The sequence below is a fragment of the Gossypium hirsutum genome, chromosome A01 (genome assembly GCF_007990345.1).
Source record: "Gossypium hirsutum isolate 1008001.06 chromosome A01, Gossypium_hirsutum_v2.1, whole genome shotgun sequence".
NCBI lineage: Eukaryota > Viridiplantae > Streptophyta > Magnoliopsida > Malvales > Malvaceae > Gossypium > Gossypium hirsutum.
In genome coordinates, this window is record NC_053424.1 from 22,391,326 (window position 1) to 22,463,414 (window position 72,089).

General features: G+C 32.9%; 3 protein-coding genes across 18 annotated transcripts; 1 reads left to right on the forward strand and 2 right to left on the reverse strand.

Annotated features, from left to right (window-relative positions):
• The first annotated feature begins 9,649 nt into the window (after nt 1-9,649).
• On the forward strand, nt 9,650-14,800 carry LOC107916740 (uncharacterized). 7 transcript variants are annotated; one of them, XR_005901044.1, is made up of 6 exons: nt 9,650-9,792; nt 9,902-9,995; nt 11,101-11,830; nt 11,936-12,254; nt 13,502-13,629; nt 14,453-14,800. XR_005901044.1 is itself a non-coding variant. In XM_016846105.2 (5 exons), exons 3-5 carry the CDS (start codon nt 12,003-12,005, stop codon nt 14,469-14,471), a joined length of 399 nt encoding a protein of 132 aa, XP_016701594.1. In that variant the 5' UTR covers nt 9,655-9,792; nt 9,905-9,995; nt 11,936-12,002; the 3' UTR covers nt 14,472-14,800. The 7 variants fall into 7 exon arrangements, 5 of the variants coding, with proteins under 5 accessions (XP_016701594.1, XP_040932134.1, XP_016701593.1 ...); XR_005901043.1 differs by having other exon boundaries at nt 9,651-9,792; nt 9,905-9,995; XM_016846105.2 differs by lacking the exon at nt 11,101-11,830 and having other exon boundaries at nt 9,655-9,792; nt 9,905-9,995.
• Nucleotides 14,801-32,108: 17,308 nt separating this feature from the next.
• LOC107917957 (filament-like plant protein 4) lies at nt 32,109-37,853 on the reverse strand. 10 transcript variants are annotated; one of them, XR_005901099.1, is made up of 7 exons: nt 37,557-37,784; nt 36,121-36,267; nt 35,732-35,951; nt 33,236-35,630; nt 33,070-33,124; nt 32,847-32,969; nt 32,615-32,740 (listed from the first exon to the last, which is right to left on the reverse strand). XR_005901099.1 is itself a non-coding variant. In XM_041076449.1 (7 exons), exons 2-6 carry the CDS (start codon nt 36,244-36,246, stop codon nt 32,892-32,894), a joined length of 2,805 nt encoding a protein of 934 aa, XP_040932383.1. In that variant the 5' UTR covers nt 36,247-36,267; nt 37,557-37,784; the 3' UTR covers nt 32,615-32,740; nt 32,847-32,891. The 10 variants fall into 10 exon arrangements, 6 of the variants coding, with proteins under 6 accessions (XP_016702892.1, XP_040932276.1, XP_016702894.1 ...); XR_001689868.2 differs by having other exon boundaries at nt 32,615-32,743; XR_005901088.1 differs by having other exon boundaries at nt 32,847-32,983.
• A 21,580-nt stretch (nt 37,854-59,433) lies between these two features.
• Nucleotides 59,434-60,586, reverse strand: LOC107916802 (uncharacterized). The gene is made up of 2 exons (XM_016846174.2): nt 59,997-60,586; nt 59,434-59,704 (listed from the first exon to the last, which is right to left on the reverse strand). Exons 1-2 carry the CDS (start codon nt 60,347-60,349, stop codon nt 59,566-59,568), a joined length of 492 nt encoding a protein of 163 aa, XP_016701663.1. The 5' UTR covers nt 60,350-60,586; the 3' UTR covers nt 59,434-59,565.
• Between the last annotated feature and the right edge of the window lie 11,503 nt (nt 60,587-72,089).

Sequence of the window (72,089 nt, forward strand, 5' to 3'; positions counted from 1 at the left end):
AAATATTTACGGAGTGTTATTAGGGTCTTATTAAAATTTGGTTAAGAAATTTTAATGTTTAGATAGTTAATTAAAGAAAAAGGGCTAAATTATAAAAGCCGCAAAATTTAATAGTTGTAGACTTATTTGTATTAAATGGGTGAAAAAGCATGAAGTAAGGGCCTTAAGTAGTAATTTTACCAAATTTAACTATAGTGGATGATCATGGCTTGACATTTGATGAAATTTGCTTTAATTTTAAAGGTCAATTTTATAATTAGGTAAATTAAAAATAAAATAAAAGATGATAAGTGAACTATCATCATCTTCAACCTTCTTGTTTTTGTTTGCAAAACTGAATGAAGCCATAGCTATGGTAAGCTTTCAGTCAAGTTTAATTTCCATTGCATGGTATGTAATTTTACCCCCTTTTTTTGTAATTTTTATGTTTTTGAATTCGTATTAGCATAATCTAGCTAGCTCAAGGATTAATTTGACAAAAACATTTAAGGTTTAAGGACTTTCATGAATGATTTTGAATGTGTTTTGAAATTTATTTGGTAGAATATTAAGCTTGGTTGTTAAATAAACATATTTCTTTTAAAGAATTTTTAGTGATTCTGAAAGTTAGGGATTAAATCATTTAAAGAGTAAAATTTATGAGATTTAATGTGAAATCCTGACAAAAATAGGCAGGTTAGAAAGCCTAAGAAATTTGGCTAGCATGTTTGGTAACTAAAATTGGTAAATGTGCAAGTTATGAGTTTAGAGACTAAATTGCATAAAAGGAAAAATATTAGGGCAATTTTATAAATTCATATTAAAATGGGTTATAGGCTTGAATTAATTATTTAAAATTTACTGGAATTTTTTAATTAAATGAAATTATATTATTACATTCAAGAGATGTTATTATTGGATTTAAATCGAGGAAAAAGCTAAAGTTTTGGACTAGTTGTCGACTTCGTTTTAACAACCGTTTAAGTCGAGGTAAGTTCGTAGTCTTTGAAATTGAACTCTATTTATTTATGTAGTTTAATTAATTTAACTGTTACATGGCTATTTAATTATATTCTTATACGTAATTTGGTATTTCCGGATTGTATGAAAAATTATTAAATTTTGTATGTGTATATGATCATGGAATGGATCAAAGATTGTGTTATAGTTATTTGTTGTAAAATATTGAATTATAAAATAAGGAAATTTTGGATTTTGTAATTACGTATGTGATCATCGGTTTATCCAACTAGCGTTGGGTGCAAATCTGTCGATTTATTCGACTAGTGCAAGGCACATCTAATGTTGGTTTATTCGATTAGCGCTGGGTGCGAAACTTTTTTACGGTTTATCCGTCAGGCACCAAGTGCCAATAACAAGTTGGTGAATATTAATAATGTTTAACCGATCCCTTGAAGTTGGTTGGTAAATGAGAGATAGCTTGAATTGTATATGAAATGTTCATGAGGAACTTATGATACACTAAGTGGTAATAACCATTACAAGTTAGATATTTGATTTAGTGGATTATTAAACACAAATGTAGTTCTTTGGGTTATGAAATTATTTAGTATTTACTCATTATTTTGTGTGCAGATTAGGTACCTATATTTTGACTATAGGCTCAGCATCCAACGACAATCCCGAACTCAACATTGGTGATATATTTCCTTTTGTGTCCCGGCTTGTACCTAGGATGATAATGTTCGAGTCAAGGTCTTATGGTCCATAGTTAAATTGAGTGAAGGTTACTTATATTGAATGTCATGTAAACTTTGAAATTATGTTTTGCCTTGGAACAAATGCTTGTATATAGTTTGTGAATGAAATAAATATGTTTTATGAGCTTGACTCTTTTAGATATGAATATTAATAATTGTTGATGTGAATAGGTAAATATTATGTTAAGTGGAAACTTGGTGAGAATGGTTATATTTGGCTATTTTGGTGAATGTTTGAGTAGGAAAATGTGGTTAAGGTCATATGTTCTTTTAACTTATTTATTTGAATGATTAATCTTTGTTTGAGATGCCTATGAATGGCATATTGGTTAGGTATAGGATGGATGAAATTTTGGCAAGTGATTGATGATTTGAATGTGATTTTGAACCTAAGAAATTATCTAGATATGGTATGTCTTTTTGCACAAGGAATGGAGTATGTAATGGCTTGATTTAGGGTTAAATACGCTGAACACGGGCAGTCACACAGCTGTGTGACACACATGGCCCACTCATATGGCCGTGTGTCCTATTGTCTTTAGGTGTAGGTTTCACATCGCTCGTGACACGGTCGTATGTCTTAAAACAGTTTGTTACATGGTCTAAGACACGGCCAGCAACAAAGCCATGTAACCCAACATCGAATGCACACACAGGCAAACACACGACCTACGACAGGACCGTGTGGCCTTAATTCGAATATACACATAGGCAAACACACAGGCTAGGACAGGGTCGTGTGTCTAGACATTGACAATCTGCACGGTCTGGGTATGACACATGGCTTGACCACATGGCCGTGTGTCCCCTGTTTTCAAAATTTTCAACTTTTTCTTAATTTTTTTCTTTTGTTTCAAATTGAACCCAGAATGTTTCCAAACTATTTTTAGGGCCTCATAAGCTCGGTTTAAGGCTTGTAAGTGTATATTTATTATAAATGGAATGTAATTTTCTTTTTTTTTTGTAATTATAATTGTATATTTGTTTGTAAGTGATGTAAATGTTTAAAATTTTATTGCAGTACTTTTTGACCCAAATCCGACAAAGGAGATGGGTTAGGGGTGTTACATGACTAGTTGGATCAAATAGAAAGTAACTACATTATATCTTATAGCCTTTCAATTATAAAAGTAATGGTTATTATATTTATTTTGGAAAATTTATTTTAATATTGTATTGTATTTTATAGGATTGGAAAGGAAGGGGTGTTAGTGAAGAAGTTAAGACTCTTACACAAGGACGTAACAAACTAATAAAAACATATAGTGTTTATCTTATTGGTGGATTTAGATTGCCCGCATGACCTTGGGAAAGATTTAGGAGAACACCAAACTGTGGAGTTGTCGTTACTATGTTAACTACAGGCTATACTAGTGTTGGGGATAATAATCCAATTGAAGGAAATCTTAATTACTATGAAATTTTGACCGACATTATTGAGTTGGATTATCATAGGAAATGGAAGGTTGTGCTATTTTGATGTGATTGGGTTGACGTAACATTTGCTAGAGGGATTAATAATGATCAATTTGGATTCACTTTAGTGAATTTCTCTCGTTTAATCTACATTAGGAAGAACATAATTGACGAGCCGTATGTTTTTTTATCTCAAGTGAGACAAGTTTTTTTATTCTAAAGGTTCTATCAAAGGTTGGTATGTAGTACTTCGTAACATATCGAGAGACTTATTTGATATGGGTGGTGAGAGTAGAGATGATGATGACCCAAGAAGGGAATGTTTACCTTTCGTTGATCAAAATTTGGATGAAAATATCCCTGGTTCAAGCATAGAATATCAATGGATTCGTGATGATGTAGATGAAGATATCTATGAATAGATGTATGCTTGTTTTAAAATTTAGTAAGATAAAAAATCATCAATTTTCTTTTAATAGTGTGTATGAAGTATTAATATTCAATTACACTAGATTTTATAATTAATTTCTCTCGTAATAACGTGTTAGCTTCATTTATTTTGTAAATATAATGTCAAGGAGAATATTAAAAAATGTTAATATTATTCAAAAAAGCTTCTCAATCAACAGAGAAAGACGATAGGGAATTATCAAAACTACTTAATCTTTCTCAAGGACTTGAAGGGATTGAGGCTACATTAAATGATGTTCACATGAATATGACTACAAGTAACCAAACATTAATTATAGTGCCTTTACCCCCAAATTATCATTATTATTGTTTTTTATATTTGTCAAAGTCGTTTATTGTTTTACATAGTTAATAATGATGGTCAACGACGAACTAGAAGGCGTACGATGCTTAACAATATATGGGGACTACCTAGAGGCAAGCGCATGGTTGTTTCAGCTAACAGTTATGGACAAGCAGTTGGTTGAGAAGCACAACTCCTGGTTGGGTTCTTAGGTAAGTTAGTGGAAAATTGATATCACATCAACTTTAATGTATCTTCATGGTTATTTATATAAAGTTGAAATATTATGTTGTATAATGATTAATTTCAGTAACTTATTTAGGTATGCGTGTAACCTCCCCAAACTAGCCTAGACAGTAGGCCCAAATCTAGGAGATTATATCGGCAACCGAGACAGTGCGGTCGAAGATTTTAAATAGTCAAACTAAAAAAAAAATTGTTTATCTTTAAAAGACTTAGTCTATTTTTAGAAAATGACTCATGGATTAATAAAATACAATTAATTTAATATTTTTCTTGAAAAAGGTGATTACCATTAAAAACTAAGTTAACTTCTAGTTTATTTATTACACAAAATTTAATTATGGCTTAGCAACAGAAAAGTTATTTTTAACTTAGTTTTAATGAAAACTATATTTCATGCATAAATAATTAAATTTCATATCTTAAATTAAGTTAAATGCCATACATGTGAAATAAACCCTAACTATGAGCCCTATGCCACAAAATAAGTAAAACAGTATGATTCTGAAATAACAAAAATTATAAAATAAGCCTAGTAATACTTTCATAAAAACAAAATGTTTTCGAGCCCCCCATATATCGTGACCGCGTCCTAACCTGGTGGGTTATTTGTAAAAATGAAAATTAAAAAGGGAATGAGCTATGAAGCTCAGTATGAGTTCAGTCACAAGAAAACCAGAACAAAATAATAAACAAACAAAGCAGGTAGATTAAACAAACTACTAGTATTTTAGATAAAAACATTTGCAGTTACTACTACTTGTTGTGAGTGCACAACATGGTTGTAGATTAAACAAACTGCCATTGGGTTTATGGACGAGCCACATATTTGCAGTTACTACCACTTGTTGTGAGTGCACAACATATTCGCGTATTAAACAAACTGTCACTAGGTTTGTGGACGAGCCACATATTTGAAGTTACTACCACTTATTGTGAGTGCACAACATATTTGCACATTAAACAAATTGCCATTGGGTTTTATGGATGAGCCACCACTTGTTTGCAGATTTAATAAACTGTCACTCTTCCTTCATACAATGTCCCGCCCCATGCAATTCACTATACCATACTTTGTATTATAACAAATCAACACTAGTAGTAGACATGTAAAATGTACTTAATTCATCACTAACATTTAACATGCTTATGATGTTCTTCATAAGGTGGTAACAATATTGTCACTTTCAGTTTAACAGTTTCACTTTATCATAAGACACATAATGTTCACGTATCATGCATTATAATAAGAGCACTTAAGGCATTAAACACAAATTTCAAGACTCACACAATATCAGGAACTTGATTGAGCAAGGAAAAACTCAAAAAATAATTTAGAAAATGTACAAGGATTAAACTGGACATATCATATTTTTACATAATATTAATAATTTAGTCAATCAAATCATGGATTCTAACATTATTCGTATTGTCAGAGACTAAATTGAATAAAATAAAAACACTAAAAATAGTTTGGGGATCAATCAGAGACTAAATTGAGCAAATCACAGAAGTCTGGGAAAAATTATAAAATATGAAAAATAGGGCACATAGCAATGTGGCCAAGTCGTGTGAGATACCTCAGGCCATGTGGAAGGACTAAACGACCGTGTGGTTGGTTCATGTAACAGACTGAGGCCGCATGGTTTACGAACTACATTAGGGTTTCCAGGGTACATAGCCGTGTGTAGGATGTGTGGTCCACCTGTATGGCAGACTGTGTGAAAGAATTGTGCCCATGTGAGAAGTGAACTATCCTAGGGTTTGTAGGGGGACATAGTCGTGTTGCCCATCTGTGTGGTCCACACACCCGTGTGGCAGCATATTTGGCTCTCTCCTAGGCATGATTTTACTTCGATTTTCTTGTAAAAGAACACACACCTTTCACTGGGAGATCGAGCGACGTCCCTCTCGTTCAAATCTAATTCGGAGTACCTAAAACGGGTCATTCAATTGATAATTACACAAGGATTAATCGTTGATTTCAAGATAAAATAAGATCATCAAAAGTTTCAATGAAAAATCGAGAAAGATCATTTAATATATCTCAAGATTATCATTAGATAGGAATTCTTTAAAGATTCGAGATCGAAACATCGGGATTGAGGCGTACTTACTGATTGTTGGCAAAGTTTAAGGATATTTTGAATGAAAATTATGAATTTGATAGAAAATGTTTCAAACGGAAATCAATTTCGATTCAGGAAATCAAAAATAATTCTCAGTAGTAGAATGAAATTTTGATGAAAAGAAATGGGAAGAAAGAAAAAAGAGATTTAAATAGAAATATGGAGAGCTAATTCCATTAGGATTTGAAAAGGGGCAAATTAAAATTCTAATTAGGAAAATAAGATAAATAATATGGTAGAATTCTAATTCTATTGGAATTTTGAGCAAGGGTAATTTATGAATTGTAATTAGGATAGAATTGGGTCAATTCCTACTGTTTGTGCCACTTTCAATTTCTCCAAATTTTTTCCAAAATTTGATATTAAAATTAAAGAAGAGGAGAAGGCTTGAACCTTGGTCACTTAAGAGGGTTAATGCCTTAACCATTGGGTTACTACCTACATTTTGTTATTTGTACTTCATTTATTATATATTCCATTATGGTTTTGAGCCTTAGTTGTTGAAAATAAAATAAAGAGAAATGAGAGAGGAGAGGAGTGGAGTGGATAAAAGCTATGACCTATAAATAGTGCACTAACAACTTAATCATTATGCCTATTCAATTATTTAGTTATTTATTTCATCTAAGCCCCTATATTTTGGGGCATTACAACGATTACTCGAAGTGGTTGTGACCAGTCTAGTACGACTTATGGAATTGTTTTATAGATGAGCAAAAAAAATTATAGAGATAGTGAAAGTTATATTGTTTTATCTTTAACATTTAATTATTGGTTAAAATGTGTCACAAGTCACAGTACTTTCTAAAAGTTAGGAATTTAGTCCTTTTACTTCTATTTCATGGAATTTAGTCCATCTACTTTTTCAGATTTCAAAATTCAGGTTCAATTGTTAACAGTGTTAACTTTTTTTTTTTGTTAAACCCAAGTTAATTACAAAGTCATTTCTTTAATTAAATGGCTACCAAGTGGTTTTTTTTTCATTTCAAAAATATCACAGTAACAAATTTAACAATGTTAACAATAGGACCTAAATTTTAAAACCTTAAAAGTATAATGACTAAATTCCATGAAATAGAAATACAATGACTAAATTCCTAATTTTAAAAAAAGTATAGGAACTTGTGGCATATCTTATGCTTAATTATTTTCTTCATTTATATTAATTCTTATAAATTAAATGAAACACTATAGGAAAATAGGGCTTTAGCGGCGTTTTTAGAGGCGTTTTACCAAAAAAACACCGCAAAAATTATACATTAGTGGCGTTTTTGGTAAAACGCCGCTAAACACAGAGCAATAGTGGTGTTTTTTGGTAAAATGCCGCTAAAAAAGAGCAATAGCGGCGTTTTTGGTCAAACGCTGCTAAAAAACGGAGCAATAGCGGCATTTTTGGTCAAACGCCGCTAAAAAACAAAGCAATAGCGGCATTTTTTCTCAAAACGCCGCAAAAAAGTCATATAACCCCTAAAATCCTAAACTCTAAAAAAATACTAAACACTAATCTATAACCCCTAAAACCTCTAAACCCTAAAAAAATACTAAACACTAATCTATAACCCCTAAAACCCTAAACCCCAAAAAACATCATATGGATGTTGATGTGTATATACATAGATATTAATGTAAAAGCTTATGTTCATAATAAATTATGGAAGCAGTACTTAATATTGATTAAATTTATTTTTGGGTTTAGGGTTTAATATTTAAGGTTTAAGGTCTATGGTTTAGGGTTTTATGGTTTAAGGTTTAATGGCCATGGGTAGTATGTTAATCTCAAGTGAATCATATTCAATTAAATCCTAAACCCTATAATTAATATATATTTTGGGGCATAAGCAGGGGGTTGAAAGGGTCTATGCCCCTCTAAAATGAAAAATTTTCTATTTCGGTTTTTTGAAACTTTTAAAATTTTTAAAGGTAAAATTGCACTTCATCCCTTTGAATAATGGAAAATTTTTGATTTAATCATTTCAAAATTATAAAAATATATGCTAAACTCTAGTCGTTTAAAGTTTAGATGAACGAGGGTAAGGGTTAGAGGTTAAGGGGTAGAAGTTTAGGGTTTATGTTTTATGGCTTAGGGTTTAGGGGTTAAGGGTTAGGGGTTAGGGTTTTAGGGTTTAGATTAATTAGTATTTTTTAATTTATATATTAAATATTTTATTATATAATTGTAAAAGAGATAATATTAAATTTAATATATTAAAATTATGAATATAGTTTAAATTATTTAAGAGAAAATAGATAAACTTTTATATATATAATAGATAAACTTGAGATTTGTTAAATGATATAAAATTTTATACAAGCAACCAACTAATGCTTTTATATTTAAAAATATTTAATCTAAACATATTTAAAATATTAGATTTTAAAAAAATTGATAAACAAAAAATGGCATTAAAATGTATTAAAATTTGTACAAACGGCACCGTACAGGAGAAAAAAAATTTAGTGGCGCTTAGCCAGAAAACGCCGCAAATTCTGTTTTTAGTAGACTAAAAAGATGCAGTTTCAGTTTATAGTATTAAACATTTAGTGGCGCTTCTAAAAAATGCCGCCAAATTGCATTACCATTTGGCTTAAACGACGACATTTAACAACAAGGGATAAAATTCGATTTGAACGACGTCGTTTCATTACAAACAAAATAAAGTTCTAATTTAAACGTTTTCGTTTGTTGCCTTCGCCCCGTGCATCGCAACCCATCCCCTCCATCGCCTTCGCCCCGTGCATCGCAACCCATCTCCTCCATCGCCTTCACCCAGTGCATCACAACCCATCTCCTCTATCGCCTTCGCCCTGTGCATCTGCTGCATAGTCGTCGAGTGTCCCCTCTGTTGCCCGAATATATTTGGTGAATTCAACGAGGTTGTCAATTCCTCCGAACAAGGCTGACTTCACTTTTAGGTTAGTAACTACATTCACCATGTTCATCTTATTTTACTTGAATATCATATTCTAGCTACCACATTTTCTGCTACAAAGGCTCGGTTATTTTGATAAACAATTAAATTTGCTGTGTCATTTTATATTTTTTTAATTCATCGATTTCATTTCATTAGTATACCTATAAAAAAATAGGTATATCTCTTTTGAATTTTATACGATAATTTAAAAATTATAAAAATCTTCAAAAAAAATTAAAAATTAAAAAACTTAAAAATTTAATATTTAATATTTTAGTCCATAATTCAGTTAAAAAGTTTAATATTCAAAATTTAAAAAATTCTAAAAAATGGTAATCTCAGCACAAAAATTGTGAAAGAAAAAATAGAAAAAAAATATGTTAAAATGAAAAAAATTAAAATTAAGTAATAGTGGCGTTTCCCAAAAACGCCTCAAAAAATTCGCAAAAAATTTGAGTTATAGTGGCGTTTGTTTTGAAAACGCCGCAAAATGCCTTAATTTTGCTTCCCACTCACTCCCAAAAAATCCTGCTCACTCCCAAACTCCCTCTTCTTCTCATCTATGTCACTCGCCTTAAATCCCCCAAATAAAATTTAGCTACTCTTTTTCTCTCGATCCTTCGTTTCTTCTCATCTTCGTAAGTACTCTCACTTTGAATACTACCATTTTCTTATTGATTTTGCAGATCGATTCTCTAATCCTTTTTTCGGGTGTACCGTTGTTTATACGTTTGGTTGTTGTTGAAGAAGTGCTACTACCATGGCTACAAAGAAGAGCGTTGGGGACTTGATTTAAGGGTTTTGGTCTCAACTGAAAGAGGATCAACTATCAGTCCAATTGGTATTTCTGTGTGTGTGTGTCTGTGTGTGTGTGTTTACTTATGATTTAAGGGTTTTTTCTTCATTGGATTTAGTTGAAAAATGGAATATATGTTCATTGTAGTACTTGGACTTGAGGTTTTAGAACTTTGATTTGCATGAAACTTTGACTTGCGGGTCTCTTTTTGTCTGTCTCTTACTTTGGAAATTGCTCCAAAATTTTACATATTAACTTGTTGATTGTAATGTGATAAGAAGTATAAAGGAAGGGTTTGTTATCTTGGCTATCAAATTTCTCCAGTTCTTCAATTCAAATATTGTCAGCCTTGCTTATTGGCATATTCTTCAATGTGTTTGATATTCTAGGTAGTGGCTAATAATCCTTAATTCCCATACAAGTTATAATCATTTTGAAACACATTAGTCATTGTGAATTAGCCATTGGCTATGTGTGATCCAAAATCTTAGACTTGGAGAGAACCAATTTCTGTAGTAGGAAATATGCATTTTTCTTTTTGGTAGGTACAAAAGATTGTGAAGTGAAACTGAAAATTACTGTCACATCGAAATAATGGTTTCATATTGTGGGAAAAAAACAAATGTTATGTAAATTGAAAATCAATAATTCGTTTTAACTCATTTGGTTTCTTTGAATCTTTTTATTAAGTCAACTAAGAAATGAGATTGTAGCTTCTTTGTTTTCAAGCATCTAGCCATAAAATTATGAACAATCTTTTTCTCATGAATTTGCAGTAAGAAATTAGAGAACTTGTTTCTCAGTTTGGAGCTTGAAAGTATTAGTCAAGAAATTAACAACTCTTATTCTCAACTTCAAATTACTCGAGAGTAAAAAATCCCATTAAATAAATCTGCAGGAGAGTTATACTTTCATGATTAGGAATCATGAATAGGTAAAAGATGTTGTCTATATCATATGATGTTAGTTCTAAAAAAAATCAAAAGTGCTGCTGAAGCTTAATCTTGTTTAAGTTATTAGCTAATTAAGGATTGTAATATACTAGTTTATGGTGGAAAAACAGGTTAGCAATTTATTACCAGTTTATGCTAGTTTTAGTGTAAAGCAATTTGATTTTAATTTGTTTCATTTCTTTTTTATGTGGTGTAAGGGGTATGTTGGAATTCACAGTTCGAGATTCAGAGTTTTTCTGCTTAAACCGGAGCTGCTTCGATCTATTATGGATTCTGGTTTTAAACATCCTTTCGAAGGAAAAGTTTTAAACTCATGTCTAATTTTAAAATTCGTGAATTCCATGAATTAAGTCATTTTGTTTTTCTTGCTTTTAGTGACTTATAATGGTGGGCAGTATATATACAAGTTTGGTGATTTATTCTTTTGATTTACTGTTTTAGATGAAGCATTTGTTGTTATAGGATATGCTTTGTAGTAATCTTTGAAATACTTTGCCTTGATATTATATTTTCTCTATTTAATTTATCTAGGCATGAAAGTCTTCAAAATTATCATAGCTTTTCTTTTCTGTTGATTCAAACTGTTCATTTAAACTCTTTTATTATATATTAGTAGTAAATATAATAAAATTTAAAGTGCAAAAAGTAGTATTTGAGTTAATGAATCCTAAAAATCGAAATAATGGATTGAATATAGAAATTAGATTATCATTTTATTAAATTTTTATTTGACAGAAAAGAAACAAAATCAGGTCATAACAAGCTATATAAATTAATTGTGGCTTTTTTTGGTACTCTTTTATATACTTTGATTAAGTTCTTTTTTGTATAAAGTTTGGTCTTCTAAAAATCTTTCCTGTCTCAAACTCAACAGGTAGTCAATAAGCACTAAAACTGATTTTTCACAGTTTTCTTCTTCTATTTCAGGTATGTTAAGCTTCTCTTTTACCCTTTTTTTTATTTTCTGTAATCTTTTGCTACTTTGGGTCTCCTGTAATATAAATTTCTTTCTTTTCTTTCTTTTTTTTGCAGCATTTTCAACAGCTACGTACCATGGTTTTGAGTTCATATTTCGACTGGCAAACTGATGTGTCAATGAATGAAAGAAAAACAGTTAAAGCTGAGAGTGAGACTCAGCTTCCTGCTGCAGATGGTCTTGAATGCTACTGGAATGCAGTTGAGCTGCCTTATACTTTTCGTGCTTCTTACCTTGACCCTCAAAACTACACTTCATTACTTCCATTATATTCCATTTCACCTAAAGCCATCCCATATGAAACTTTCACGATCCATTGGTGATATGGATGTTGGGGAGTTCATTGTTCCTGTTCCATACGTAAAGCAAGTAAAGGTTTGTCTTACTCTTTCATAATCTACTTGCATAATGTAATTTATATCTTTTAGTTTGCCTGTCCTAATATCTTAATTTAACTTGTGCACTTAATAGCATTGGATATCGATATTTTATTTGAAATGGCCAACTAAAATTATATATTTTTCTATTTTTGTTTCTGGTATTTCTTCAAAATTGTATATATAAAAGATATATGCAAACAATATATCAATTAAAAAATAAAAATCTCATGAAATGCATTAGTTTTAGCTATTCATAAATTTCAAATCTGTTATCAATTTATTCTTCATTATAAAATCTCAATAAGCAAAAGTATCTAGTTTTAAGTTTTGTAAAAAGAAAATTTTTTCATAAGCGGTTAAGATAAGCTGATTTATCTAGCACTAAACAGAGACATCAAAAAGAACATCTGAATTTTGAGAAAAAAAAAATAGAACTTTTAAGATATTCATATGAAGGCAAGAATATATGCATATATATTTGAAAAAAAGCTTCTTAACAAAAAAATTGACTTTGTAAAGGCTGTTGGTAAGTGGTAACTCAAATGATTAAGCAGGAACATTGAAAACAATCATAAAGATATTTAAAAGATTGAAATATATAAGAGAAGTTATTGTGAGAAACTAGGAAGTCAAATTTTTCTTTTCTTATCGTTGTATGGTTATGAGTTTAATATATGTTGCAAGCTTACTAATCTTTTATTTGTAAATAAAGATCAGTGGATTCATGAATAGATTAACAACAATTGACATTTTTTCCTATATGCTGACACTCAAAACTATTTTGACATTTTTTCAAACCAGTACTCTCCAAGCTTCACCATTGATTCATGCTTGTTCATGAGTAATTGAGTATATAAACTTTCTTTAATTTACGATTTTTTGGTTCAAGTCTAATTTTCGTTGTATATAAACATTATTTATATCTACTTTATTTTATATACTTGTCTTGTTCCATGGTCATCCTTTTTATTCATTATAGTTCCTTACAATTTTAAATATTTTGATTTGCTTGTTTGATTTTTTTTTAATATAGATTTATTTGAATTCAAAATTTCGGAAACCAAAATATTTTGGTTTGATGTGATTATTCCTTAAAACCAATCCAAACCAGTCCATGCTCATCCTTAGACTTAGCTTAAATCGTTGCTTAATTTTATTAGGTTAAAACACAATAATTTAGCATTTGTGAATTGTTTCTTTATTTTTTTTATTAATCATTCATGATTACATTTATCTCTTTAGGAATTACTTGAGTTAGGGGAGAGTGTTGGAACACAAAGTCGGGGTCTCACCCAAGAACTTATTTCATTGCTACCTGTTTCAAAATACAAGTGTAGCTTATTCTCAAGGAAGAAATCAAGGAAAGAGAGGTACTGCTTATGCTTCATCTTTGCCTCGTTAAAATGTGATTTGCTTTTATCAGTTGCTGCTTTTGGTCTTCCACAAATTTTAAATTGAAATACTCAACAACCCTTGTTCACCTTGGCATAAGTTTTATATGTTAATTTTTTCCCTTATGCCACTGTTTTAAGAGATTGGATATGTACTTGGCTGTAATAGAGTTCCTCGAACTTCCAAACCAATAACATTTCTGAATTTGTGATCATTAACTCCATAGTAGAGCCATTAATTTCATATCCGTATCCTCATGTGTCCTATACTTGCACGTTGAAGTGCTTTTGCATTTGGAATTTTCTTTCTTAATCAGTGAATGAGATAGTGTTTTATCTAAAATTAGAAGACATTTTCTTAATTGTTATTAATTGTTTTCTTTTACCAACTAGCCTATTTTCTGCAGTTGTCTACTGCTGGTGGTAGGATGATTATCTCTAGTGATGGTGTTTGGGATGCAGTTGTCTAATTTTGCCCAGCAGAATTACACTAATTTTATGCTTCATTCTAACTATCATTTTTTTTCTTTATGGATTTTCACTAGCATTGATGATGCAAATTAACCATTATTCATTCCAATATATTTGAAGAAAGGAACATTTGTTCAAATAAAATATAGTATATATTATCTGCTCCTATCTAATTTATCATCAATTTGCCTTCTCAACGACTGTTATTTTACCAGAATCCCCACTGATTGAATCATACCTTTGAAACATGCAAGCTATAATTTACTGTGTAAGCTGATGGAGTTACCATAATATAGCTCTTTTATGTTTTGACTGGTGGCAAATGGAACAGGAAAAACCAACTACACTAGATTGCGGTCCAAGAACAATTTGCAGAAGGCACATAATGGCTGGCTCTTACCTCTACAAATGCATGTGGGAGGCATTGCAGCAGCGAATAAGAATGATATTGATCAACATGCAGTTGACACCATATGTGCTCTGAATCTGAGTTCAGGTATGAGTTTCAGATATTTTATGTGCAAAAAAGTATTAGAGTGCCTTATGTTTGTATGTTAGTTAAGCAGATTATAGATAGAACCTGCAGTAGGATCAACTAATTAGTTGATCAAAAACTACACCCAGTTTTGTAATAGTCTACTTGCATATTTGCATATATTTAATAATAATTTCGTGTCAACTAATTATTCTATTTTTTATTTAATTTTTTTGTTTTCAACCTTTTATTTTTATTTGAGTTGAAAGAAGAAAAACATGAATTGTAATTTTGACTTAGAAAATAGAATATTCATTAGCAGCTTAATCAATTTAAATAATCAATGTTGATATTTCACATGGGAATGGATATTCAAATCTTATATTTTACATGGTTATGATTTAAGTCTTTATTTCATTTAAGTAACTTCATTATAATATCTTATTTTATTGATATCTTTATATTTAATCTAATTTTTATTATTTATTTTAGTTTTGATTGTAAATTTTTATTTTTATTTTAATATTTAAGATAACTTGAGTTCTAACTTTTGGATTTTAATTTTGTTATTAATTTATTATTTTAAATTTTAAATTTAAATTCATTAATTTTTGTATTTAGTTTTAAAGTTAAAATTTTAATAGAAAATTTAATTTGATAATGAATTTTAATAGATTTTTAATAGAAAATTTTTATATTTATATCATGGATATTATTCTTCTCAATATATTGATAATGAATTTTAATTTTTTTATATTTTTGATGACTTTTATAATATTTTATTTTTTTTAAATTTCATGAACTTTAGCGGCGTTTGTGGGAAAAGCGCCGCTAAAGGTCATGACCTTTAGCGATGACCTTTAGCGGCGTTTGTGGGAAAAGCGCCACTAAAGGTCAAGACCTTTAGCGAGTTTGTGGGCAAAGCGCCGCTAAAGGTCATGACCTTTAGCGGCATTTTTTGCGGTGCTCGTAAAAACGCCGCTAAAAGTCAATTTTGCTGCAGTGAAATGATATTATATTGCAATCTCGATTTTCTCTTCAAATTGATGAAAACTTTGTTTGGATGTCTTTAAGTAAGAAGTTGAGATACTATAAACATTATTCGAAAGCAACTTACTTTAAGAAAGATTTTAACAAAGAAACCATAAAATGGAACGTACCACGAGGCGTGATAGAATGACCGTGAGAGCTTTTAGTTGAATTTTGGTTTTCAGAGTAAAGCTGAGGTAAATAAATAAACAATATTAAAATTAAACTTCATGATTCTATTATAATTAATATTATATAACATATTAACTTGTTATTATCTATGCAACAGAAGCGACAAAAAGTTGAAATTTTTTGTAGGAGCAAACAAAAGTATATCCATACCAATGGTTCAAAAAGCTTTGCTTGATCTGGGGATTAAAATGTTTGATATTTGTATTTAAATAATGAATATTAACTTTAGTTGAAATGATGTGTTTGAATTGGATTGCTAGGATATGGTGTCAAAAAAAAATTGATGTTGGAAATTGTATCTAAATATGGACAACTAACATTTGAGTTTGCATTTCTCTTTTGTATTGTGTATGTGTAACTTATAAAGGTTGATTCAATATAAAAATAATTAAAATTTAGTATTTGTCAACATAAGTTGATTTTCAATACTTAACGACAATTATTTTGTAGGAAATTTTGGATGGTTGGCCACCTACTAGACTTAAACTTTTTTAAATGACCTATACAAGAAAAGATAGACCATTTATAAATGAAGTAACACAACAAATTGTGGTAAGTATATTATCTATTATTTGTTATTATGGATTTCTTTAGTTAAAATGTTTATTTTGTGTTTGCATTTTAACTTTTGTTAAGAGAATGCAAATGCAAAAATAATAGAGTATCAAATCGTTGCACCTGAGGAGACTACATTAAGCGTACAAGCTATTAAATATCAAGTTTTGACTGAAGTAATTGTACTAGAAAGGAATGGACGGGTTCAACATATTGGATTAGGTTTGTCACTGAAAGATCGCTTTGGAGATAGCTCTCAGCATTACACTTCTTCGCAACAACCATTTAAACAAGAAGTGGAGAAATTAATAGAGGAAATGCAAATAAAGATGGACAAAATTAAGGCTGACCGAGAAGAAGAAAGAAGAATATTTGTGTAACACCCTAAACCCAACCTAGATGTCCAAACCAAGTCTAGAGAGTTACATCATCAATTCTAAAATCTTGTAGTTAAAACACATTAAACTAAACCATTCATCACATAAAATTCAGCACGATATTTAATTAAGTGTAAAATCTTCCCAAACATCATGTTATCATAGATTATTGAAATTCCTAATAGTAGTATTTCAAAAAAAGATAAAAAGCTTGACTGAGCTCTCAATGCACAGACCCATTCAAGTTTGAGAACCACCTGAAATCCAATCAATAACAAAGTGAGTTGTGAACTTAGTGCATAAAAGAAGTTTATTCAATTAGAACACATTTATAAGATAGTTCGGAATTCAAAGATTCGTTTTGGTAACAGAAGTAATTTCAGTTTAGGTTCAGAAAAGATTAGTTACATATACAAAAGCAATTTTCAGTTTTACAAATAGAATAGATCATATTCAGATACAACATTCCTACCCCCATCTACTACACAACATCTTCGACCATCCCAACACATCGTTAAAGGCGTTCAATGCCCAACCAACCCTACACACCTTAGAGTGTTTGTCCGACATGTTTCTAGAGACACGGATTAGTTGTTAGATAGAAATGTGACAAAGCGCCAGAATCACATTATAAGCATTGTGGCTTAGCCACTCGTTCAAAGCACATTACTTTCTTCTTCACAATATCCCAACCCATGCAAATGCAGAGTACAAATATCCACAATATCTATTCAGTCATTCCAAATTTTTTTACAAGAAGATAATACAGCTCAATATCAGAATAAGTATCACAGTACACATACAGTTATGTTGTTCATACGTTAGTCACAGATTATCATAGAATTCTCATATAACCAAATTCAAATCATTCATGCACTGGGGACATCAATATTAGTGTTGAGCAACATTCACAGCCTCCGAAAATAGGTTTCGGGCCTTATTTATATGCCACACGACTTGGATACAAGCCCATGTCCTCGCCCTTGTGGCTCACACAGCCTAGGCACACGTCTATGTCCTCTGCCCGTGTGGTTCTAAAGCATAAACAGTGAGTTACACGGCCAGAACGCACACCTGTGTCCATGCCTATGTGACTCACACGGCCTTGGCACACGTTCATATCCCTATTCATATGGTCCTAAGTCACAAACGGTGAGTTACACGGGCAAGACACACGCCTGTGTCTGTTGCCTATGTGAACCCTACACTAACATAGCCACACACGGCCTGGACACATGTAACGCCCTAATTTATTTATTCATATTTCTATAAATTCTGACACATATGGGTACCTGTTTCAGTGGTAAAGTGTTCTAGGTGTGTGTGTGAGGTCTTGAGTTCAAGTCCCACTTTTGCCAAATTTTTGTTATTTTAGATCCAAGCCTTACCCTTATCAAGTGTGCTTATATAAATTGTCTGTTAATTTATATTAGAATGAGCCTGCTGGTTCGAGTGGTAATGGGTTATTGTGTTGGAGGTCTTATGTTCGAATCCCTGCGTGAGCGAGGGTGTTAATTTTTGCTCAATTGACTGATAAAGTTTCGGTAAAGCTAAAATTCTGATATGGTTGTGAGTTAGTGGGTTAGTGGGTTAGTGGGAGAAAAATTAGGGAGATTATGAAATTTCTAATTTTTTTTATTTTTTGTTTCTCTTTTTCCTAAAACTTCCTCTTTCTAACGTTTTTCCCTCATCTCTTATTTTCTCACTTTCAATTTTTGTTTCCTTCTTCTGATTGCTCTCATTTTCTTGTTCAAATTGTTACTATTGTAATTTTTGGGGTTCTTTAATCGGCTTGGTAAGTGAAGTTTTGTTTATTGTTAACTATTGGTTTTTGAGTTGAAGGAAATGTTAATGATAGCCAATAATTGGTGAGTAATAGACAAATTTTGTTGCTTAGGTGAAGGCAGTGAAGCATCGATTTTCACTTCAACGACTTAATTTCAGGTTGTGGTTGTTTCTGGTAAGCGATAAGTTGATTTGTTTTTACGTAATTAGGTAATCATGTTAGATTTGTAAATTGGTTGCTAATAGGGTATTAGGGTTCTATTTTTAGGTGCTGGTGGTCTCGAGGTTAGTTTTACATCAAAACTGTAACAGGAGTGTTCCTAAAATGAAGAAAATCGAGCTTCAACGAAAGCCGAAAACCATTCTGTTGATGCCACACGAGGATGTGCCCAGCCATGTGGTCTGCCGTCTGTGAGACACGACCGTGTGTTTGACGAGGGTATAGTCGTGCTCAAGACATGGCCGTGTGGTGGTGGGTGTGGCCATGTAAGCCATATGGGCAAGACCAATCTGGGCGTGTCGAGCTGTAATTCTAAAATCTTCCTTAAGGTCAAATGGTTCGTTATGATCGATTGTGGGCCTACTGTAGGGTCGATAAGGGCAAACCAAACCCTGAGTTATGTTATCTGATATTCTGATAAGCTCCATTCTTTAGGATTCCGATATGTATGTATGTTCTGTTTAAAGTATATATATGCAATCTGTGTATGAGCATGTTATGCATGATATTACTATATACGTTATTTCTATATTTGTGATTGGGGTGGGTTTTGTATATGTGGAGGAAGTGTTGTACAGCGACATTTTGCCTATATTGTGGTAGCTTAACTGTATATTATCTGTAATGTGTGGTATCAACACTATATGGTGTATAAGGATAAGTGGGTGTTTTTAACCCCACATGGTGTGTTGGGATGGTCGAAGATGGTGTGTAGAGGATGGGGGTAGCATTCTGTATGTCTGTATTGCTTATCTGATTCTATTTTCTATATCTAAAATGGACATGAGTCCGATTCTGTATCTGACTATATATGAGATTTTTGTATGTATTGCATGTCTATTTCTATTGGATTACACACTGAGTTTACGAAAACTCACATTTGTTTGTCTGTTCTGTTCAAGTAACCCACAAACTTAGACAGATCGGTGTGACGGAGCCTCACGATGACCACGAGTTCGTAAATTGTTTAAGATTATGGCTTTTATTTTGATTTAAGGATTATTTTTAGAAGTTTTGTAATAATTGGACTCTCCGGACTATTTGGTTTAATTTTGGGATTTGGATTTTCATTTTTACACTTTATTTGCGATGGTTGTCTAAAACACGATTTTACTAAAACAAAGTTTTCCAAAAATATGAACGAGATTTTCTAATACAACAGTTTCTATAACTTCCACTGCAAATTACGTTTTGGCAAATAAATTAATTAAATAACGTTCTCGATAATAGATATAAACGAATATGATTTATAAAACTTGAATGATTTATCGAAACTACTCAGTTTTCAAAACCCTTCTTAGTGGCACCTCTAGATTCGATCATAACGTCTAGGTCGAATTTGGGTGTTACATTTAGTAGTATCAAAACCAAGTTGCAAAACTTGAGATGTGAATTTTGGGTTCCAAAATTATGTTTCAAAAAGATTTAATTTTTAAATAATTTGGATAATTTGAGAAATTTTATGGTACACCGAGTCTGGCGCCGATCATGTAAGTACTTCTGAACTAAGATAGAACTTTTTGAAAACACTATAGTTAGTAATTTCTAAAACTGTATTAAGTTAGTTAGGAACTGAAACCTCGGAAACATTTCTGAACTTTTGACAATTTAAAGCATAAGATATCTGCTAATAAATACTGGAAGTGATACATAAAATTTTATAATGTAGATAAAAATTTGAATTTACGATGAGCGTTCATGAAACTCGTGGTCGTGATATTTGTGGGCGCGGTAGAGGTCGTAGGGGGCTCGAGCTGACTCTTTCTCTCTGAGTAATATACTAAATTTAGATACGAGTGAGACACCAGTTTTGCTTGTTACTGAGACTGGGTCTCAAAGCCGCTCGGCTAGGGATGACTCACTGTCCTAAGCCATGTTGTGGGTGTTGGAGAGGGTCGTTGGACCCCATTCTAGATCTAGGGACGTGGGTCAATAACTGAATGACTTCGGTCCAATGGAGCTGAGCTGTTTGGGGGTGTCATTAGAGTCACCCCTACTATGGTCGAGTATTGGTTAAAGGCCACCAAGAGGATTATGAATGATATAGACTGCACTCCTGAGCAGAAACTAAAGGGTGCAATCTCTTTGCTTTGCAACGAGGCGTATCAGTAGTGGTTGTTGGTTGATAAGAGTACTTAGCCATATCGTCTGAATGGGACTACTTTAAGACTGCTTTCCAAGAGAAGCATGTGGGGCCAAGCTATGTGGATGCTCGTAGGCGTGATTTCATGAATCTCATGCAAGGTGATAGATTTGTGGCCGAGTCTAAGGCCGAGTTTTTGAGGTTGAGTAGCTACGCTCGAGGCATAGTGGCATCTAAGTATGATAAATGCGTCTGTTTGGAGGACGGTTTGAAGGATAATCTAAGGATACTGATTACTTCGCAGAGGGAGTGAGAGTTCGCAATTTTGGTATATAAGGTGAATATCACCGAAGAGGTTAAGCGCGTGGAGTGTCAAAATAGAGACCGAGAGAGAGGCAAGAATAAGAGGGATTCGGAGCCCTCTAGTTCTATTCAGAGGCCTAAGAAATGGGTCAAACCTGATGGGCCTATTAGAATGGGGATTCTTGTTGCTCCTACTGGGATTCAGCTATATGAGGATTGTGGTAGGCGCCCTCTAGGCGAGTGTTGGAGGAGGTTAGGGGCTTGTCTGAGATATGGGTCTTTGGAGCATCGGATTAGAGAGTGTCCACAGCGGGTTGATCAGATACAAGCTTTAAGACCGGGTCCTGTACAGTCTCAAAGGGCAGTTCAGCAGCCACCTAGGGGCCGTGGACTTGCTAAGGTTAGTAACGGTATGGGTCGAGGATAGAGAGCACCGGGCAAAGGTGCTAGTCAGACTAAGATGAGGCAGCCTGTACTGGTTTATGCTGCATGACGTCGAGAGGACAGAGATGCCTCTGATGTGATCACGGGTACATTCTTTATTTTTTATGTTCCTTATATTGTTCTGATAGACTTTAGGTTCTATACATTACTATATAGCTAATACTGCTTCCGAAAACTTAGGGATTTCTGTAGAGTGAACTTCTAGTGAGATTACCGTACTGAGTCTATTGGGGCAGTTTGTTCAAATAAGTAGACTTTATAGGAATGTATCGTTGGAAGTATAAGGGATTGTGTTTCTGGCAAATTTGATAGAGCTACCGTTTCGGGAGTTCGGCTTAATTCTAGGTATGGACTGGTTAGTTAAGCACTGGGATAGTTCAGATTGCGTGACTAAGAAGGTCATTCTGAGGACCGAAGATGATAAAGAGGTGGTTGGAATCAGAGAGTGTTGAGATTATCTGTTTAATGTGATCTCCGCTCTTGTGAATGAGAAATTGGTTCGAAAAGGGTGTAAGGCATTTATGGCTTTCGTCAATGTTTCAGTTTCTGAGGACTCTTCTGTTGGGAATATCAAAATAGTGAGAAAATTTTCGGATGTCTTTCTTGAGGAGTTACCGAGTTTACCTACGAATCGAGAAGTTGAGTTCAGCATTAAGCTTCTACTGGGTACAGCTCCGGTGTCCATCACTCCATACCGTATGGCATTGAAGGAGCTTACAGAGCTTAATGCTCAAATTCAAGAGCTTCTGGATTATGGTTTCATCCATCCTAATGTGTCTCCATGGGGAGCACCGATTCTATTTATAAAGAAAAAGGATGTGCAGTCGAATAAACTGACTATGAAAAATAAATATCCACTTTTAAGAATCGACGATTTGTTTGATCAATTTCGAGGGCTTCAGTGTTCTCGAAAATAGATCTCCAATCTAAGTATCATCAGCTTAGAGTTAAGGAAGTTGATGTTTATAAGACTGCATTTAAAACTCGTTATGGGCATTACGAGTTCTTAATTATACCCTTTAGAATGATGAATGCTCTGGCTGCATTCATGGATTTGATGAACCGAGTGTTTTAGTCGTATCTAGATCAGTTCATCGTGGTTTTCATCGATAATATTTTGGTGTACTCTAAGACCGAGGACGAGCATGATGAGCATCTAAGAGTAGTGCTTCAAATCTCCGAGAGAAACAACTCTACGCTAAGTTGAGCAAGTGTAAGTTCTGGTTGTGAAAGGTAACTTTTCTTAGGCACGTGGTTTTTGCTAAGGGGATCTGAGTTGAACCCTAGAAAGATTGAGGTTATGCTTGATTAGAAACAGCCTAAGAACATATCGAAGATTCACAGCTTTTTGGGTCTTGTGGGGTATTATCGGTGTTTTGTTAAGGGGTTCTCTCTAATTGCAGCATCTTTGACTAAGCTTCTGTACAAGGGTGTTTCTTTTGTTTGGACTGATGTGCAACAATCCAGCTTCGAGAAGCTCAAGTTTGTTCTAACTTAGGCTCCTGTTCTAATACAACTTGAATCTAGTAAAGAGTTTATGGTCTATAGTGATGCATCGCACGTTAGTTTGGTATGTGTACTAATGCAAGATGGTAAGGTTCGGGAATTATCCGATGCATGATCTCGAGCTAGCTATTGTGGTTTTAGCGTTAAAGATCTTGACGCATTATCTGTATGATGAGAGGGGTATTATTTACATTAATCACAAGAGCCTCAAGTATCTCCTTACTTAGAATGAGTTGAATCTTAAACAGCGTCGGTGGATTGATATGCTCAAAGATAATGACAGTACGATTGAGCACCATCCTGGTAAGGCCAATGTAGTGGTCGATGCTCTCAGTTGAAGAGCGATGACTGGTTTGAGAGCAATGTTTACTCGTCTTATTCTGTTCGAGGATATAGGTCTGTTAGCCAAGTTGCAAGTTAAGCTAACTTGGATTGATCAGATTCGAGATAAGCAGTTGGGGGATGAGTCTCTGGTTCAGCGATTTTGTCAAGTTGAGAGAGGTAGGGTTGAATACAGATGGAGCTCTGTCTTTTCGGGGTCAGGTTTTTGTACTGAATGATTTTGATCTGAAACAGTCAATTCTGAGGGAAGAGCATAGTAGCCCTTATACTATGCATTCCGATGGTAATAAAATGTATTGAGATCTCTGTGAATTGTATTGGTAGCCGGGTTTGAAACATGAGGTTTTAGATTTTGTTGCCCGTTATCTGACGTGCCAGCAAGTTAAGGTTGAGCATCAATTGCCTTTCAGTTTGCTACAACCCGTTAGGATTCCCTTACGGAAATGGGAAAGTTAGTGGGTTGCCCTTGACACCCACAAAGAAGGATTATGTTTAGGTCATCATGGATCGACTGACCAAGTCCGCTGATTTTATTCTGGTTTGGACGGGCTACTCTCTGCAGAAGTTAGCAAAGCTCTATATCTCCGAGATTGTAAGACTGTATGGGGTTCCTATTTCAATAAGTTTTAATAGGGATCCTCGCTTCACTTCTCGATTTTGGAAGAAATTGCATGAGGCTCTAGGTTCGAGATTGGACTTCAGTACTGCGTTCCATCCTTAGACTGATGGTCAATCTGAGAGGGTGATTCAGATATTGGAGGATATGCTTCGGAGTTGTGTGATTGATTTCTGAAGTAGTTGGGAGGATTTTATGCCGTTAGCTGAGCTCACCTACAACAACAGTTTCTCGTCTACCATCCAGATGGCACCTTACGAGGCTTTGTATGGTCGTAAGTGACGTACTTAGCTATATTGGACTGAGTTGGGTAAGTGTCAAGTTTTGGGTCCTAAGTTGGTTTCCAAGACTGAAGATAAGGTAAGAGTGATTCGGGATCGTCTAAAGGCAGCTTCTGATAGACAAAAGTCCTATGCAGATCTAAAAAGGAAAGATATCGAGTACTCTATGGGTGACTTTGTATTCCTTAAGGTTTCTCCAGAGAAGACAATTATGAGGTTCGGTCGTAAGGGCAAGTTGAGCACAAGGTTTATTAGGTCGTATCGAATTTTAAAGCGTGTGGATCAGTCACTTATCAATTGGAGCTACCTCCAGAGTTAGACCATATCCACGATGTGTTTCACGTCTCGATGTTGAGGCGGTACCGGTCTGATCCATTAGGTCGTCTCTGTTGAGGAGATTGAGGTTAGACCAGATTTGACTTTTAAAGAGGAGTCGGTTTAGATTTTGGATTTTGATATTAAGGTACTAAGGAGGAAGTCTATACCGTTAGTAAAGGTTCTGTGGTGGAATCATGGCACTGAGGAAGCCACGTGGGAACCTGAAGACTCAATGCGTCAGCAATATCCTCATATGTTTTTATCAGGTAAATTTTCAAGCCAAAATTTCTTTTAAGGGGTAGAGTTGTAACGCCCTGATTTATTTATTCCTGTTTCTATAAATTCTGACATATATAGGTACTTGCTTCAATGGTTAAGTGTTCTGGGTATGTATGTGAGGTCTTTGGTTCAAGTCCCACTTTTGCCAAACTTTGTTATTTTATCCAAGCTTTACCCTTGTCGAGTGGGCTTATATAAATTGTCTATTAATTTATATCAAAATGAGTTTACTGGTTCGATTGGTAAGGGGTTGTTGTGTTGGAGGTCCTGTGTTCAAATTCCTGCATACGCGAGGTGTTAATTTTTGCTCGGTTGACTGATAGAGTTTCGGTAAAGCTAAAATTCTGAGGTGGTTGTGAGTTAATGGGTTAGTGGGAGAAAAATTAGAGAGATTATCAAATTTCTAATTTTTTTAATTTTTGTTTCTATTTTTCCTAAAACTTCCTCTTTTAAAATTTTTCCCCCCTCTCTTGTTTTCTCACTTTCAATTTTCATTTCCTTCTTTTGATTGCTGTCGTTTTTCTCGTTCAAATTGTTGCTACTGTAATTTTTGGGGTTCTTTAATCGGCTTGGTAAGTGAAGTTTTGTTTATTGTTAATGATTGGTTTTTGAGTTGTGGGCAATGTTAATGATAGTCGATAATTGGTGAGTAATCAAAGAATTATGTTGCTTAGGTAAACACGGTGAAGCATCAATTTTCACTTCAACGACTTGATTTGAGGTTGTGGTCGTTTTTTGGTAAGCAGTAAGTCGATTTGTCTTGCGTAATTGGGTAATCATGTTGGACTTGTAAATTGGTTTCTAATAGGGTATTGGGGTTCTATTTTTAGGTGCTGGTGGTCTCGGGGCTGGTTTTGCATCAAAACCGTAACAGGTATGTTCCCAAAACACAAAAAATTGAGCTCCGGCGAAAGCCAAAAAACCTTTCTATTGACACCACACAGGTGTATGGTTGGCCGTGTATGAGACACGACTGTGTGTTTGACAAGGGAATGGCCGTGTATAAGACACGGCCGTGTGGTGGTGTGGGTGTGGCCATGTGGGCCACACGGGCAAGACCAATCTGGGTGTGTGGACCATACAAGCGTGTGGGATCGTAATTCTGAAATCTTTCCTAGGGTCGCACGGTTCGTTTCGATCGACTGTGGGCCTACCGTAGGGTCGGTAAGGGCAAACCAAACCTTGAGTTACGTTATCTGATATTCTGATAGGCTACCTTCTGTAGGATTCTGATATGTATGTCTGTTCTGTTTAAAGAATATATATACAATCTGTATATGTTATTTCTGTATCTGTGATTGGGGTGGGTTTTGTATTTGTGGAGGAAGTGATTTGTACAGCGACACTTTGCCTATATTCTAGCAGCTTAACTACATATTACCTGTAATGTGTCGCATCGACACATATGGTGTGTAGGGATGGGTGGGTGTTTTAACCCCATATGGTGTGTTGGGATGGTCGAATGTGGTGTGTAGAGGATGGGGGTAGCATTCTGTATATCTGTACTGCTTATCTAATTCTGTTATCTGTATCTGAAATAGACATGAGTCCGAATCTATATCTGACTGTATATGAGATTTTTGTATGTATTGCATGTCTATTTCTGTTGGATTACACACTGAGTTTACGAAAACTCAGATTTGTTTGTCTGTTCTGTTTAGGTAATCTACCGACTTAGATGGATCGGTGTGACGGAGCCTCACGGTGACCACGAGTTCGTAAACTATTTAAGATTGTGGCTTTTATTTTGATTTAAGGATTTTTTCTAAGTTTTGTAATAATTGGACTCTCCGGACTATTTGGTTTAATTTTGGGGTTTGGATTTTCGTTTTTACACTTTATTTGCAACAGTTGTCTAAAACACGGTTTTACTAAAACAAAGTTTTCCAAAAATACGAACGAGATTTTCTAATACAACAGTTTCTATAACTTCCACTGCAAATTACGTTTTGGCAAATAAATTAATTAAATAACGTTCTCGACAATAGATATAAACGAATATGAGTTATAAAACTTGAATGATTTATCGAAACAACTCAGTTTTCAAAATCCTTCTTAGTGACACCTCTGGATTCAGCCATAACATCTAGGCCGAATTTGGGGTGTTACAACACATGCCCATGTGCCTTACCCGTATGGCCCCAAATCGATGAGCAGTGAGTTACATTGCCTACCACATGGCCTAGAAAATTTTTCTACCATATGGCTAGTTACATTAACTAACCACCATCCACATACCAGCATTCAGCAAAATTTTTCTAACGCATATGATGGGACTCGAACTCGAAACCAAACAGAATATAGAAAGATGTTTAACTAGTGAATCAATAAGCTCATTCTTAATATAGATTTACACAAAATTACACTTAACTACATAGCACATGGATAATGGTTGTTTTAAAAATAACAAAACTTTTAATGATACAAATCGAACCCCAAACCTTAAACACAATAGCAGAACACAGGGCCAGAGATATAGAATTTTAATTACTGCAAATTCTCACAATTAAATTCTAAAATTTTGGGGCATTACAATTTGAGTAAATTCAAGCACAGAATCAACAAATTCATATGCAAATTTGAAGTCTCATGACTTTTATTTAGCCGTAATCTTGACCACCAATGAGTTAGGTATTCTTTTTTACGTTCATACGGTTCGAACTTTATTATCTCGGTAGAATTTGAATTAAAACATGTAATGAATATGTATTTGAACATTAAGTATTTTACTAAGAATATGTATTTGGACAGTTTTTTTTTGTTTAATGGATTAGGGACATGTAATGAAAATATAAAATATAAAAAAAAAAGAAAGAAAATTCAAGCACAGAATCAACAAATTCATACGCAAATTTGAAGTCTCATGACTTTTATTAGTCGCAACCTTGACCACCAATGACTTAGGTATTCTTTTTTACGTTCATATGGTTCAAACGTTATTATCTCGGTAGAATTTGAATTAAAACATGTAATGAATATGTATTTGAACATTAAGTATTTTACTTATAAGAATACGTATTTGGACAGTTTTTTTTTGTTTAATGGATTAGGAAAATGTAATGAAAATATAAAATATAAAAAAATAAGAAAATGAATTAACGATGTTTGTGAAAGGAAGTTTCACTAAATGTTTCAAACCAGTGATGTTCAAATAAAAAATTGCACTAAAATGTAAACAATTAGTCATGCTTGTGTATTGCAACACCACTAACATGTAGCAATATAGAGGCGTTTTATAAGTAAATGCAGATGAGTCTTCATCATATGATTATTTTGTGTATATCTTACTTACATTTGCTTAGTTTCTTAGGTATTTCTATATATTTTAGATTCATTTTAGTTGATTTGTCTTTTTTTTTATGTTTGCATTACAAATACCGTGTTTTTCACGAATTTAGTTTCAATAAAATTTTCCATGTGGAATTTGTAGGTAAAACATGTTTGGGAAGAAGATGTCAATATATGAAACTACAAGATTAAATGCACTAAGCCTAAAGCTGATCCAGGATGGTGAGTGACAGTCCAATGCTTAAAGATTCAAAATTTATAATTTGGGCACATTCAGAACTTCCAACCGGAACACTTCTTATTGTTTCGATCATTTCTCGAGATCTAGAACTCTATTTTGAGTGTACTTTATACCGGTAGAAAAGGAATTTGAAGATCTATTCAAATATTGGAACATCAATACCAAAATTCATTAGGAAGAAATCCAAAAGTAAAGAGAAATTTACAAGTTTCACATTGATGGATAATTTTGATGCATTTTTGTGTTTGGACCATATCTCCTAACATGCTTGGAGTTTGGAGTAGAAATTTCTATAATAAATGGACAAGATGCAGATTATCAATCAACTTTCTTGGACTTTTCTCATTGAGAGACATTAACTTGAACAAAAAAAGTCATCAATTAATATGTAAAATGACTTAAAAGATGACAAAGAACTGGGCCTAGCAATTCATTACTAACAAGTCCTTTGCATTGTCATTTTCCTCTTCACAAACCTCTATAAATAGCCTTTATTTCAAAATAGGAGGCATCTTAAAATGGAGATCAAGATCATTTTCTTATTAGTATTTGTTTTTTTCTTTATCCTTGTAAGATCTCAACTTTCTTATATTTAATGTTTTTTTCTTATAAGTTTGAGTTATTTAATTTTGTTATGTTATTCTATGTTTTCAATGCTGAGTTGAAAGGGTGAAACTCTTGGCAAATATTAAGGTAAATTTCATACTCACCATTTGAGCTAAAATTAATTATCAATCACTTTTTATAATCATACTTGTAAAGTAATATATTTTATTTGTGATAGACAATAGATGACACAATGAATGCTTGGATAAATTAACATCGATTTATTGTAGACATATAAAAATTGGCATAATAAATATTTGAAATATTTTTTATAAGTTTTGAAGTTATCAAGTGATTATAATACCATATGTTATATTCTTGGACTGAAGTTAAACAGATAAGCTTTCATATTGCACCATTTTTTACTTATAAATTCATTTGCAAAACTCTTGGACTTAATGGACGATCATATTAGACACTCCTTTGACGGACATACATTTGCTCATTGATTCATATGTTTAATTATTGGACATACATTGCTACATTTTCTGGCCGGGGCCTTCATTTTGCGTGGATTCTATTGAGTAATAACATTGAGTATTAAAATTTAATCTTAATATGACACCAAGAGTTGATCTTCTAACCTCAGCATATTTTCTTCCAATATTTATTTTTATTATTAGTTAATTTCTTTCTTTGATTTTTATTTTTATTTCTAGTGTTTCTTGCTCCTACTTTCAGTTTCGACACTCATGTCAAAGTTAAATGTTAAATATTTGTTCTAGCATAATACTTGTAAGCTCGAATCAACTTCCCTTTGAATTGACCTCAGACTCTCGAGATTTTATTACGTGAATATAACTTGCATTTATGTTGTAGACCTAAAAAGTCTCTGTCAAACGCCACAAAAATACGTTATGTTACAACATCCAGAGCTTAAATGCCACTATCCAAAAAACGATTACTGAATTAATATGTTATTGTTTTAGTGGCAATCACGGAGAAAACGCCACCAATTATGGTATTTTGTGGTACTAGAAAGTACCATGGAAAGTGTTGCTTCGTCACTACGATAACAACATTTTTTTTAAAACACCAAAACTTTTCCTGATGATCGTTTTAGTGTCGTTCTTCGTGGTGACTTTTATGCCGCCTCCAACCTTTTTAGCGGTGCTAGGAAATGTCATTATATCATTAAAAAAACTCCTGAATTGACTGAAATTGTTGTAGTAATTGCTAAATTTTATAAGTGGTGAATTTAGATTAGAAAATTGTTTGGTAAATTAATAAATATATAAGCATTAATATAATTATGTTGTTTGATAAACATAAATGTTAATTTTTAAAAGAACATTTATTTTTTATTTTTAATCTTATTAATATAATACTTAATATTATTTTGGATAGTTTTGGATGAAAGATAAATATGTTAATTTGAATATATCTTTTTTTTAAACTTTATTTATTTCAATTTTTAATAAAGTAAAATCAACATAATATTTTCTACAATAAGTGATAAGTAATTACCTCTCCACTTATCTTATTCGACACTTAAAAAATTAAAATAATTATCAAACACATTTAAAATATTAAATATTAAAAATTTTTATTTAAGAAAATTTCCATTTATTGAAAATAGAAATTTTCAATGGTTTATCAAACACACTCTAATTCTAAGTTAAAAAAGTAAATCAAATTAATATTGAACTCCTATTTATGATTTTTTTGGGTTAAATTTTGTTATTAGTCCATGTTCTCTATGTAATTTGTGAATTTAGTTATTATACTTTAATTTGGTCAATTTTAATATTATACTTTTCAAATTAGTCAATTTTAGTCCTGTGCCAAATAATATCAGTTAAATTTGTGTGGTAAAATTCTTCAATTTATCATATACTATACGTAAAGTTGTAAATTTAGTCAATATTCTTCAATTGGATCTTTTCGAATTTCGGAATTTCAATTTTGACTCAAACAACAATTGTTAAATTCATAACTTGTTTTTTTAGTAATATGTGGAAATAGCAAGCTAACATAATTTAGCACATGTAACAATGATTTAATCGCATTGGAGCTTGAAAATAATTAAACTTAATAAATTTAATAAGCATTGTTTAATCAAGAGTTAAATTTTAAAATTTAAAAAATATAAAGATTAAAAATATCAAATTGAAGGACATAATTAACTCGATGGCTTATGTATAGTGTAGGAATTAATAATAGAATTTAAGATGAAACTCAAATCTGTTTGGTCAGTAGAAGTATAAACTTCTTTTAATATATATTTTTATTTATAATAAAATCATAGCATATGGGAGCTGGTTGCCTGTTTACAACGCATTATCTTGCATGAGGAAGGAAACAATATTAATTTATAAAAATAACAATTATTTGGTACATTAATAACTGGTTGAGATTTTACCGTGTATTTAAAAAGTAAATAAAACATGTGATAAAATCTAACTTAATTATGAAATAAAAAAAATTTGTTATTAATGTATCAAATAATTATCACTCAAAAATTACTGGTATTCCTCAACAGGTTAATTTATCCACAATATTCTGCCTTAGGAGTGAGTATCATTCCTTGCTGGTTTTTTCTTTGATTATCAATATTCTATAGGTTTTTCATACTTATTTCAATAATAATATTGCTAAAATTAAAAGTAAATATTTAATTAATTTTTGGATAATTCAAAAGTCAATGCAAGGCAAACCAAGCAGCCTATGAGCTTCTTTTTTCTTTTCTTTTTTACCGTAAATGGTAGAGCAGATAAAAGTAGGCATTGACCAGTTTAATGGACTTGGCGTTCTTCTCTATAGAAAGTTAGAGATTTTATGGAAAAGATTTTCTTTTATTTCTTTATAAAACATATATATATATTCAAAATATCTAAAAAGATAGAAATAAAAAGGTTGGAAGTCTAGAAATTCGAGTCCAAAAGGAGAGAGGGGACCAAAATCTGCAATGCAAGTTGCAAATTACATATTTATGTATATAAATTTTGATACATTAAATAATTTTATATCAGATTCATGACACTATTTTAATGGTGTTTTTTAGTATTCATATTCACTATTCCCAGACCTCCTTTGGTTGATTCAAATTAACAGAACCGCCACATACAATCATATATTCAACAGCTTAAAACTATGTCACATTCACGTAGGCAAATTACACAAGGGAAAAGAAGAGAACAGATAAAAGGATGCAATATACAGTCATTAGTTACAAAATTCTAAGTTTGGGTTCTAGGAATTCTTATTAAGAGACCTTCTCAACTCCATGAGAGATGCAGCCTTAAACACCATTCTTTCCTTTGGAGGAAAAGAATCTGCTAAAGCCTCTTGAATGTTTTTCTGGGGTTGTGGCAGGAGTGGTAGATGAAGAGCTTGACATCGTTGACCTGTGTTTTGAACTGACTGGTGATCTCAAAACGTCTCCTTCAGTATGAGGAGGACTGCATGGTGTGTTAAATGACTCCGTGGGGGATTCCACACCAGTTCGGCTTCTGTTGCCTGAAGCAGCCGTGTCTATATCTGCCTGATCCAGGTCTTGCAAGTTCATGCTGCTGGTAGTGGGTTCATCCTCGTGGAAACCTTCACCCTTTTGGCTCCTCTCATTGTAGGGTGATCCTATCTTGTCGGTCTGAGGGCGGAAAGCTTTCAATTGCTTGCCAAGAAGGAATATGGTCTCTTGACATTCCGCTAGTTTCTCGGCTGCAGCTGCTAACTCTCTCTCCTGTGATCAACAGGAACAACCTTAGGTGTTTTATATTTGATAAAGCCCATCAACAAATTACAGGTAAAAAGAATCATGACAAGTAATTGTGGAAGAAAAGAACCTTAAGAGGAAGAATTACTTGTACAAGAACTTCCACGGTTGAAAACTAGAATACCTTGCTCATAAAGATTGTTCGGTATCAAATTAACTTACCAAACTGATCATGTCATGATCATATCTGACACTAAAATGCAATATCTGGTATTTGTTAATAGTATTATTAGATTTCAAAGTAGGTCTTGGAAGACCAGTTTTGAGAAAGACAAGATGAATTATAGCCTCACCTGATTGTTCTTGAGGTCATTATCCGCTGCCGAACAAACAGAACATTTCTCGTTCCTACAAGTGACAGAAAACAATTATGTTAAATGTAAATACACCGGCATATAGAATCAAACAACAATTAGTTGGTAGTAACTTTAAATCGTAGTTAAAGAGTGCAATGCTTACCTTTGCAATTGCTCTTCTAGTTCTTTACATCGGGCAAAAGCATCATGGTGACTTCTCTTTTCATCTTGAAGCTCATTTTCTAGAGTGTTGATTTTTGCGCTGAGAAGGGTCACCTCAGTCTCTAACTCCCCTGCATGTGTTTCAAGTGACCTATAGGACTCTACCATGCACTTGAGCTGAGTCTCAGCCAAGCTGTTTGATTTTTGAGCAGCAGCCAATTGAGATTTTGCTTCTGCTAGAAGCTGCCTAGTTTCATGTAATTGGGACCTAGTCATCTCCAGATTTTCAGTACATCGAGAAAGATCCATCGCCATGTTTTCTTTCTCCAACTTCAATTCCTCGAATTCTTCTGATGAGATGTTGCTCGTTTGTTTTGATTCATATTCTGAGACCAGGTTCCCATCGTCAGGATCCTCAGGATTGGAAGTTGGATTTGAAATATGGGCACAGCCATTTTGATATCTTCCCCCTGATGAATCATTTTGATTTACCTTATTCTCTGGTAAAGCAACCTTATCTATGCAATCAGATCCATTCATTTCCGCTTCACTACTCTTGAAGCCAAGCACATTGAATCTTAGTTCACTGGCTTTGGCTAAAACAGTAGAAAGACCAAAAATAAAATCATCCAAGTTCACATTGCTGCATAAGACTTTATTGTAGGTGACAGAGAAATCATCAATTTTGTGGCTTAATCCATAGGCATCAGAAGATATGTTGTCAACTGCCCTTGCTTCTTTCCCCAGGGACATTACAAAGTCGTGAATCTGAGAAATCGCTGCAGCTAATTCTTGACTTATAGTTTGCAAAGTTTCTGTAGTCACCTTATCACCTGGAGGCACAGAAATGTCCTTCCCTTCAGTTAAGCTTCCATTTTCCAGATGACCCTGCCCATTGCATTTGCCTTCGGAGCCATCCACTTCCTCAGAGACACCATTGACAGAGTGATCGCTCAGAGTGTCCTGTGCATCCTGGATAGCACATTTGATGTCATCCAGAATTTTGTGCACATCAGCATCCTTGGACATTGATTCAAGCACCATAGAAAGCTTTGAATGAAGCTTCATAACAAGCAATTTGTCTGCATCAGATTCAGGATGGACTATAGACCCGTGATTTGCTAGTGGTGATAGATCATGCTGCTTTCCAGAATGGAGTTCCTTGCAAGAAGTCTCTGCTGAAGCATCAGCATTAACAGCTTCGGGTGATTTATTGTTTGTACAACCTGCATTAGTGATTGCACCATTTGCAGTTGAATCATTTGAAGAACACGCCAACTTCTCCATCTCAAGAAAGTCGTCCATAAGATGCAGGTGCTTCACATTTTCAGTTTTATTCAACTTTTCAATGCTCTTTTCCTTTTTGAATTGAGAGAGCTCGGAGATCATACCAGTTGCCCATGAGTCGGCACAACTTTTTTCATCATCAATTCCATCTTCAGACACAGAAGTCACACTTGGTGAATTGCTAGCTTTTGAGGGGCTTCTTTGCTGGTTGCTGATGGCAAGTTGTGCTTCTAAAGTTTGAAGCTTGCTAGATGTCTTAGCACACAGATTCCTAGAAGCCAGTAGTTCACTGTTACGCTTTGCCAAAGCTTCTTTCAGCATCTTTGTTTCTTCTTCCATTGCTAATAATCGTTCAGTGAGAAACTCATTCTCTTTATGGAATTTCTGTGCATTGTCAAGGGAAAAGTCAGTGACAGCAGGTGTGTGTGGAGTAGAAGGCCGGACGGGAGACCTTTTTAATCGAGTATCTCCATAATCCCGGCCTAAACTCTCAACCTCTAGCTTCATTTGGGCAAGTGCAGCAGGACCAGGCAACTTTTTCCTCACAAGACCACGCAGTCTTTGGCACTCTGCTTCTAGCTTTGCTATCTTTTTTACACCCTCCATATGCTGCTTGTTAGCTGCTTCTGCAGTTCTCATGCTCATGTTCCTTTCTTCATTGCGAATTTCGAGCTCTTTGGAAACTACATGAATCTCATATTTCAGTGAATTGATTTCCCTTTCACATGATTCGATGTTACCCTTCAAACACTCAATCTGGGTCTCAGCTTGAGATTTTTCTTCAGTAATCTTGACCAGCATGTTAGAACGTTCTTGCAAAGACCTAGAAATTGCATCATTTTCAGCCGCAGACTTACAGAGCTCTTGGTCTAAATAAGCTATCTTTGCTTCGAGCTCAAGCTTAATCTTTTCACATTGCTTGTTTTTGCTAACAGCCAAATCTTGCAACTTCTGCTCATGTTCTTCCTTCAGATTTCGGATTTGCCGCATGCACTCTTTAAGAGCACCATCCAAATGCGATGCCCTATCTTCAGCAGTGAGCTTCAAAAGGGTAACAGATTCCAGATGATTTTTCAAGGCCAAGGCCTCTGCTTCAGCCTTTTCCCAACCTACAGCAAATTCAACAGCAGAGAGTGAGAAAAAATTGGACCAAGTTTAGCTACAGGAACTTTACTCTTATATTAGACTGAACATTTGAGCATAGACTAACCCGAGACTGCTTCTTCTGCAACTTTAGTGTGCTGTTTCACCAGGTCTTCCTTGCCACTAATCTCTGAATTGGCAGCAGAGAGCTTTTCATTCAAGTGCTTAATCTCATTCTCCAATGTCTGGACTTGTTCCTCGTATATTTTCACTTGATTCTCCAAACCAGTGAGATGTGAATATGATTCCATGGAAATTTGAACATACTTGGGTTTTTTGTAAGTATTCTGTTCAACACAAAATCATTATCTGATAAAACAGCTCAATAATTTAGATGATAAGCAGATATAAATCTCTGCTCCAGCTGAGATAATGTGCAAGGGCATAGAAATGTAGAATGTTGAGAAAATAAACACCAATTTTCCGATGTGGTTTAGTTACATAAACAAGATTTACCTGATCATTTTGAGATGCAGCTGAAGCTAAAGCAGCAGCGGCGGCATCTGCTTCGGCGGCAGCAGCAGCAGCATCTTTATCAGCTTTATCAGATGATTTTTTCTTCCAAGGCCAACGGCGGTCCATTACTTGAAACCCCTTTATAGCCTATGTCAAGAAGACCAAATAATTTGTCAAGAAAAATATATATACTGCAAAAGAAAAGGAAACTGAACATCACAGCCTCCCTCCAATCCAAAAATCATAGTATATGACTAAGGATACACGCTGCAACCAACCTATTTAGGCCGTATTACTCTCAGATAAGTTTCTGACACTCTTTTTCTAATCGAAATGAAAACAATTTCAAACCAAGTTCAATTTTCTTAAACCGTATTCAAAGACTATAAACAGAAACATGTTCTATGATACCAAAAGCTAACTGCCTTACATATTTGGTATCGAAACCACTCAAGAGTTCAAATAAATCCTCCCAAAGATAATGCAAATCTTAGTAATTCACTGAGAAATAGAAAAAATTAAGAATGAGGATCATCAGGTTAGGTAGATTTCTTTAACATTGCATGATGGAATAATGTTTTGGTGGATATTCACCAAACTATTAATAGCCACCAAGAATGCTAAGAAGAAAGTTTAATATTTTTATTAGAATTTACTTTGACCAAATCAAATTATTAGACAGCTGTCAGAAATCAAGGTGCTCTTCTCTTTTATACTACATTTTCTCAGCTACCAAACAGAGCATCATGTGAGGGGGTAAAAAAAGGTTTCCAAGGTTGAGAAATTACAAAGCAGATTGTACTACTAGAATGAAGAAGCAGCAGGAGTTTGGTATTTGTGGTAATTTGGGACTGAAAATAACGTGAAAGAAAAAGACAAGCCATCAATTTAGAACTGAAAAGGGAAGAAGAAGAAAAAAAAAGGCACCGTGTGACATCCATTCATTATCGTACAACATAAATATAAACGCCATGGTTTTAGATAGAAACAAGTAAGATCGTCAGTGTTTCAAAGTGTTGTGAATCGAATCAGAGCAAAACCAAGTTCATCAATGGCTTCAGTTGAAATGCAAAAAGAAGATCTAATCAAAAAGCAAAAGATCTTAGAATCAAAAGCTCGCTTCATATCAGGCAAAACAAGAAATTGAAACTTCACCGACAAAAAAAAAGCATCTCAAATGAAACATTTTAGTCTGCATAAAACCTGACATCTATTTGTCTTGCAATTAAAAGAAACCAGAAAGAAACAAAAACTAAGGGCAGAGGGAAAAACATAAGTTTTCCATTTTTACTCACTACGCACTACAACTGTGCTTTCACCATCAACCTTTATGCTTAAACCAAACAAACAAGCAAATGAAAAGTTAAAAAAAAAAAAAGAAAGAACGAAAGAAAGAAGCATTTTAGAACTCGCATTATTTCATAAACTTGACTTACCTTGAGAATCAGAAATGAAAGTTTGTACAGTATAAACAAAAGAGTGTTGTTTGAGATTTAAAGTTAAGATCCAAATTTGTGGGTTTTTTGGTTATTGGTTTCAGTGTTTTGAGGAAGTGAAAGAAGTGGTGGCAATGGCGGAGGAGGAGAGAGTGGGACCGTGGTGGTGGCGTTGGGGCAATAAAGCAAAAGTTACAAAACCAGTTCGGCTTTGAGATTATTAATAGTTTTCTGCAAATAAAAATTAAAGGCCACTGTTTTTTGTTTTTGTTCATTAATTACAGGCCAGTGTTAGTTACATATACACGTACGTATACACACATATATATATATGGTAAATTCCCTCAACTCATATTAGATTTTAGGACTTTCCATCTATAAACCTTTTATTTTTAATCATATTTATATCTTAAATTCTCATTTAAGGTTTATATTTAATATATTCATAGCCTACATAATGGCATTATCTTATTTATTCTTAAACATATGATAAAAATATGAACCACTATTTTATGTATATTGTTTTAGATAATTTGAGCACTAAATATTTTTATTCTCTAATTTTATAAAAAAAGTCATTTTAGGTTTCAATTAAATTTTTTAAATTTATATTATTTATCAAATCATTTCAAAATAATTGAAAATTTTAACATTTGTTAACTTTACTCACTATACACATGGCAACCCACATGCATGTTATCTTAACAATTAACATGTACGTCAGTAATTAATTATTTTTTTAATTTTTTAAATTTTAAATAATTAATTAATTGTAGGCATGACATCTATGTTACAACCCACATATCTACCACATCAATAAAATTAACAAATATTAATTTTTCATCTATTTTTTAATAGTTTAACAAACAACGTAAATTTAAAGATTAAAAAAAGATAAAAATTAAAATAGAAAATTAAAATAACCTTATTTATAAAATTAGAAGACCAAATGAATTATTATGTTAAAAAAATTAAAAATGAGAAATGAATTTTGGCAATTCATTGTTATACCTTTTTCATGTTATAATTATTTTATATATTAATATAATTTTAATAAGTTTGTAATTTATATTAATAATTTAAATATATTATGTTTTTAAATCAAATTTAATACATTTTGGCATAGCTATATACTCACTGTGGTAGAGCAACTGCTGGGCTGTAAACGATATTTTGGAAAGCTATGTTTCTATGTGCGATTTTGGCGTACTGTAAATGTTACGACTTAGGACCGCCGTCACTACTCGTTACAGCTAATGAGGATTTGTTTTAATCAAATATTGCCTGCTACCATGCTCCGTCGCTGCATCTATTGCCATGTGTAACCGCATCTCCACCATTGAAATTGCTTCAGTCCGTTGGTATTCGGGACATGTAATTTAATGTTAGTGATTTTCGACCCCAATTGCAGGATTTTGTTGTCTACTGAATTTGGTTTTATCCTGCTCTCTAATCTTTGCTTTACATCCATCACTAATTTCTGTTTTGCTAGATTAAATTACTTCCTCAGTCATGCTAAATAGAAGTTCATTAAATAGTAATAGAATGTTGATTGCGTATTTCTTAATAGAATGTTAATGTGCATTTCTTATTTTAGTTCTTTTAAATTAGAGTGGTTCTCATTTTCGTCATTTTAAAATTAGGATAAATTATCTGTTAAATATTTTAAATAGACATTGTTATTATTTTAGACACTAAAAAATACATTAGTCTTCCATTATTATTTTAAGGGTGGAGTGACAAATTTGATCAATTTTTTTTTTGGCTATGATCAAATTAACAAAAAAAATTAAGAGTGGACCAAAATAAGAACGACCATTACCTTAATTAGGTGACATTGCAATCATACTCACCCTTGCCTGCCAAGCAACTTGCCATGAAAACCCCTTGCAATGACTCCAACACCAACTTGTTTAGTCTTTAGATCTAATAAACCATCAACATTTGTCTTAACCCAACCTTGCTCTGGTTTTTGCTAATTAACCTCATCATTACATTGATTTTCATTCAGATTAGAAGACATCCCATTATACCCAATCTCTAGGATCTCCATAGCTACCACTTCTTTCTTGCAAATAGTCCTCTTAGCATTTATTCTAGCCCCTTGCATCATCATCTCACAACGCATCTTCCATATCATCCACTAGGTAAGGATTATTCTAATTTTCAACTCTTCATCCCTAATGGACTTCATTATTTCTACAAACTAGCAAACAACATCGTCCACATCTCCTTTGTTAATTCTAAGTCCACTGTAAGCCTCAAACCATACACCCCTCACCCAATCACAGCCAAAAACAAGTGCTCCAAAGTTTCCATTTCTTAATAGAATGTACTACAAAAATGGGATCTAAATTTAACTCTCTTCCACAAATTGAAACTACTAGAAATAGCATCAATACAGACCCTTTAGAGAAATACTTTTATCTTACTAAGCACCTTCAGATTCCATATAAAGTTCCAAATAGATTTATTAATAACATATGATGATGAAGGCCTCAAAGTGTTGTTTCCCTTAGCTTCCTTCTTGATTATCTTGTAACCAGATTTGATAGAGTAGCAACCTGAAGCATTATGTGGCCATATCAGTCTATCTATACCATTTGGATCCCCTAGGAATATTAAGAATTACTTCATTCTCCTCTCCTAAAAGCCAATGTTCAATAGATGACAAGTTCCAAGTGCCCTTCTCTTTGTAGATAATCGCAGTCACTTTGCTTACTAAATCTTCTTTTAGAATGCCCGGATGATGGATTCTATCACCCCTTATTCCTCTAACCCATCTATCTTTCCAAATTCCAATAGTTTCTCCATTCATCACCTCTCATAAACATTAGCTCCTTGAGAACTCATGAACCTTCCACCAAGCTACTCCATGTCCAAGATGCTCTAGATCCTTTCTCTGCCTCCATGATAGATTTGTGGGGAAAGTATTAACCTTTCAAGACCTTAACCCATAAAGATCTTGGTTTAGCAATCATCATCCATCTTTGTTTAGCCAACGTTGCTAGGTTAAAAGCTTCAAAGTCCTTGAACCCCATTCCTCCTAAGACTTCCAATGAATTTTCCTTTCATTGTGAATTTGCCCCACCAAAAATTAGCAATGGCCTAATTTATTTCCCTACAAAAATACTTCAGAAACTTGAAACATGCCATTAAGTAAGTTGGAATTGCACATGCTACAAATTTGATCAGGACCTCTACTAGATTGATAGAATCTACTTCTTCCAACATTTCAACTTTGCCAACAATCTTTCCTTGATGTAACTCAAAGCATCCATCCTTCTTTTACCCCACAACGTAGGAACACCAAGGCATGTCTGAGGATTCTTGTAAAACTGGACTCCATGTTTGTTGGAAAATCGGGTTTGGAAAATGCAGCGAGAAATAAGTTTAAGGGGAAAACCTGAGTTTTAAATTTTTCTCCAAAAACAAGAACTTGGTTATTATATCTAAAGTAATAAACACTTAATCAAAATTGTACATTTTTTATTGGTCTAGGATGAATGCTTCGACCAAGTAGTCTTCTTCGTTATCCTCAAGTTCACGTCTATTGAGTTTGAGCTCATTTCGAATAAAATTTTTTTTCCATAAAATTTGCAATGGGGTAATTTTGCAATTTCTCTAAATTTTTGGATCAAATTTTAAATAAAAATATTTCTAGAAATTTTCTGAGATAATTTCTTTAAAGAATTTTCTCTCTACAACTTTCTCTTGAATTTAAGTGTGAAAAATAATGACTCATGGCTCACTTTATATAGGGAGAGTTTAGAGAGTTCAACTATGATTAAACTTAATCACTTTAATATTAAATTAATATAATACTTATCAAGATAAATATTAGATTAAATTTAGCACTAAGATAATCACTTTAAAATTAAATTAATAAAATACTATCATGATAAGTATCAAATTAAATTTAATATTAAATATATTTAAATTCATATTATTTTTGAAATAATTAATTTGAAATCAAATTATCGGATAGAGTCCCAATAAGAGTGTGATTCATCCACTGCTCAATCGTTGAAGGACCACCCGCTGGCCACTGGAATGCCGTCGTCATCGCCGCTGGCACCATTGTGTCTGGTTATGCCATCGCAAGTGCAACACCCTCACAACACCCTGAGCCGATTCGGTTGTTGCCAGTTCGATTTAGGCCAAGTGACAGCCTGATTGGTCTGATCTAGCCACCAACTGGCTGTCAATCCGGTTTCACATACCAGACCCGATTCGACAAGTTTTTGGATCTCGATTTTAGGCTATCGGGCTCAATTTTCGATCTCAAGTCCAATTTTCAAGTTCAATTACCCATTGGGCCAATTGTCTTATTTGAAAATTAATTTTCAAAAATATCATATTAATTTTAACTAATTTGATTATTTTAATTTTACTTGATCAAAATTAACTTTTCCAAAAATCACTTAGATTTTCTAATTTAATTTTTTTAAGAAAATTATTTAATCAAAATTTCTAGTTGAACAATTCTCACAATCACCTAATTTAATTCAACATCGAATAACTCAACTCAATTAAATTATTTCCAAAGTCGTAGAATTTTCTTTTGATTCAAATATAGTTTAATGGAGCTTTTGTTGAGCTAATGGAGGGATCAATCAGACATATATAATTAGGCTTGAGTAATTACAATTATGTCCAACAGCATCATTCCGATAATTAACAATTTACTTAATCATAGAGTCAATCTACAAGAAGTACCATGATTAAAAACTTCTTTTTGTGTTCTATTTACGAAAGTAATTCATCCAACTATTTTGTTCAATGACCTCATCATATGTGTGTTACCCTCATATGATATCCTTGATTCATTTGAGTTAAATCCGTTCACTCAATACAATCTTATTTTATCTCATCACTATCAATAAATGATTGTGATAAATTGCTTGTTCGAGAACAAGCAACCTGTGGCCACATTCCATATTTATCAATCCACACAATATCAATCCACGTTCCATATTTATGAATGTGTGCAAAGCATCGCATACATAAGGCTTCCAACTGCCGAAACATATGGAACTTTACTTATATGCTCTTTTTCTTCCGTTGTCTTAAGGTAGTCATCAAAAGAAAAATAAAAATCTGGATGCAGTTGGTTAAGTGCCTAGATTTATATCGGTCATTGGAAATTGTTCCCGTACCTTATCGATGTATGAAGATTGTGATAGAGCTACCATGTTATTCTTTTGATTCCTAAGTATTCAAGTTCTAAGAATATAACTAGCTTCACCCAAGTTCTTCATGCTAAACCGTTGAGATAACTACAGTTTAACCGATGACAATTCTCCTACATCGTTTTCAATAAGTAGAATATTATCGACATATAAAATGAGGAATACCACATTTTTGTCCTTTATACGCTTGTAAACACAAGGTTCATCAGCGCTTTTCTCAAACCCAAAAGTCTTGATTGTTTGGTCAAATATTTTATTCCATGAGTAGGACAGCTACTTAAGTCCATAAATGGATTTTAGCAGTTTGCAAAATTTTTGCTCATTTCTGTTGACAACATAATCAGTGGGTTGAGACATGTAAATGGTCTTATCAAGATAGTCATTTAAGAATGTTGTCTTGACATCCATTTGCCAGATCTTGTAATCGAGAGTAACTATAATGAATAAGAGTATGTGGATAGACTTGAGCATGGCTATCGGAGAGAAGGTCTCATCATAATCAATGTCTTCTTTCTGTGTGTTGCATTTCCCTACAAGTATAACTTTATATGTTTTTACTTTCCCTTCCGCATTTTTCTTCTTCTTGGAGATTCACTTACACCTTATGGATTTAATCCCAATCGGTAAGTCTACAAGTTCTCATATCGTATTGGATTTCATCGAATCCATCTCAGTATCCATGGCCTGTTTCCAAAGCTTGGAATCAACATCTTGCGTAGCCTCCTCATAAGTGAATGGATCATCATTCTCATGATTGGATTCTGTATTATAAATACTGCCATCATAGATGAAGAAATCTAGTTTCTTAAAAATTTTCTCACCACGACGGATTCCCCTATGTTATTAATCATTTGCAGGTTTTTCCCCAATTTTCTCGAGAATTGAACTTAGTGATTATTTTACAAATCCCAAAAGTTCCTCGCGTATCGCTTTACTTCAAGGCTTAAAGTTATCAAAGTAGCTTTCCTCAAGAAAAGTAGCGTGAGTAGAAACTTTAATATTATTATTGGTTAATGGTTGATTATTTAATATTGTGCCAAATTTAAAATTTTGGTGACCAATTTTTCTAAAAATCTTTAACTGAAAATGAATGACCAATTTGAAAATGAATGCCAAATTTGAAAATGAATGACAAATTTTTCTAAGCATTAAATTGAAAATAATTTTTTAAAAAGAGAGAGCAATTTATTTAGAAACAAATTTGACAATTGTTTTGTTATATCAAAAAGGGGGAAATTGTTGAACCAAGGTTTATTTGATAAATTATTTTGATATAAAAAATATGATGTTTTTGAATAAAAATCATTTTAAATAAAACTTAACAAAAATTCTATTTCAAATGATATCTAAAAAGAAAATTTGTTGACTTATACTTAGAAAATATTTTAAGGCTAAGCTAGTTAAACAAACTTTCAAACAAGTTAAAAATTCTTTGAGCAAAAAAGTATTGATTTGGTATCGGTACTTTTTGTAAAGAATCGATAAATTTAGTTGAGTATCGATAGATTCACAATTTTATTGATACCTTTTTTAGTATCGATACCAAAATGGCATTCTATTTTTCAAAGTATTTATCAAGTATTGGTACGGTATCGATACCTTTTGCTTGGTATCAATAAAATTTTTCAAGTATCAATAGTGGTACACTTTTATCGATACCTTTTTCGGTATCGATACGAAATTGGCATTTTGAATTTCAAAGTTTTATCAAGTATCGATACGGTATTGTTACCTTTTATTTAGCATTGATAACATTCCCTTGGTATTGATATTGATGGCTCCAACAATATTTAGCATTGATAAAATTCCCTTGGTATTGATATTGATGGCTCCAACAATCACTAAATTGGGCATTAAATGCTAATAGTATCGATACCTATTGTTGCAAGTGACATTAATGCACTAGTATTTTCATCCCCAACTGTTCTATTCAATATTTCAACAATTACAATGTTTGGAAATCATTTAGAGGGTATACCAGTTTCCAAAGAGTCTACTAAAACATGAAAGATTATCCAAGCTCAAATTTCAATTAAACAACCTTTGTACTTAAAATTTCATAATTTTCTTGTACACACTTGTGAACTTTCGTTATTATTCATTCAGCTCAAGTGTTTTATTGTTTCATTTGTGCTCAATTGGCAAATAATCCAATTTTGTAAGGATTAATTTTTTGTTTGTTTACTTGTTTCACTCTTTGAGATGGTTATATATTAAAGTTTGGGTAGACACCTTAAGGGAGTAGTAAGGTTAAACCTTGTCTTCAAAAGTTAATCAATAAATTAGTAAATTTGAGAAAATCCTTAGTAGTGTAAAGTTAAAATAGTAGGATAAGTAATTAGGGTCGAACCACTTTAAATCGCTATGTTTAATTATGCTATTTTTTTCTTTCAAGCTTCCACAACTTTTTAAAAATCAATTAACCTCTCTTGATGATTTCGGATTGATTAATCAAAGTAACACTTTTAGCTTTAAAACTAAATTCATTAAATTGGGCCAAGAGATCATTTCCCTAAAACAATTAATCTTCTCCTTAATCAGCCTCCCCTTCTTTTTCCTCTTGGCAAGTAATGTCGTTAAAATCCCAAATACACATCCAAGCTCCCCTTATACTGTTGTTGATATACTTTATCTGCCCTCATACCAATCTCACCAGCTCTCCAGTTTTATTTACAATTTTTGAATCAATAAAATTTTTACATTCATCAACAATACGGACTTGAAAATCTTCCTTCCACCATAAACATAGACCACCACTCAAGCCCTCTGGCTCAACATACCAAGTCCCTTTAAAACCTAAACTTTCTCCTCTATCTATTCAACTTTCACTGCCTACATTTCGTTTGCATCAAAAAGACAACGGCTGGATCATATTCACCCCTTAGGTAATGGTTAGTTAGTTGTGTAATAATTATTACCCAAATAAAAACATGATGGGGTTCTTTGTTTTTTGTTTTAATTGCAAATGGAAATATGATGGGTAGAGCAAGAAAAATGATCGTAAGAAAGTGAAATTAACTTTTTGGCAGAAAAACAAAGTGAAATTGACTTTTAATGGCTCGTTTGAAGGAACGTATCGACATAAAAATATATACGAGCAAGTTAGCTGCAAATTAAATAAAAATACGTAGATGATACTAATGTTGGATATTAAATATTTAGATTTTAAATTTTATCATTCGTAACTGTTATATTTATTTTTTATTTTTTGAAATTTATTCTAAATTTAGGTCACACTATTTATGGATTTTAATATATTTCATATTTTAATTTAATTGTAATTTGTATTGATTTTATTCTAATTATAATTACTTAAACATATATTAAATTTGTGATATGAATACAAAAATTATTTAATAAAAATATTTATTAAAAATTAATATAAATATATTTATTACATAATTTTTTCACCCAAATTATATAAAACTCCTTCCAACTCTTGCGTTTTAGATATATCTGTCGTTATCTTTTAAATGTATAAACTTTGTTAATAAACATTTTGAAATTATGAGTTAATTAAGTTTAAAAAAGTATTTATAGCTTTTTAATCGTATACTAAAAAAGAAATGTTTTTTTTTCAATTAAAACAGGGGGGATGGGTCTAGTCCAAACGTTGTTAGTGTTGGCGTTATATGAAAAAGGAAATAGGTTTGGGCACACGTGTCAATGAAAAATAGTTATGTTTGGGGTGCTAAAATTATAGACAACATTGGCAGAGAGAAAGTGATGTTGAAAGCAGATCATGACGATATATCTAACTTATTCACTTTTTCCTTTAATGATTCTAAAATGAAATTCCATAATACTCCTTGTTACACTTTGGGACAACCTAATCACACGCACCAACATAAATATTCATTATTTTACCCTTTTTTTTAGTAACATAAATAGTAAAAAGCTAGTTGAATTTGATATTTATGTGAACTCACTATTTCTTAGTTTTGGACGTAGTACAACTATCACATTTGTCTCCCAAATAATATCTTATTAATTCATTCTGCTTCTTCCTTTTTCTTTTTATGTAAATTCATCTCATTTACACATTCAACTATTACTTATAAATGCAAATTTTTTTAATATAAAAATAAATTAGTGGTGGAGATGAAAAATTGACCTTAATTGAAATAGGACGGAGACGTCTAATAAATTAGTTAAAGTAAGAGATACGGAGAAGATGATGTTTGGAGTGAGATAATAAGAGAGGAGATAGAGGTTAATTGCTTTCAAGTTAAGGCCCCAAGCCTTATAGACCTTTCACCTCCCCTTTCAAGGTGTCACGTGCCAAGTTATTATTGGCGAGTTAGGAGCAAATGAGCAAATGATCTGATACCATAGGATTAGATAGAGTAACATTATGATGTGTTTTGGGTAATTACAAATAGAACGTGGTAGTTGAGTCAATAAGTCATAAGTTGAAGGATTCTTATGAGAAGTTTTTCTAAGAGAGTTCACATATATATATTGATTTATTTTCCTCTAATTCTAATAAATAATAATCAATTAATATAAAATTACATATTTTATGCTCTATTTATATAAATTATGCATACAAAAATTTTTAAGTAAAATTTGACTTTAACATCTTAGAGATATCAAATTGGTTTAGTCGAAAAGAAATAAAAAATAAAATAAATGATGACGTTTAAATTAAAGTAGTTTTAATTAAATTATGTATGTATGGCAAAAGGAATATTACAGCGTGTCTTGAGTTTCATTCATAAGATAGTAAATAAGATTTAATCTAGTTCTTAACTTTTTCAGACTCTTTTGAAACATAAATATAAGCAACTGGTTTCACATTCTTCACGACTTCTTTTTTTCTGAGATAATAGTCAGCTAACACCAACTTCAATGGTTAGAAGAATTGCCACTGAAAATCACAACCTAACTACTGGGTTTCAATCAATAATTGATTAAGCAATAAGTACCCCAAAAATAATAAATAAAAATGAAAACAAAACACAATGTGTAATAATCTGAAAATGTTTTTCCAAAGTCATGAAAAGAATGGCACAAACATATAACTGTCATGTCTGCCAAACATTTGAGCACTACCAATCATATCATGTTCCCATTTACATTTGTCGGTTATATATACATATTATTTTTTCGTGTTTTTTTTTAAAAACGAAATATTAATAGCGTAAGTAAATATATATGTTGGGCCGAATTAAAAATATGCTGAATTTTTAATAAATTTAAGGATTTATGTTTTTTTTTATATTTATCAGGATATGTTATTTTTAGAGAGGGAAATAAAAATGCGTCTTGTAGGAAGCATTTTCACTACAGGACGTGTTTTCATGACACATGTTTGACATGTTAGTGAAAAACGCGTCTTGTAGGGGAGCATTTTCACTCTGTCTTTTCAACCCCAATTCTAAGCCTAACTTTTTCCTCTGAACCCACTGTAACCCGAGATTCCCAGGATAAATTTCATACACTACAACCATGGATTCCCAAGATAAAATTGAAAATATTATTTTTTACCCCCGCTCCACCGCCTCTATAAATGGGCATTTCCATCCCCCTGTTCCATTATTTCTCTTGTCCACCATTTCCTTTAAATTGTTTTCTTTTTCTTTTTCTTGTGTGTTGAAATTTTCGGATTTAACGATTTATTTCTCTTTTTCTTTAAGGAAGACATAGTCATAGTTTTAAATTGTGTTTAGGTTCACGATGATGCCGTGGAGCTCGATGACCTACAAATTTTACCTGTCGTGTGAGGATGGAGCCACCACCTGAGAAGCCGAGATCACATTGTAACTCAAGGTCCAAGTTGGCGATGATTATATGGTCTTGGGTTGAAGTGTAACTAAGGCTTTATAAAACTCATACAGAAGTCAAAGACAAAAAACATAGGGGCTTTCCAGTATAATCAAGTAATTCATTTTGTCCATCTCTATCGAAAGTGGTGACCATGTTATTATAACCTGTGATAGCTGGGGGCAACAAGATTTCCGACGAAGATAAGTTATTGTGTAGTGCAAAAAAGATGAAACATGAATCAGGACAACAACGTTTGTTTCACGTTTCATCTTTTCTACACCGCACAATAACTCATCCCCACTGGAAATCTTGTTGTCCCCAACTCTATCATAGATTATAGTAACGGGCTTACCACCTTTAGTGGAGATGGATAAAACGAATTACTTGATTATACTGAAAGGCCCTTGTGTTTTTCGTCTTTGACTTCTGTATGGGTTTTGCAATGCATCATCCTCTGATAAGGCGAAACACTTTGTAGTTCAATTAGGGCCCCATTTATGCTCCATTCTTTTACAGCATAACTTTTGTAAACTTGAAGCCCTAGTTACATTTCAACCCGAGACCATATAATCACTGTCAACTGAGACATTAAGTTGCAATGCGATCTGAGTTCTCAAGTGATGACTCCATATTCACATGACAGATGAAAATTTTAAGTCACCAAGCTTCATGACATCATAGTAAATTTAAACATACCTTAAAACTAAAACAATGTTTATCTCAAGCACATACAAAAATAAATCTATAAACTTCTAATTTTCAACTGTAAGAAAAAAAAATAATTTTTAACAAATTAAAAATAAACCTTGTAGAACGTGTTTTTATTTCTCCCAAAAAAACAATATATCTCAATAAATATAAAAAAAACAGCATAAAGTATATTCGGCCTATATGTTGTATTTGAACCAAAATTAAGAGGTCTAGTGTTAAAACTCTTACCTACCGTCGTTAGGCCTTAAGTCGTTTTCCTATTTCATACTTGGTTAAAAATCCTACAAGGGTTTGATGATTGAAAAGATTGGTACCAAACCATAATTAATAATCAAATAAAAAATTGTTATACTAATTAAATCTTGTCACGATATGAGGAATTAAACATTAATTCAATAAAGAATATTGTTTAACACCTACCTGTCTTAACAAATTATGTGATTAATTAAATTGTAAAGTGAAAAGGATTGATTCTTATCAACATCTAAGTATTAGATATCGATAATTGAAAAACAAAAGGTTATTCTTCGGAATTCGGTGGTGATTATCATATACAAAATTTTGTTGTTGGTAGATGGAACAAGTCTCAACAATTCAAGAATAGTATTTAAAAGATAGTTTAATGTGATGGATTTTTGAGAATTTTTAAATTTTGTTATGTTTAAATTTATTATAATTTAAATTATATAAATATATCGATATTTATTATAATTATACGGATGTATTAATTAAAATTATAACTTAGAATAAAAGTTTTATACGCTTTATCTTACTTTTAATTTTGTCTTCAAATATTGGGAATCTATACAATTAAGTCCTTCTTATTAATGAATTGATTATCAACTAACTGGGGTTGCCTAATCCAAAGACTCTTTGTCTTTATTTGAGAAATTTCTTTCTCGATAACAGTGAGATTTAATCTAATTAGTTTAAATTGATTATGGATTAGATGAAAGTGGCACTACTTTTTTTTAATTATAAATTAAGACGATGTTGAGCACATACTTACATACAATTTCACAAAATAATATAGAAATGGGAACAATTATTAAATACTTTTGGTTACCAAATAAACTACAAAACTGGTAGGTCAGAAAGAAAGAGACAAGGCATTTGATACAATAATGGGAAAGGCTCTTCATGCTTCACTACTTCAGTTAACAGTGAGAGACAAGATGGACAGTGGTATTAGGCTCCGAGGGGGAACTAACATTTCTCTATTAAAGTTCAGTATACATTGCTGGTATAAAATTTCAGAAGACTTAAACTTTGATTGATATCAGAATTTTAATTTAACATAAGGGTAAAGTATAAGAAGAGATATTCAACTATGTATTTTGTTTTAATTTGATCACTCAACTATTAATTTTTTCAATTTAGTTATTCGACTTTTTCAAATTAAATATTTAACCACTCTCTCATTAGTTATCAAAGGAAAAGCTGACATGAGCTTTTTTTGTTGGTCTAATAACAAATTTAGCCTTCCAATAATTACGCTTTCTATCAATTCAATCCTAAATCTAAAAAATTCAACAAATTCTATTAAGAAACAACTCAACCCTCTCTCACTCTTGGCAATACACACCTCCTGACCCTCTCATCAACCAACATACATAATGTATCATCATCTTCAACATACCCTCACTAGCTACTGGCACCACCATCAATCTTCTCCCTACTTACTCCTTCACTTTCTCTACTTGGCTTCTTTCTCTCTTCTCTTCCTTTCTCTTTCTTCTTCTTCTTCTTCTTCTTCTTCTTCTTTTTTAAAACCCCTAGCTACACTATTCTATCATGTTGTCACCAATCGCTGCTACTTTCTTTGGCCACTGACGTTGTAACACCGTATACCCGACCTGATCGATGGGTCTGGATACAAGATGTCACATCATCAACAAAATGAACTAAAAAAAACTAATTTAAACTAAATTGTAACTAACATAATTAAACAGCCAAATGTGCTCTCTTGATCATACATAAGTTAGTTCACATAACAACAGAAACAACTTAACATATCTGACTTGTTGATCCACCAAAATAAATGTTATGGTTACAAATTCTTAGCTTAAGTTATTAACATGCAAACTTATGAGAAGATTAACAATAGATTTTTCTACATTTAACAATAAATCAACAAAGATTATGATATAAGAAATTCATACATAGATACAAAGACTCAGACCCTGAGGTTTAACTTCAAGGTTGCCCCACTAGATGCATGTCACATAAGAACATAAGTTCACCCAAGCTTGAACGAATTCTGGTTTGATCCCTCTTCAGCTTCTTAAATAAACCATCATACCTCGAAAAACATAACAAAGACTAAGTAAGTTCAAATGAACTTAGTGAGTTTCCAATATAGTATACCTTTAATGAAGTATAAGTAAAAACTTCATGGGTTTAATCTGCTATTTGACATCGCTTGCACAAGTAGTGCTGAGTATGACTCATGTTTCAGTCAATTTGAGAGATAACCTCCCAGTTAAAATCTGATCAGTCTAGATTATTTTAATATAATTTGACCTAAGAATTTAGCCTATAAATAGGCTCTTTTACAACCTTAGAAAATACACCCATGAAAAGATTAGAACTCATAACACTTTTGGAGAATTTTGTGTTTACGTTTTGAGGGTTCTTTGTTCTCAGGTTTCGGATTTAGTTTTTATCTCCATATTTTGTACTCTTCGTTATTTTGCCATTATATTAAAGTTATCTTTGCCTGTGGTTTTTACCCTCTTTGGATGGGTTTTTCCACGTTAAATTTGAGTGTTCAACTGCTCAATTTCTTTCGTTATTTTTTACTTGTCTGTTGCTTAATCAAGTCGATCCTCAACAAGAGGTATCAAAGCTAGTTCAATTTTTGTAAACCAATCTGTTCAGAGATGACAACAATAAGTTTTAACATTAAGAAGTTCGATGGTGTCACAAATTTTAATCTGCGACAAGTTCAAATGATGACAATTCTAGTTTAGACTGGCCTGAAAAAGGTCGTTACAGGGAAAAAGCCTCAGAATCTAGATTAGACAAAATAGGAAAAGCTTAATGAAAAGGCCTTGTTTGTAATCCAGTTGTGCCTCGCAAATAGGGTATTGTAGGAGGTATTGATGGAGAAAACCTCATCCACCTTGTAGAAAAGGCTAGAAACACTTTATGTAACTAAGTCTCTAGCTAACCATTTAATGTTGAAACAACATATATTTACATTTCGCATAAATGGATGTGAGCTTTTGAGAGATCATATTAGTCAATTAATTACTCTTTTGAATGATTTAAAGAATGTTGAGGTTAATATTGATGATAAAGATCAAGCTATGCTATAATTGTGCTCTTTACCCTTTTCATGCAAGTCTTTTAGGGAGATTCTAATTTATGGCAGAGACAAATTGTCGTTCAAGGATGGGAAGGGTCATTTGTTGAGTAAAGATAAACTCGACAATGAGTTTGGTTCAGATAACAAGGCAGATAGGCAAGTTTCCGTTTTGGTAACATCAAATAAGTGAGACAAAAGGTGTCGCTATTGTAAGAAGTTAGGTCACGTCAAAGTACATTATTATGAACTGTAAAATAAAAGGGCTGTTGAGTGTAACGAGGAAGATGTAGCTAGTGCTAATTTGGCCGATGAAAGCGGTGATGATTTCTTATTAGTGTCAATGAGCGATAGCTCCTAGCTTACATCCAAGTGGATCCTAGATTTGGGATGTTCTTTCCACATGTGTCCCAACAGAGAATGGTTCTCCACATTCAGTTCGGTTAAAGGTGGACTTGTGTGCATGAGAAATGATTCATCCAGTAAGGTAATCAATATTGGTACAATTAAAATTAGGATGCATGATGGGATAATTAGGACACTCTCAGATGTTAGGTGTGTACCTGATTTACAAAAGAATCTCATCTTTTTGAGCATTTTAGACTCGAAAGGTTACAAAATCAACATCGATTCGAACGACATTAAGGTGTTTTGTGGGGCTCTTATTTTGTTAAAAGGTAAAATAACTGTCAGTATTTATATCCTGGAAGGTTCTACAGTGATCGGTGAAACCGGATATCCTTCGTCTGTTATAGAGTTGAAGTCAACTCGTTTGGAGTGAAGGCAACTTGGTTATAGGAGGGAAAAAGGTATGACCATTTCATTGAAGAGAGGTTCTCTTTTGGATACAGGTCCTGAAAAGTTTGGGCACTATGTTCATAAAATTCAGACCAGGGTTAGTTTTGATTTGGCAGTGCACAAGTCAAAGGATAGAAGTCTTCCAACTTCTAAGCACAGATTCAACTCAATTAATTCTTTGCCTAGTTCAACATAGGCCCGTGGCGGGGTTTGACAAAGATGGCATTGTAGAAATACAAGTCAAGGTGGAGATTTGTTAAGTATGACTCATATTTCAGTCAAATTTGAGAGATAACCTCCTAGTTAAACTCTGATTAGTCTAGATTATTTTATTATTATTTGACATACGATTTTAACTTATAAATAGGTTATTTTACAACCTTAGAAAATACATCCATTAAAAGATTAGAACTCATAACACTTTTGGAGAATCTAGTGTTTACATTTTGAGGGTTCTCTGTTTTCGGGTTCCGAGGTTTAGTTTTTATCTCCATCTTTTGTTCTCTTTGTTCTTTTGCCATTATACTAAAATTATCTTTGCCCATGGTTTTTATCCTTTTTGGAAGGGTTTTTCCATGTTAAATTTGTGTGTTCAATTTCTTAATTTCTTCCTCTATTTTTAACTTGTTCTTTACTTAATCAGGTCAATCCCCAACAAGTAGAGTTCACATATTCTTCTTGGCATACTCTTAACCTCCCTCTCGTTGACTCATCTTGATAATTTGTACACTTTCCATTTGTAACAATATACTACAAGATAGAACATTACCTTATTTGCTAGCAGAACATATACGAATTATCCTAGCAATTGTTGTCATCACAGCTTAACGTATGGCAGATTAATTCCAAAAGACTTCATGCGTGGAGATTCACACCTAGAGCATTTCTTTTACATCTGGATTTACGCTTTAAGTCATTTATACACATACTTAAGCTTGACGAACATATACCTGCAGGCTTTACTTATGAACCTGTATAAGAGAAATCATAACCACAAACTCATACATACAATTTCTAACTTTTGAACTTTATTTTAAGTAATAACCGCTGTCAAACTCTTGTTTGGCGAGTATTCGTTGCGGACTCTTGATTTAAAAATAGTCATTGGCGGACTCCTTCGTGAAGAAGATTCCAACAATTTTGACTTGATATAACTAGTTCATACAAACTCTCGTAGCTTGAACATATGAATAAGCCCATGTGGTCTCCTACTTGGATAATAATCCATGTTGATTCTTATGAAGGATAGTGCTAAACTAAGCTTTATTTGATAATATGTTTTTATATAACAAATTAAAGTGTTTTTGAAAAAAAAATTCAATCCTTACTTTAAAACTTTTAGAAAATTCTTGAATCAACCTTAAAATCAAGTTAAAATTATTTTAATCAAGTAATAACTCTTTCAACTAGTCAAACTATTTTTGAAACAAGTCAGAATAACTCCAGACTAAAAGTATCGATAGTTTTGAAAACATCGATACCCTTTTTAAAAACGGTACTAAATCGACATTCTGTTTTTCACAAATTCAGCTAAGTATCGATGTGTTATTGATACCTTTCATATAGTATTGATAATTTTTTTTTTGGTATCGATATTTAAGCTCCAATGTCAACTGAATTTTGCATTTAATGCAAAAATTATCGATATCATTTTATCTAGTATTGTTAAAATAAAATAAAATAAAAGAAGTGATATGGATTTTACTTTTATTTTATTTTACCACTGTATTTTATTTAAATAAGGATTCGGGTCACTTAATTCTAACAATCTCCACCTTGACGCGAATTCTCAATGAACAAGTTCTTCATCGCGAACTCTCAAAGAACAAGTTCTCCACCTCTTCCATAAAACCCCTTAAGGGTTTAACTTCAACAATGAACACGAACCAAGTTTAAGCAATGCTCAAACTTGGTTATAGGAAGTGACTTAGTCATCATATCAACAGGATTTTCATGAGTACTAATTTTGCTCACAACAATATCACCACGAGAAATAATATCATGAACAAAATGATACTGAGCATCAATATGTTTTGTTCTCTCATGAAACATTTGATCTTTTGTAAGGAAGATTGCACTCTGACTGTCACAAAATACTGTACTGATTTGAAGGTCTTCATTGAGTTCACTAAAGAGTCCCTTCAACCAAATAGCTTCTTTACAAGCCTCAGTAATCGCCATGTACTCAGTTTCAATGGTAGACAAAACGACTGTAGTTTACAAAGTGGCTTTCCAACTGATTGCACAACCTCCGATTGTAAAGACATAACCTGTGAGAGATATTCATCTATCAAGATCTCCAGCAAAATCAGCATCAACATACGCAATGACTCCATCTCTAGTTATTCCAAACTGTAAGAAAACATTAGTAGTACCTCGTAAGTATCTTAAAATCCACTGAACTGCTTTCCAATGTTTTTTACTGGGATTCGCCATGTATCTGCTAACTGCACTGACTGCACATGATAAATCTGGACATGAACAAACCATAGCATACATGAGAGATCCCACTGCACTAGAGTATGGAACATGTGACGTGTACTCAATCTCATCATCTGATTGTGGAGACAAAGCCGATGAAAGTCTGAAATGGGCTGCTAAAGGAGTATTAACAGGTTTAGCACTTTACATATTGAACCTTTAAAGAAATTTCTCAATGTAACCCTTCTGACTTAGGTACAATTTCCTTGCTTTTTTATCTCTGAGAATCTCCATACCAAGTATCTTCTTTGTTGGTCCCAAATGTAATATCCCGAATTAGGGCCTAATCGGAATAGTGGTTTCGTGACCACAAATCCGAGATAGAAATAGTTATTTTATAATTATTTTGAGGTTTATGATATGATTGCATGATTGTGTGAAAATTTCGTGATGAAATTCTATGCCTAAAGTGCTTAAATTGAAAGTAGGGACTAAATCGAATAAGTTGCAAAACTTGTATTCTAGAAGTTTTTAGTATGAAATTGTTTTGGAATATTAATGAGGAGGTCTTAAATAGCAATTTGACCAATTTTAAGTTCATGGACAAAATTAGGACATGGAAGGAATTTTTGGAAAGTTTAGTAGTAAGGGTATTTTGGTCATTTAGTTATTAAAATGAATTAAAAACAAAATTAAAAGCCAATTTTTGTCCATCTTCTTCATTAGGCCGAAATTTCAAGGGTCCTCCATAGCTAGAGTTTGTTTCAAGCTTCCAAGCTCCATAATCAAGAAAGACGTGGAATCGACCTCAATCGAGGAAAAGAAAAGATTGTGGACTAAATTGCATAATCTTTGTATTTTGGTACCAAGGTAAGTTCATGTGTAAATAATGTAGCATAATGGTTATTTTTAAGTTATTGATGTTAATTATATGTTATGCTGAATTTTATTATGAAATGTATGCTTTGTGGTTAATTTCAAATAATATGTAAATTATGTGAACTACTTGTTAAATATAATTGTTACCGAGTATTGATTTCGGCATTCTACGGAAGACGGCAATGATAAGTGTTCGAGGAAAAAGCCCGTTTGAACCTTAGGAATAGATCAGGATACAAGTGACATGTCACTAGGATGGTTGAGCATCCGAACTCGTTGAGTTGAGTCCGAGTTCACTTATGGATGCGAATGTCCGAACTCGTTGAGTTGAGTCCGAGTTCACTTATGGATGCGAACGCCCAAGCTCGTTGAGTTGAGTCCGAGTTCGCTTATGGGCGGGTTACATGATTGCTTGATTGCATATATGGCACTTATGTGCAAGTTATCCATGTATCCGAATTATATTCCGATGTGTTCAACTGGTAAAGTTCTACTCAAATGGAGGAATATTCGAGATGTAAAGAGACGTATTGGTAAGTGATATGAAATGGATATTTTGGACAGGTATGTATTTAACCCTCGGGTTGAGTATTGATACAACCACGATAAGGTAATAAGATGATGAAAAATGATTAAAAATGTGATATGTGTTTTAGTGATACATGCTAATGTTGATTGGTATGACTGTTTGTTATGTTACTTATTATTTGCATATGAACTTACTAAGCATTTATGCTTACTCCCTCCTTCTTACTCATTGTAGTTTTGGACAAGCTAGCTCAGGGGTTGGGATAGGTCAAAGGCTCAGTCACACTATCCGGAAGACTTTTGGTAATGGCTTGTAAATTTAAGTATGGCATGTATAGCAATATACCTTTTTTGTGTAAATGATCTTATGGTATGGTGATGGAATGGTTGAAGAAATGCTTGATAATGATAAATTATGAAAATAGTTAGTTTAGATTATATTTGATGTTAAGGAAAATTATTAAGATACTTAGTGCATAAAAACTCATAAAAGGGATGAAATTTGCCATAAACAGAATACTGCAGCAACACTGACGGGAATTTAAAAATTTACTAAAAATCATAGAAATTGAACTTGGTGATGGAATACATATCAAATTGAAGCTTATTATGTCTAGTTTCACATGAAACAAATGAAACAGGTAAAGAAATTATATGTTACAAGATATTTGAATTTTAGTGAAACAGGGTCATAGCAGTTTCTGAATCCCCTGTTCCAACTTTAGAAATTCACCATAAATTTTATAGATATAATTAGGTAGTGTATTTTATATTCTCAGAATCCTTATTGAGTCTAGTTTCAGGAGAAATAAACCTCATAGTCATATGGATTTTTTACAGAGAGAAATGTGGTTTTTAGTAAACAGAGGTCAGACCAGTCAAGTCCTGAAACAGGGGTAACTTTAACTAATAAATTGTACTAATTGGCCCAACCAAAAATTCTAGAAAAAAATTAGTAGATAGATATATGAGTCTAGATTTAGGGAAAATTTACGGATCTTTATTTTGAGTTTTGTAACTCGAGATATGATTTTTCTTGTGACTATGATGCAAGTAGCTTAAAAGCTGTGAATGTAGAAATAAATAATCCAAAGTTCTAAATATGTTAAATTAAGCTTAGTAACACCTCATACTCGACTCCGGCGACGGTCTCGGGCGTGGGGGCGTTACACCAAATCTTTCATCTTAAATTCTTCACTTAGTTGGGCTTTGACCTTTCCTATCTCTCATTTATCTTTTGCTGCTATCAACATGTCATCAAAATAAAGAAGTAGATACACAAAAGAACCATCACTATTTTTCTTAAAGTAAACACAATTGTCAAAACTACTTCTTTTGAAATCATAAGAAGTCATAAAGGAATCAAATCTCATGTACCATTATCTTGGTGACTGTTTCAAACCGTAAAGGGACTTTTTCAGCAAGCAAACATAGTCCTCTTTTTCTGAATTGTAAATGAATTGTTACATAAATTGAAGATTTAATTTAATTAAAATGGATTGATACAAAATAGAAATGTTAAGGTTAAATCCTGATGAACTTAGTAAAAGTCTCGTACTCAACGGTACAAGTTGATTTCTGATGGTACCGAGTGTAACACCCCTAACCCATCTCTATCGCCGGATTAGGGCTACAGAGCATTACCTTACAAAGTAGAACGTTTAGCTTCAATACAGAATAATAATTCAACTTACAATGTAAAGAACAATTACACAATTTAATCATGGCAATAATACTCATTTGGGCCTTAAACCAAGCATATGGGGCCCTAAAAATAAGTTTGAAGTAATCGGGATCAATTTAAATAAATTAGAAAATTTTGAGAAAAACATGAAAATTTGTGAAAATAGGGGTCACGCGACCATGTGGCATAGCCCAGTCCATGTGACTCTAGACATGGTCATGTGGGTATTCACACGCCTGTGTGACTACTCCACACACTCGTTTCCGTAGACCGTGTAACTCTTTGTGACTGTGTGGCTTAGGGTCACACGACCATGTCGCCAGGCCGTGTAACTTTCTATGCCCGTGTGAACCCACGTGTAACCCTGTCAGTTGGCCTTGTGTGGCACATGGTTATTTGAGAGCCTATGTCATAGGTCGTGTGCTCCATAATTAGCCCCTAAAACAAGCCATTTCGAAACCAAACCTTACCCAACAAGTTGCTCCATTTGTACATACATTCAATAGACCTAAACACACTTCAAACATTCATAAACATACTGTAAACAGGCCAATTTGCCCGGGCCCACGTCAAAACCAAAATCCAAAATAAAGAAACAAAAAACCAAAACAGTCCATTAAATGTCCAATTACGTAACAAAAAATAATAATGACTAGCCCAATTACAAATCCCTAACCCAAAACCCTAATGGCCCAATAGGCCCAATGCCTAAACCAAATCTCAGCCAAGGCAGAACCCTAGCAGTTTCTGCTTGCGCCGCAGCGGTCCCAGCCTCCATGACCCTTTAGCACCGTACGACCATGTCCGCGCCTTCGTACGCCCCACGCCAAGGGCCAACGCATGCCAGCGGACTCCGTACCTGCAAGCAAATACAAAAACACCAGCACAGCAAAGAGAAAGAAAGAAAACGACAAGAAATTTGTATTTTCTTTTTCATTTTTCTCTATTTCCGGCTATAAAAGCCATGTAATAGCCATTGTATATTTTTTACGCACACAAAGAGAACGCAATAAAAAGCAATCGATAAAACAGAGCAAGGTGATTTTCGATTCAAAAAATCCCTAAACACTTTATTTTCTTTAGTTTCTCTTTTTTTTTTGGATTTGTGATTCTGATATTCAAAAAAAAAGAGAAGAGAATAAAAGGCTTACCTCGCGAATCTTCCATTGACTCCTCCTTGCTTCGTCGAAATTGAGGGTGAAGGAGGGATCTCGAGGCTGAAAATTGTTTTCAAAAGGCGAATGCGCCTGCGGTTGGGGACGATGGAGTCGAGGGCCAAATGATTTGGCTGAAGTAGGTTGAGGGAAAAAGAAGCTAGGGTTAGAGTGGCTGAATAGCCAAATTTCAACCCTTTTAAAGGGCTGAATATGGCGTCGTTTGAGCTTGTTTCTGTGGCTCCTGAAACGGTGTCGTATGGATTTAACCCGACCCGATCCGTCCTCTTCACCCCTGGGATCCGCGCGTTTCTGTGGGGAGGGATAATTTCACTCCAAGTCCTCCCCATCTGCACGAGCCTTCAAATCGCGCCTTATTCGTTTGGCCATGTTTTTCTTAATTTCGTTCTTTAATTTATGCGCGTTTTCATTTTGGTCCACGATACAATGATGCGTTTTGGACTTGGGGATATTCCTAATTCTAGTCCTCATGTAGTTACGTGCGTTACACATCAGTCCTATTTCGATTGTTTATTTGTAAATTATCCTCTTTATTTTAATTTGATTTCAATTAAGTTTCTTTTTAGACTCATTTCATGTTTTTTTTATTCGTGTTATTTATTTGAGTTGATTGTATCATTTGTATCGTTTGCTTACTTATTTATTGTCATCCGGGTAATTGTATTTTCGCGTTTTATTCACTATTTCATGTAAATGTTTTTTTATATATGTACTATATACATGTATATGCATATACTTTATATTAAAGTTAATTTTATTTCATGCATATTATTAACATCATATTACTATATACATATAATTCCTTTTAAATTTATTCTTATATTTTATTATACGATCCTACATAATATATCTTTTAAATCATTATTATCGTAAGTATATATATATTTATTGATGCCTATGTTTAATCTATATACATTTCTAAATCTATGCATTTTATACATATAGTTTTCTTACATATATAAGCATGTTCTTAAATCTATTATGTAATTTATAATAAAATTAATTTAGTCCTATACATATTATCATTTCTATGTTATTTTACATGTACTTGCTTTTAAATTTATATGTATATATATTAATACACTTATTACTTTAATAGATTTTTTCTATTTAAAACACTTCTTGCTTTATGATTTACCAAGTATTTTCTTTATGTATATATGAAACTATTTTACGAACTTCATCCTTGTAATTATAAAATTATTATTTTTGAATGTTTCTTTATATTATATTACTTTTGTGTTTTATATAGCATCTTATTTAAATGTTTTGATATAAGGGTATGTATATATTTTTTAGACTAACTTAAAATTTATATATATATTATTAATCTTATGTTATTTTTACAATAAATTTATATGTACATATGTTTTATAAATCTATTTTGTGTATTATATCTTGTCATGTATCTTTATTATTCTTTCGTATTATATATATTATTTAAGTTATCATGTATATTGTCAATTTTTAAATGAACTTGTATTTAAAATATTTTACATGTAATTTGATTCAAACTTTGATTCTATAGTATCTATTTCAGAAATTATGTATCCCTAGTTTTTATGCAAATTTGTCAACCTATATATTATGTGTCCATTCATTCGTCATTATTTTAAAATCGTTTTATAGCATATTGGCTTCTAATTGCTATTTTGTTTTTACATCTTGCATTGATTATTTTATATCATGCTATGTATATTATTGTGGCATATTATTGTGTATTGTTTTGGTTGTATTGAATTGTTATATTGTTATTTTCATCATTGTATTATTATATCAATTATTTCCCATGCATGATTGTAATCGGGTTATATTTTTTAGGTTAGTTATACTTAATTATTAGTTTGTTAATTGATTGTATCTTATGTGTGTACATTATTCCATATCATTGCTTTCCACCTACTTTACGAAATGTGATTTTTATAAGGCCTAAATCTTTAAGATTAATTTCGTTTTAACGCGTTTTAAGCTATTTTTATAATTATTCATTTAAAAATTCCAAAACGAAGGTAATATTCGATGTTTGGCAATTCGGGGAATAGTGCCCTATCGTGCTGGGTTTCGATTTCCCGTTTGTTCAAAATAATCAAATATTCCTTTGAAATTTCACTCGTGTTTTCTAAATCAAGGCAATGTTCAATGTTTGGAAATTCGAGAAATCGTGCCCTACCGTGCTGGGTTTCGATTTTTCGTTGGACTAAATAATTGGGCATCCTTTTGTAATTTACAACATATAAACTTTTGGAAGTCGAAATTTATCATGTTTTCGAGGGCATAAAGGATCGTGTCCTATCGTGCTGGATGTGATGCTATATTCCTCTAAAATAAGAGAATTTTGATGACCAACTCGGGTTATTCAAATGTTATTAAAATGAACCACATTTCAATTGTTTTTTTAAATTTTAGACATAAGGACAGTATCTAATCAATTTGGTACCAAGTTTGGGCGTAATGAGGGTGCTGATCCTTCCTCATACATAACCGACTCCCGAACTCGTTTTCTCATATTTACGTAGACCAAAATCGTTGTTTTAGTAAAAAGAAATATTTTATTAAAATAACAAAATTCTTAGGTGATCTGATCACACCTAAACCAAAAGGATTGGTGGTGACTCCACATTTTCATTTTTAAAAGTCGATCCCCGTTTTTTTAAATTCGAAATAAAAAATGGTTTCGACACATACCAATTCAATTAACCTAAATCTTATAACCAATATGCCATTCAAAGGCACTTCAATTCATACCATAGCAAAATCAATTAAGAACAAAATAATGTCACATCTCAAACAAAAAAAACATAGGTAAAATAGCTACGTAATGACAAGAATTGCCAATCCATTGCACCATTCAAATTAAGCTTATTAAAATGACCATATTCATATAGCTTTTTACATGTACAATCCAACTATACCATATATGCATACAACCATTTACAAAAGTAACCAAAACACAACAAAAGTATAAATGACATTAAACCCTACACATGCCATTTATAACCATAAATCAAAATAACTCAAAACTACCAAAGTGATAGCGGGATAGTGTGATAGGACTCCGACAAATTTCCAACTGATTAAGCTTTCGATGATATACAAAACAAAGGAAAAACAACCACATAAACATATAAGGCTTAGTTAGTTCGTAAAAGATAAACTTCAACATACCAAACATCAATTAACAATCCATACAAGCATGCTCATTTCATCATTTAACATTAAACTTTCCTATGCACCATAATTCACATGGTTAGTAGAAATCATGAAAGCATAACATCTCATATACTAGAAAAGAAATTCCATACCTTTCTTTTTCATTACATAACAACTTCCCATTCATTACATTTCATAAATTCATACCCACTGTACCTTTTGAAATGAACATTAGCATTAATAGGTTCTTATACATGCTTTTCCTTCATCCCTTTCTTACCTATTGAACGATCTAAAATCACATCGGATACTCAGGAATGCTCACACATAGTGTGCCTTTTCATGTAATCATAATCTTTCCTTTTTAATAGTGTTCACATAAGCTGTAAAATGGGTTTGCTCACACGAGCTGTGGGTCAAAAAGTTAGCTACACAATGCTGCTCACACAAACTATGGAGAATCCACAACAAATGCAGGACCTCAGCCATCAATAGGACATTCAAGACCAGCACCCGAAACTGTATAACCTTAATAACATGTCATTTGTATCCTAAGAATTCTTAAGGTTTAAAATGGATTACTTAACCATCAATTGTTCAAAACATCATGAAATATCTGAGCCTAATTTATATTCAACATATTATAACAAATAATCAAATCAAATTATAATTAATAAGATTACAATTCATACGAACTTACCTCGATACCACGATTGTTTTATCAGAGTCAAAAACTAATCCAACACCTTAGATTTACCTCGATTTAAGTCCGGTTGTTGTGTATCTTGATCTAAATAATAATTTCATTCAATCAAGTACTTCAAATAACCTAAATTATTCAATTCTATAATTCATATTATCATGAAATTAAAAAATTACTCCACTTGTTTTATCTTTTTCATAACTTAGTCCTTAATGTCATAACTTGAAATTTAACCATTTTTAATCTAAACCCATGATAACCGATTCTTCCCTAAGCTTAAATAATCTAAAATTTTCCATTATTTCATACAATATACATGGAAATTTTCAATTAAGCAATTTAATCCCTAAACCTTACGTTCATAAAAATCCATTAAACAAATTATGGTAATTTAACAACCAAATTTAATTATCTTACACCTATCATCACAAACACATCAATTTTGTTCATGTAAAAACATCTAACCTTTAACAATTTTTCAAATTAATCCCCGACCTTAGTAGATTAAGCTAAAATGAGCTCAAATACATAAAAATCATTAAAAACGGGGCTCAAACACATACCATGCAATGAAACAAGTCTAAACGAAACTTCAAACCCCTTCTTCAATGGTATTTTTGGTTGAAACAAGCTAAAAGGAAGAAGATGATATCATTTTAGTGATTTATTTTAGGTTTATTTAATTAATTACAATTTTACCCTTAGCTAATAAACTTATAAAATAACTAAATCATGTCCATCATTGTCCACCACATTTATAAATGACATAATTACCATAAAACCCATTAATAAATACTCCTAAATCCATTTAATCCATGTAATTAATAGAACCATCTTTTGCATCTTTTTCAGTTTAGTCCTTTTTAACTAATTGACTAATTAACTAATTAAACTTCAACATTTCTTAGCAAAATTTTAATATGACTCTAATTTAACCCCATAAACCTTAAATAAATATTATAATATTTACTAACTTTTTGGAATCATAGTCCCAAAACCACAATTTTTGACACTACCAAAAACGGGCTGTTACATCGAGCTCCAGCTTTTGTTGTGAACTCAAAGACACATGTGACACAGATTTAGTCTAGACTGGTAGTCTGTTGTCATTCTAAAGGTTTAGCCCAGATTGGTAACCTTATGTGTATATACAACCATGGCCAGGCTATTTACTATGTCGTTAAAGGTTTAGCCCAGAGGGTAACCTAACACTGATGTATATGATTAGCTTGAACGAGCATCAAACATTATTTTCACTTGTATATTGAGTTCTTTTACAAAGTTTCATCGGGTAAAATTGTAAATAAAAAGGTGATGATATATTAATTGATGACAAAGTAATGTATATGATTTGGATATAAAATATAAGACAGTGTGAAATGAAAATGTAAACAGTTGTGGTTGTATATGTGATTGAGCTTAATATATTATATGTTTAATGATGTTATTTGAATATTGATATATGATGCAAATTAAAAGGTAAATGGGAGTAAGGTGATAAATTAGAATATGAATTCATGTTGTGGTGATAAATTAGAATATGAATTCATGTTGTATTTTAAGTTGAATGTGGTGTTTTTCCATTTGAGTTTATGGATTTGGATTTGGTTTAAATCTCACTTGATTGATGTTATTTTTGGATGCTATGATAGGTGAAATTGTTTCATATTAATTTATGTATTTGTTAAATGATTAAGATATGTATTTGTTAAATGATTAAGATAAGCAATTCGTTTATATTGTATGAGTTTACTAAGTATTTTATAATACTTACCATGTTATTACTTTTCTATATATTTTGGATGTTTGGAATGTGTTGATCAGATCAGTGAAAAGCACATACCTTTCATCTTCTGATTTAATAAACTTTGGTCGTTTCGAGTTTGGTTATTTGTGACATATACATGGGTTGGGTTAACTTATGTAAAATAGTGTGAACTTTGATATAGTAGCTTTGTATATAAGTTTATGTTTGTGGTTTGGTATTTGATGTATGGTAAAAGCTAAGTTTGGTGTTTAGTATGACAATAAGCATATTATTTAAATAGTGGCGTGAAATTGACAAAGTTGGAATGATGTTATGCATATGAATTAGTAAATGATCATGTTTATTTCATTATTAAGTTTGAATATATAAGTATGTGCAAATGGTAGCTTAGTGAATCCTAAATGGTATTGACTAATGTGAAAGACAACTTTAAACTATGATATGTATGTGATCTAGCTTATGGTATGAAATGGTTAAAAGCTTTAGTATGAAATTTATTTGATTTGAATTAATTGAATTGTGGTGCCAATGAGGGCATATAGGTTGTATGTTTAAATGTTTACATGAATTGGTGTTTTGGCTCTAAAGTGTTTTAGTTTTAGTGTTAAGTTGAATGACATAAATTGGAATTATGGGTCATTTGAGGAAATGGTATGAAAGCTTGCTCAAATAGATTATTTAAGCTGCACACGGCCATGTGCCGCACACTAGTGGTTGACACGATCGGGTGTCACACACGAGTTGTTGAAACAGCCGTGTGTGCTACTCGTTTAGGATATTTTTAGTTTACACGGCCACAGTGAGTTACACGGTATTGCGACACGGCCATGTGACCCTGAGTTAAACGGGTACAGATTGTTACATGGTTTGAGGACGCGGGTTTATGGCCTTGCACCACATAGCTTCAGGCTATTACATGACTTTGGCCACACGGTCATGTGACCGTTATTTTTCATTTATGCCTTTTATTTTGTAAATGTTTTAGTTTGTTCTCGATTTAATTCCAAACTTTCTCAAAGGCTTTTAGAAGCTCGATTAAGACTTGGTTTTGATTGTAATGCATGTTTAACATGGAATTAACTTGTATTTATTGATTATTGAGTATTATTGAATAAATTGCTTGTGAATGTTTTGGTTTACTGTTGTAGCATCTTATAGTTTTGATTCAACGATTGGACTGATATAGGGTGTTACATTTAGTGGTATCAGAGCTACGGTTTAATTTATTCTAGGACTGAACATAGCGTGTATTAAGTCTAGAAATACATGCGACAATAACATGTATTTTCGTGTGATGCTTTTTGTGACAGCCCTAATTTGACCCTAGTCGGAAAGTGGTTTCGAGACCACAAAACCGAGTCATAAAAATAATTAACCGTTATATTTTATGCTTATTGTATGTGAACATGCATGTGTGAAAGATACATACCTTAAATTTTGTTATTTGAATGTGAAATTTATTAAATAGGACTTATGTGAGACAATTGTGAAATGTGATAGCTAAATTGGAAAGTGGTCTATTAATGCATGTTGTCAAAAAGGTGGACTTACATGTCAAATTAGCCATTTTTTTTAGTGGCCGGCCATGATATTGATTAATATATATTATATGTGTTTTATATTAGCATTTTAATATACAAAATAAATAAGAAAATAAGATAAAGAGTTAGTGGGAGGAAAAACCAAAGGGAATCCATTTTTACTCCTCCATTGCCGTAGCTTGAAGTGAGGAAGAAGTAAATTTTGGCTTAAATTTTCAGCTTAGGTGATGGCTATAATGAGGTACGTACTAAGAAATTCTTGAAAAATTATGCATAGTTTGGATGATTGGTTTGAATGCTACTTATTCCATGTTTTAAATTTAGGTTATTTGGGGGTTTGAAATTCGGTCAAGAAGCTAGAACTCTTAGTATATATATATTTTTCTTTATTAAATTGGATAGTAATGTGGAGGATGATGAATTGTTAAATTGCTTTTAACTTGAAGGTAGAGGTTAGAATGTGTTTTAGGGAGATGCCGAATGTGGTTATTGTAGGTATCTTAAGAAATAATATTGTGGCTTGAGTTGCTAACAATCGGTTAAGGACTATGAGGATTAACAATTTCGGTATGATGTATAGGTGTTAATTACCATGTATTTAGATGATTGAAGATTAAGTAGTGGCTTAAATTCTTAGTGGCAAATGGCTATTATGGTGAAATGCAAATGTTAATATTTAGTTGCTAGTGTTTATATGTGTGTTAGCCGAATTTGAACTTGAATAATGATTTGAGCGCAATGTGTTGTATTGATATTATGCTTAAGTGAAATTATAGATATATATATATATATATATAAAGAAATTGATTGGTGATACACATGTTTAAATAATATGTACGCAAAGGATGTGTGAAAGAGTGAATTAGTAATAATCTGTTTGGGACAGCAGCAGTAAAGTGATTTTGGAAAATCACCATAAATTGTGGGAGTTGAGTTAGAAGCTGAATAAATTATATAATTAAAGCTTGATGAGTCTAGTTTCTTATAAAAGAAACTATAAAAGCAAAATAATTTCCAATAATGAGATATTTGAAGTAATGTGGGACAGAGGCAAAATGACTTCTAGATCCCCTGTTCTATTTTTATAAAATCACTATAAAACGTATAAAAATAGTCAAATGATGAAATTTATATTCTTAGACTCCTTAATGAGTCTAGTTTCAAATGAAATAAACAAGAACATGTTGTGAATTCTGTACAATGAGAAATTTATTTCGTAGTAAAGAGTGGTCAGATTTGTCAAACAGTGAAACAAGGGAAACTTTAGGAAAAATATGGTGTTGATTGGCTAAACTAAAAATTATGAAAATTTTATGGATAAAAGATAAATGAGTCTATTTTCAAGAAAAATTTACGAAAAGTTATTTGGAGTTTCGTAGCTCTAGTTATAAATGATTTAGTGACTATTGTTCAGGAAGTCAGCTTATAGTGAAATTGTGATTATATTGTAAACATTGATAAAAATTCGCTAATGAATTGCTTATTGATTTCTTATAAGCTTACTACAATCTGTATGTGTGAAAGTCGAATATATATGTATTATATTCTGAAAAAAATATTTGAATAGTCGATTAATGATTAGTTTAAAATTTGTTGAATTAAAAGCTCAAGAGCATAGGGGGGCAATTTCGAATAAGGGAAAAGAGAAAATAACCGAGTAGCCATTTCGCAACCGTTCAAATATATTCGAAGTAAGTTTTAAGTAGTTTCCTTTAGTATATAATTGACGATGCAACTATAAGAGTATAGTAGGTAAATTGTGATCTTTGGCTTGCACTTGAATTAAGATGTGTAACGCCCCAATTTTCGGGAATTTTAAAAATGTTAAAAATTCAGTGTCCTGTTTGTTTGTCGTAGGATTAAGTACGTTAGTGGGCCTCTAGAAGGCCCAAGCTTAAGGTAAAACCCAGTAGTTTTAATTAATTTTAATTCCATAAGAAAAAGGGGTTCTGGTTAATTGGGCTTTTAGGTATTAATTGTGTAAAATAAATCACAAGGAAGCATGTGGTAAAGTGGCTAAGTGACGCCACTGGCAAGGCTATAAAAGTGGCGTGTGGATGCTAGGGAGAGCTGAGGTTCAAGTCACGATGACAACATATTAAGGGAATTATTATTTTTATGTTCAGAAAAGGTAAGCAGTGGAACTGAAGTGAAAGTTTGTTAGGAGAGGATTTATGAGTTGATAATGGATAGGATTTAGGAGTTGATAAGGGATAGGATTTAGGAGTAGATAAGGGAGGAAATCTAGGAGCTGGTCAAGGAACAAGAGGTGGCCAGCCAAGGGACTTTAGCATGGGAATTTCAGCTAGGGTTAGTGCCAGTATAAATTCGGCATTAGTGGTAAGTGGTGCCGTTTCCTGACCATTCTCTTCTTCTTTTCTTTTTCTCTTCTCTCCATCCACTTATTCTTTTCTTCTTCTTTTCCCCATAGCCGAATCCTTCAGCCACCCTACTCTATACCACATTCCTTCCATTATTTTTAAGACTATAGCCGATTGCCTCAAATCCCGAAATCCTGAAAACTTGACTCATTTTGTACCGATTTTTCCCTAGCCAAATCTCTTATTTTTCTAATCATCTTTGGCCGATTCTCTCAACCTCTAAACTCCAGGTTTCTGTCGACAATACCACAAGTAAAAACCCTCATATTTTATCTTTCTCTACACTTTTGCAAAAAGCCAAAACTCCCACACTATCCTAGGGACATAGCCAAATACTGAGATCACTGAGGGCTCGACTTTTGTTATCGTTTGAGGGCTTAGAACTGCATCAGAATCAAGTACGAACTAAGGGGGAATGTTGACTAGAAGAATCGGTGGTAAGTCTTTCCAACTTAGTCTATCTTGCATATTTTAAGAAAAGCCAGAATCCCTAAAAGGTTAGGGAGGTTGTCGTTTTTTGGACTTGTAGCCCTAAGGGGTTGTGATAATAGTATTATTTTGGTAATAGTGTGATTAAGAGGCTATTGATCAAGGGCTTGGACAAGGGGAGTGAACGGATCTGGATCGAGACACTATTTTCGGCAAAGGTAGGAACGCTAAGGCCTAAGGTGTTGTTGGCCGAATATGGTAAGAAGTTAATATGTAGTTCGTTTCGGTAGTAAGATTAACGTGGTAGTATTATAATTGTAGGTAGTTCGTGCATGGATCTCGTCAGTGAATCGTCGTAAAACAGGTGTGTAACTGACACCCTATCATAGAATTAGATCGGCAAAAGCCGAAAAGCCGAAATGCCGAAAAGTTGGTATTTTGGGAATTTGCGAGTGTGCGAATGCTCGTAAGATAGTTGGGTTTGTATGTTTGGTATTCTGAAGGTAATAAACTGCAGTACGTGCGATTTCGTGCATTTTGATAATGTGGGCTTAATGGGCTAAAAATCGGGTTCATGGGCCAACAGGTTCAATTTGGTATGTATGTGCGGTAAGTATTCTGATAGTACACAAATGGATAGGATATGCATGAAAACCCTAGAAGTAGCTAAATCAGTACAATACCCTTATGTAGGGAAAATTACCATGATACCCCTAGGTGTAAATGACCAATATGCCCCTAGGGTTAATTTTGTCTGAAAAACATTTTAATTTAAATCTGTAAGATGTATGCCATGAATGAATATTTGTTGCATGGGGACATGGGTTATATTTTGGAGGAAGCATCCTGGTGGCTATGCCACAATTATCTGATCTGGTGGCTCTGCCACGATTATCTGTATCTGGTGACTCTGTCACATTATCTGTTCTGGCATCCATGCTGCATAATTCTGTGGCGTGTAGCGGTTGGGTGGGTCGAGTAGTCCCCCCACATGGTGAAAGGATGGTATGGGGGTGTACATGGTTGGATATGGGTTGGGTTTTGCATATACATGAAATATCTGATCTGATCTATTATGGGCCTATGGGCTTAATTCTGTATTCTGTTCTGGGCTAAGGCCAATTTATTCTGTTTCTGTGGTTTGAGCTGATATGGGCTATGGTTGGGTCAATTTTACACACTGAGTTTCCCCAAACTCATCCCCTATTTTCATCCATGCAGGTAATCCCCAGCCATAGTGGGCTTGGAGCTACGAGGGATTCGGAGTGGCCACTCGTTCTGCAATATGGATTTCTTCTGGTGATTTGGACTTCAATTTTCTTTACTTTGATGATTTGGGTTTTGTTATGTAATAAGGTCCCTTATGATTTTTTTAATTGGGTTTCGATTTATAACTTATCATGATGACCTTAAATTATATTAACTATCAAAATGGGCTAGATCTAGGGTTCGTTTTCCAAAAACATAAACTGATTTCGAAGTATCACGATTACAAACAAGGCTTCTGCTATGATAACGTTTTACAAACTTAAATACGTTTTATTCTAAAATAGACATAATTTCAATGGTAACCTAAAAATATACGCGATGTTAGAGTGTGGCAATGGCGGTGTGCATGTTTAGGATTGGATCCGGAAGAGCTTGGTACTTAAGCAGTCCGATGGACTCACCTCTTTTTTCCGGTTTCCTACCTGGTGTATAGCTTCCATTCACTTTAACCCTTAATGAATTAATCCTTTGAACATCAAGTACGATTTTCTGAACTTAGAACGGAAAAATGTTTTTAATGTTTTTGATGTGGCACGTCTGATCCGGTCATAACGTCTAGGCTGGGTTTGGGGTGTTACATTTAGTGGTATCAGAGCCAGGTTGCAACAACTCGGCTGTGGAATGGGTTTATAAAAACGAAGATTTCAAAAAAAAAAATCTGTTTTTAAAATCTGGACTTCTAAAGGTGGCATTCCGAATCTCCGGCCCAAGCCTGTAAGTATTCTGAATTTTTCTGAATATATTCTGAATTATCTGTCTGTACTGAAACTTTACTAGAATACTCTAGATAGGATGCTACTGAAATCCTAGAAAAGCTTGCTAAAAGAC

What these genes read in the sequence shown, in the direction of transcription:
- LOC107917957 (XM_016847403.2), bottom strand. Translation starts at nt 36,246, where the DNA reads ATGGACCGCCGTTGGCCTTGGAAGAAAAAATCATCTGATAAAGCTGAT. An exon ending in CTGCATCTCAAAATGATCAG is followed by an intron (nt 35,952 to 36,120) that starts GTAAATCTTGTT and finishes TGTGTTGAACAG; the next exon opens with AATACTTACAAAAAACCCAA. An exon ending in CTAGAAGAGCAATTGCAAAG is followed by an intron (nt 33,125 to 33,235) that starts GTAAGCATTGCA and finishes TGTCACTTGTAG; the next exon opens with GAACGAGAAATGTTCTGTTT.
- LOC107916802 (XM_016846174.2), bottom strand. Translation starts at nt 60,349, where the DNA reads ATGGGGAGGACTTGGAGTGAAATTATCCCTCCCCACAGAAACGCGCGG. An exon ending in GTCAATGGAAGATTCGCGAG is followed by an intron (nt 59,705 to 59,996) that starts GTAAGCCTTTTA and finishes ATTTGCTTGCAG; the next exon opens with GTACGGAGTCCGCTGGCATG.
- LOC107916740 (XM_016846105.2), top strand. Translation starts at nt 12,003, where the DNA reads ATGAAAGAAAAACAGTTAAAGCTGAGAGTGAGACTCAGCTTCCTGCTG. An exon ending in CATACGTAAAGCAAGTAAAG is followed by an intron (nt 12,255 to 13,501) that starts GTTTGTCTTACT and finishes TTATCTCTTTAG; the next exon opens with GAATTACTTGAGTTAGGGGA.